Genomic DNA, 72,089 nt, shown 5'->3' with positions numbered 1-72,089 from the left:
AAATACTCTGAGTGTTACATAGCATTGCCTACTCTTAATGCTCAGGTGTCAAATCCAGTCAAAAAAAATAAACAACCCTGCCCCAATTTAAAGAACATAAAATTTTAGTACAGAAGCCAATACAAATGCTCTATTATTATGCTGATAAAGAACTATTTTCTTAGAGGAATGCTCCAAAGTGAATCCTGAGAAGTCAATAACAGGGCACAAGAGCCAATTTTCATTGCCATGTCAGGTATGCCAAATATTCATAAAGGTTCAGTCTGAGAGAGCACCTCCATCAATAATGTTAAAGATGACAGCTAAGTTATGAGAAAACTGCATAACATATGAAAAGAGCAAAGAGGAATAAGCCAGGAGGCAAACCTGAAAACTTATAGTAGTTGGAAGTACAAAGTGAGTCAACAGACATTTCTAACTCATTCTCTGCTGTTAGATCTTGCCCTTATGTTTCTGAAAACAAAGCTCAGATGTCATTATTCATGTACAGAACTAAGAGAATGAATATATCCTTAGAAATACAGACACCTAAATAGAGGTTAGATACATATATTCAAATATATTTTATTTTTTAATTTTGTATTGATATAGAATATTTTACAAATTTATGGGGTATGTGTGAGTACTTATTACATGCATAAAATGTGTAATGATCAGGTCAGAATATCTAAGGTATTCATCACCTTGAGTATGTATGATTTCTAAATGTTGATAACATTTCAAGGACTCTCTTGCAGCTACTTTAAAATATACCACGCAGTGTTGTGAACTATAGTCACCCTCCACTGCTATCAAGCATGAGAACTTACATCATCTTTTGGACTGTGTTTGTACTCACTACCCAAACTCCCCTTCTCATCCCTACCTGGCATCCACCCTTCCCAGCCTCTAGTATCTATTACTCCATTCTCTCTCTTCATGAGATCGAGTGTTTGGTTTCTACAGAGGAGTAAGAACATGTAGTATTTGTCTTTCTGTGTCTGGGTTATTTCATGTAATATAATGACCTCCATTCCATTCATATTCCTGCAAATGATGTAATTTTATTCCTTTTTACAGCTGAATAGTATTCCACTGGGTGTGTACCACATTTCCTTTATCTGTTTGTCTGCTAATAGACACTTCATTTGATTCCATATCTTTGATATTATGAATAGTGATAAAACTGGGAGTGCAAGTATTCCTTTGAATACAGAAAGAATAAATATTATACCGATTTATTTTCCTTTGGATGAATACCCAATAGTGACATTATTGGCTTATTACTGAGTCAGTAGTTTGTTGAGAAATCTCCATAGTCATTTCCATAGTGGTTATATTAATTTACGTTCCAACAATAGTATATAGGAGTTCCCTTTTCTCTACTAGGCATGATAGCTCAAATCTGTAATCCTAGCACTATGGGAGTTCAAGGCCAAAGGATTCTTTGAGCTAAGGAGTTCAAGACTAGCCTGAGAAAGAGTTAAAGCTTGTCTCTACTAGAAATAGAAAACAAGCCAACAAACAAATAAAAGCAATTAGCCAGCTGTTGTGGCTGTAGTCCCATCTATAGTCCCAGCTACTTGGCAGGGCTGAGGTGGGAAGATTTCTTGAATTCAGGAGTTTGAGGTTGCTGTGAACAAGGCTGATGCCATGGTTCTCTACTCTGGGCAACAGACTGAGACTCAGTCTCAAAAAAAAAAAATTTTTTTTTTCTCACCTTTTCTCCTTCACTGAGGGACCTTCTTCTAACTCTCTTTGGAAGTGCTTTAAATTTTCTCTCTGTTCTTCCTAAATAAAATCTTTTTGTTACCCTGAAAAAAAAGAAAAAAAAAAAAGGAAAAAAAAAGAATACCCTTTTCTCCCTAAAGAACAGATGTTCACCAGCATCTGTTAAGTTTTGCCTTTTTAGTAATAGCCATTCTAAGTGGGGGGTAAGATGATATCTCATTGTGGTTTTGATTTGAATTTTCCTGATACTGAGTGATGTTAAGCTTTTTTTATACATTTGTTGGCTGTTCATATGTCTTTTTTTGAGGAATGTTCATTCATGTCCTTACGCTACTTTTTAATGGGATTTTTTTTTTATTGTCGAGCTTTTTGAGTTCCTTGTATATTTTGAATATTAGTCCCTTGTTGGATGAATAATTGGCAGATATTTTCTCTTATTCACCATGCTGTCACTTCATTCTGTTGATTGTTTCCTTTGTTTTGCAGAATGTTTTTATTTTAATATAATCCCATTTGCCTATTTTTATTATATTTGTCTGGCTTTTGAAGATTTAGCCAAGAAATCTTTATCTAGACTTATGTCCTGAAGAGTTTTCTCTTTTTTTTTTTTAGTAATTTTATGCTTTGGGGTCTTACATTTAAGTCTTTAATCCATCTTGAGTTGATTTTTTGTGTTGGGTGAGAGATAAGGGTTCGGTGTCTTTCTTCAGCATATCGATGTTAAATTTTCCGCACAGTATTCATTAAAGAGAATATCCCTTCTCCAAATGTAGTTTCTTGGGGCCTTTACTGAATATCAGTGGGAATACATGGACTTATGTCTGGACTCTCCACTCTATTCCATTGGTTTGTGTGTCTGTTTTTATAGCAACGCCATGTTTGGGGGTTACTACAGCCTTGTTATGTATTTTGAAGTCAGGCAGTATGATGTTTCCAGCCTTGATAAAAGATATTTTCAAGCATAACAATTTCATTAAAAAAGGAATACAAATCTTGAAGGTCAGATAGTGGTGGAAGTTATTCTGCTGAGACCGTATATACCAGAAATTGCTGTCAGGTGTCGGAGTGGATTTCAATGTATATTATGAAGCCCCTCAATTCTGATCAGAGATGAGAATTAGGTAAGCATCCATATTAGAAGTGAGAAGGCAAACACAGGCCACATCTTAAAACAGAGAGATATCAATTAAAATGATGCTCATATCAAAACGGAGTGTAGACAGAAGTGTGAAATAAGATAAAAGAATCAAGTCACAAATAATGAACAAAAAAAATGTTCAGAATCTATGGAATGGAAACAAACAAAAAAAAAAACAAAAAGGAAAAGACAAATAGATACATTCTTTAGTTTCATTAAGATTAAATACTATCAAAATGTGAATTACATATAATTAACACATTTTTAATGAATTTCAATTAATAAGTGGGGACTTTCATTATATGACACTTTTAAATAGGGTGAAAGAATGATAATTCAATTATAATATAATGATAAATTATATTAATTGTTATGATGAGGATATGGAAATATAAAACTGAGCATATATTTTAGAACTCAGTTTGATGACTGGTATTAGTAGGCTTAAAATTATGCCTATTCTTTATCCCAGTAATTATATTTCTAAAAATTTATCCTAAGAAAATAATCATAGATGCTCATAAAGATTAAGTACAAGATTGATCTCCATCCCAATATTAAAAAAAAAAAAAAAATGGAAACCAAGTTTCCACAGGAAATTGGCTAATCTAATAAAAATTCATTAATATAATGAAATACTAGAAATTAAGAGTTGTATTTTAATAAGAATATAAGGAAAATATCAAAAGACAAAAACACAAGCTGTAAGATAATGCTTACTCTATGACTTATTATGATTTCCCTCTTTGTGTGTGAGTATATGTGGACACGGAAAGAGAATATGAGAGGGGAAGAGAGAGTCAAAATTTCAAGGATGTTATGAGTGGCAATTGCTGAGTTGCGGATTTTGATTTCCTCACATAGAAATGAGTACAGAGAACCATGCCTTGTAAAAAAACAGCATGTATCACCCAACAATGATGTCAGCTGCAGATAGCAATGGATTAACCTTGAAATAAATGTAGCTTAAAGAAACATTTGGTTTATGAAAAATCTGAATGTTGGCAGCTATTTCTGGCATTTATTCAGCTATTGAACAATACTGTTAGGATTCCTGATTATTTCTATTTCTCTGCTTTGCCATGCTTGGGTTGTTAGTTGTTATCATTGTCCTTGTCTGATCATAGCAGCAGGATGGCCTCAAGAGTTTCAGCCATTACACCTGCATTTAAGACAGCTGAAAAAGACTAAAAAGTAATGCCAACCATGTCTGATATTCTTAAGAAGGAAAGCAATATTTTTCCCTGAATTATTTTCTGAGAAGAATTGACTTTATATCTCATTGACCAGAACTGATCATGTATTCACTTTGTAGATTTGTTACTGAAAGTTTAGCACTTGTCATCAAGGCCACATTAGAAAAGTGAGAACAAGTGGTTTGAGGGGAAGGATAGAAGAGTTTATTAATTTGCTGGTAAATAAGGAGAATGGAGAGTCCTGTCTGAATGCCATCATCCTAAACATGAACAGAAATGCAGAGCATTTAAAAGATGGGTTTTCAGTTCTAAGCTACTGTCATTCAACTGCTGTTCATGATTCTGATTGTCTCATCTATGCCAAAGACAATCCCAAGACCTCTGTTCACCTGGGAGGCTCACTGAGCCTTCCACCAAGACCTCCACCCTGGCCTCCATTTGGACAGTTTAGCTGAGCCGTCTACTGTAGCACAAAGAACAAAGATACTCCTTTTGTCCTTCTTGAGTGCTGTCCTGAAGCAGAGATGTGGGTTATAATTTCCAAAAAGAATGGGGAATGTTTTAAAGAGAAACCAATGAGGGCTTGGCACCTGTAGCTCAGCATCTAGAGCACTAGCCACATACACTGGAGCTGGTGGGTTCAAATCCAGCCCAGGACTGCCAAACAACGACAACTACAACCAAAAAATGGCCAGGCTTTGTGGCAGGTGCCTATAGTCCCAGCTACTTGGGAGGCTGAGGCAAGAGAATTGCTTAAGTCCAAGAGTTTGAGGTTGCTGTGAGCTGTGATGTCACCACACTCTACCGAGGGTGACATAGTGAGACTCTGTCTCAAAAAAAAAAAAAAAAAGAGAAACCACTGAGGGATGTCAAATTATGCTACTGAAAGTTTGGCACTTGTCCAGAAAGCAACATCAGAAAAATTAGGACAAGTAGGTAAGGAAAAGGAAAGAAAAATTTATTAATTTTCCAGCAAAGGCAAACCTTTGAGTTTGCAGGCTAACTCTCATCTGAAAATACGAAATACTTGATAGCTTTATGATCCAGGACCTGGCTCCCCTCCCCAACTACAGGTGGAAGTTTGCTTTGTATCATTAACTTTGTCCCAGGCTTTTGGTTTTTTATTACATAGTTGTATGAAAGGCTGCACATATGAAACTTCATCTCATTTACCTAATCTTTGACAAAATAATTTCAGTTGTGAGCTAGGATAATGATTTAAGTTTCCATTCAATGGCCATTTCCCCTCATATTCCAACATGCAAACTGGCCAAGTAGTATTATAATAACATACCATTTGTTTGCGGATTATTCCTTCCAGCAAGCCCTACCTACTGACAGGGATGTTAATTTGTACACATTTCGGAGCATTTATTGACTCAACCATACAGGGTGTGGTTGAGTTTCACCCACCAGCACCACCCACTATCTCAGAGATTAAACTGGGCATGTCATTATCGAATCAAAAAGAAATCCAAAAATAAGAAGCAAAAGCAGCTTTAGATGAGAAGAAATCAGCAATGGACCTTCAGATACATGAAAAAGCAGAGGGAAAGTATATCCCCAAAGGAAAACATTAACTTTATACCTATGGAAACCACTCAAAATGAGAATATTGATAGGGGTAATAAAGAATTTTTAATAGGCCGAGTGTGGTGGCACTCTAGGATTAGAGTGCTAATCCTGGCACTCTAAGAGGCCAAGATGGGTGATTGTTTGAGCTCACAAATTTGAAACCAGCCTGAGCAAGAGAGAGGGAGACCTTGTCTCTAAAAATAACCCAGAGTTGAGCTACTGAGGAGGCTGAGGCAAGAGAATCTCTTGAGCCCAAGAGTATTAGGTCGCTGTGAGCTATGATGCCATAGCACTCTACCGAGGATGACAAAGTGAGACTCTGTCTAAAAAAAACAAACAAAAAAAAGAATTTTGCACATGGATTTAAGGCAGCTCCATAAAATACATGCACAGAATAGAAACCCATCACAAAGAAACCACAAAAGCAATGCAAAAAATGAATAAAGAAATTTAATTATTAAAAAAATCAAGCAGAACTTCTGGAAATAAAATATTAACTTAAAGAAAAATAAAAGACAGAGAAAACCTTTCAGAATAGGCTGGACCAAGTAGAAGAAAAAAATCTTAAAGCTAGATGACAGCACCTTTGAATTAATCAGTCTTAGCATACCTGGGTTTGCTGCTGGACTCAGAGAAGAAAAGCTTGAGTCTTATACTCTGTGTTGTGGCTCAATTGTCTCTCTTGACAATCACAGGTGAGAGACAAGAGAGGCAGAAAAGAGTCATATGGGAAAGTGTGAGCAAAAATAATCTTGTCAGGAGAGCATCTGCCCTGAATGTCCAAGTCCCAGCATTACGGAAATCACCCAGGACCCACTGGGCCCCTGTTGATCCTGCAGTCTGGGCTAGTGTTGGGAAATATGTGTGTGGAAAGGAGCAGGGTGAAGCCTAGGAGTAGAAGTCCCCTGGGGAGGACAAAGGTACACAGCAAATGAAGAAGCAATGTGGTACCTACTTTCCCAGCTTGGTGTTGCAGGGATGCCCTGTCCACATACTATTATCACCTCCCCGGTGGCAGCAGGCTCTGTGCCTGTATGGGCAGAAAGCTTCTCCAATGGCTTGGGAGCCCTCCTGCTGTCAGAGATTAGGGGAGAGAGAAGCAAACTGCTCCACCTAGCCATCGCAGTGGGCTATAATCTCTCTGCGGTCATCTTCAGGTATACTGCTCCTTCTTTTGTTTTGCATCTTCTTCCCATGGAATTTTGTATAGACTCTGGCAATTTTCCCTCAGAATTATATTCATTCTATGATTATTTGTTTGTTAGTTTTATCTTTTTCATCTAAAGCTTTACCTTCTTTATGCAGTGACCTGTCAGTTGGTGTCTCTGGTCAGCTATTTTGACTTCTCCCTCATAAGCCCAAGTTGCAGCTACCCCTTTGAGTTACTCATGTTTGAGTGCTCCCAAGTGTGTGAAACATGTGTTAATAAACATTTGCTTTATTTTCCCTTATTAATCTGTCTTTTGCAAAAACGGTCTTAAGAGGAAAATTCATAGCCTTAAATGCCTATGTCCAAAAGACAGAAAAATCACAAATCAACAATTTAATGAGTCATCTCAAGGAATTGAAAAAAGAACAAACCAATCCCAAACCCAGCAGTAGAAAAGAAACAACTAAGCATAGAGCAGAACCAAATGAAATGAATTGCAAAAGAATTATGTAGGAGATTAATAAAACAAAAAGTTGGTTCTTTGAAAAGAATAACAAGGGCGACGCCTATGGCTCAGTCGGTAGGGCACCGGCCCCATATACCGAGGGTGGCGGGTTCAAACCCGGCCCCGGCCAAACTGTAGCCAAAAAATAGCCGGGCGTTGTGGCAGGTGCCTGTAGTCCCAGCTACTCAGGAGGCTGAGGCAGGAGAATCGCTTGAGCCCAGGAGTTGGAGGTTGCTGTGAGCTGTGTGAGGCCACGGCACTCTACCGAGGGCCATAGGATGAGACTCTGTCTCTACAAAAAAAAAAAAAGAAAAGAATAACAAAATTGATGGGGCTGTTGCCAGATTAACCAGTAACAGAAAAGAAATGATTCTAATTAGCTTAACTGGAAATTAGAAAAGAGATATTATAATTGATATCATCAAAATGCAAAATCTTATTACTGAATACTATAAAAATCTCTATGCACAAAAATTTGAAAACATTGAGGAAATGGACAAATTCCTAGAAATATACAACCTCCCAAAACTCCTTTAGCAGGAAATCAAAGTCTGAACAGAACAATATCAAGTAACAAAATAAAAGCAGCAATAAAAAAAAAAATCTTCCAACAAATGAAGTCCTAGACCAGATGGTTCCATAGCCAAATTTTATCACACCTACAAAGAAGAACTAGTACTTATACTGAAAATTTATTTATAATATCAAGAAGAAAGAAAACCTTCCCAAATCATTCTAGAAGCCAGTAACCAAAGCCACAAAAAGATACAGCAAAAAGAGAAAACTACAGACCTATATCCCTTATGAATACAGATGTAAAAATTCTCAATACAATCCTAGCAAACTGTATATAGCTGCACATCAAAAAATTAATTTACCATGACCAGGTGGGTTTCATTCCATAGAAACAAGGATAGTTCAATATATGCAAATCTATAAATGTGATTCTCCCCACAAATAGAAGCAAAAAGACCACACGATTATCTTAAGAGATGCTGAAAAAGCATATGACAATATTCAGTACCCTTTTATGACAAGTACATTTAATAAAATAGGTGTAGATGGAACATACCTCAAAATTATAAAAGGCACACATGACAAATGGACAGCAAACGTCATACTATTCAGGGAAAAAAATGAGATCATTCCCACTGAGAACTGGAGCCAGACTAGGTTGCCCACTCTTGCCACTTCCATTCAATACAGTGTTAGAAGACGTAACTGGAGCAATCAGGGAAGAGAAGGAAATTGAGGGTACCCAAATGGGGAAAATAGTGTTAAATTATTGCTCTTTGCTGATGATATGATTTCATATCTAGAAAACCCGAAGGATTCTTCCAAGAGACTCCTAGAATTGATAAATAACTTCAGCAAAGTCTCAGATTACAAAATCAATGCACACAAATCAGTAGCATTCCTATACGCCAACAGTAGTCAAGCTGAGAATCAAATCAAAGACTTTTCACAATAGCAACAAAGCAAACAAAATACCTCAGTACATACTTAACCAACAAGGTGAAAGACCTCTGCAGGGAGAGCTACAAAACACTGAGGAAGGAAATTGCAGAGGGTGTAAACAAATGAAAAAATACATCATGCTCATCGATCAACAGAAGCAATATTGTTAAAATGTCTATACTACCCAAAGCAATTTACAGCGTCAAAGCAATCCCTATTAAAATACCAATGTGATTTTTTCAGAGAGCTAGAAAAAATAATTCTATGCCTCGTATGGAAGCAAAATAGTCCCTGTATACCCAAAACAATCTTAAGCAAAAAGAACAAATCTGGAGGTGTCAATTTACCAGACTTCAAGATATATTACAAAGCTCTAGTAACCAAAATAGCACAGTACTGGTGCAATAACAGAGTCATAGACCTGTGGATCAAAGCAGGGAACCCAGATACACAATCGACCTCATATTGCCATTTGGTCATTGACAAAGCAGACAAAAACATACAGTGGGAAAGGAATCCCTTTTCAATGAAGGTACTAGTAAAACAGGATCCGCACACTTCATCACTCACAAAAAATTAATTCACAATGGATAATATACTTAAACCTAAGTTATAAAACCATAAAAATTGTAGGAAAAATGTTGGAAAAACTCACAGACATCAGCTGAGGCAAAGAATTACTGAAGAATATCCCAAAAGTAGTCACAAAAACAACAAAAATAGATAAACGGGACCTTCACAAATTAAAAAGCGTCTACTCAGTCAAGGAAACAATAGAGTGAACAAACAACCTGTAGAATGGGAGAAAATATTCACATGCTATAAATCTAATAATGGACTGATAACCAGAATCCCTAAATAACTCAAGCAAATCATCAGGACAAAAAATTGAAAATCTCCATTAAAACATGGGTAAAAGACATGAATAGAAACTTTTCAAAAGATAGACTAATGGCCTACAAACATGAAAAAAACGCTCAGCGTCTCTAATCATTAGGGAAATGAAAATCAAAACCACAACGAGATATCACCTAAACCCTGTGAGAATGGCTTTTATCAAAATGTCCCAAAACGATAAATGCTGGTGTGGATGTGGAGGGAAAGGAACACTTAAACACTGTTGGTGGGACTGCAAACTAGTATAACCTCTATGGAAACTAGTATGGCAATACTTCAAAGAGCTAAAAGTAGACCTACCGTTTGATTCAGCAATCCCACCATTGGATTTGAAAATAAAAGATGTTTTATCAAAAAGACATCTGCACTTGAATGTTTATTTGCAGCACAATTCCAATTGCAAAGATGTGAAAACAACTCAGTGCCCATCAATACATAAATGGATTAATACAATGTGCTATATATATATATATATATATGTATTACTTAGGCCAAAAAAAAAAAATTGTGAAGTAAAATCTTTTGTATTAACCTTGATGGAACTGGAGACTATTTTTCTAAATGAAATACCACAAAATAGAAAAATAAGCACCACTGTATTCACTATTAAATTGAAACCACTGTATTCACTATTAAATTGGAACTAATGGACGAACACTTACTTATGGAAATAACACTCATTGGAAATAAAGCTGGTGGGAGAGGGAGTAGAGGATAAGTAAATTCACGCCTCACGTGTATAGTGCACACTCTCTAGGTGATGGACGCCCAGTTATAGCTTTGATTCACACTGAACAGATGCAATTTATGTAATCAAAATACTTTTACCCCATAATAATCTGATATAAAAATAAATAAAAAAATATAAAAGGGGTATGCCTAAAAAATGAAAATAGCAGAAACAAATGAAAACAATAATATAGCATTTTTATTCATAGGTTTATAGATATAAGTTGACCATTCAGCCAAAATTTTTCTCAAGGGGCATTTGGATGGAACATAAATGGAGCCTTCCATGTTGAAACAAAACTCACAATCAAACACAGACACTACAGAGAATTTGCAAAACAAAATTTCAGGACCTATCAAATAAATGGAAATCCAAAGGAAACAGACACTGCCCCCAAATGCCCTGCTATCAGGTTCCAAATGTAATTCTAGTTCCCCTGTTCCCTGGGAACCAGAAATGTTTTCAGTTTAAATCAGGTTCCCTACTTCCACTCAACCTCTTATCTTCCACCTCCAAATAGGTGCCCTCAAACAAATCCAAACAGAATGCTTTGCCATAGAGTAGAAAGGTCTGATAATCTCTCAGGGTGGGAGATCTTGGGTGGGATGAAGGTAGTCTGAGGAACTTACTTAAAACAAGTGGCCAACGCTGTCTAGATATTTGTAGATTTGTCTTATTCTCCTCAACAAAGTTAAAGCTAGTTGGAGTTGCATCAATTCAAGGAAGAAAGAGACAGGTGTTCCCCAGTGCTTCTGGAAGCTGATGAAATGTTCCCCCACTCTCTTATCCAAATAGGGAAGCCTCTTGACAACAGCTTGACCTGGGACTGTTCCCTGCCTCTTCCAGCAAAGTACTGTTCCACTGGGGAGCGGGTGGACCTATCCAGAGAAATGAAATTCTGTCACTGAAAGCTCAGCACTTTTCCTTGAGGGCACACCAGAAAAGTGAGGACAAGTGGTTTGAAAAGACAGGAGTCTCCATCAAATGAGGAGAACAGAGACTCCTGTCTTATACCATCATCTAAAAGCAGAAATACAGAGTTTTCAAAAGGAGGGTTTTCAGTTCTAGGTTATTGTTGTTCAACTATAGTTAATGATTCTGATCATTCATATCTGCCGAAGACAAGTGACCTTCACCCACCTGGGAGTCCACTGGGACCTTGGCTCAGACCTTCACTCACAGTAGACAGTTCAGCGAGCTAGTTCCTGTAGCACAATGAACTAAAGACTTTGTTTTAAAGAGACAAAACATTATTGATGTTTTGTTCAGGCCATTCTCTGTTACAGATTCAAAACTGTGTTCTAAAGGGAGAGCTTGTTTACCACAAATACTTTAGGCCTGTAGTTCTTAAACTTAACTGTTTACTGAGGACAACAGTTATCAGTCTCTCTCTTTTTTTTTTTTTTTGCAGTTTTTGGCCAGAGCCGCCACCTCCGGCATATGGGGCCAGTGCCCTACTCCTTTGAGCTACAGGCATCGCCCTATCAGTCTCATTTTGAAATATAAAAAGTGTTAGAAATGGGAAAGAGTTATTGACAAAATTATGTATACTTTCAGTATTTCCAGATGCAAATCATTTTTCACCTTCTTCAAACCCTTTTTAAAATATCAGTTGCCAGCAGAGCATTTGATTGCTTAACCCACTTTCATTAACAACATGATAAAGGAGAATATTTTTTCAATATTTACCTAGGTAGGAAAAAACAACTTTGTATATGAGGTTGGACAATTAAGTTTACAAACTCATCCTAGAAAAAGTAATAGATGCATGATTGCTGAATATCACTACAGTCACCAGATGGCCTAGTGGGGAGCACTTTGAAGGTGGCCTTAGTAATATTCAGCAATGAGGTATGTAGCACTTTTTCTAGGTAGAGTTTGCAAACTTAGTTGTCAGATGGCATATGATGGCAGCTCCATTGTAGAAAAATAATTTCAAAACTGCTTTCAAGTGTGGACTCGGTGCTGGTGTTGGTGCATGGTTTACCAAGGGGAGTACTTCAAAGGTGACCATGGTGATATTTAGCAATGAGGTATGTAGCACCTTTTCTTTCTTTTTTTTTTATTAAATCATAGCTGTGTACATTAATGCAATCATGGGGCACCATACACTGGTTTTATAGACCGTTTGACACATTTTCATCACACTGGTTAACATAGCCTTCCTGGCATTTTCTTACTTATTGTGCTGTGACATTTACATCTACATTTACTAAGTTTCACATGTACCCTTGTAAGATGCACCGCAGGTTTAATCCCAGCAATCACCCTCCCTCTGCCCACATCCTCTCTCCCTCCCCTCCCTTTCCCTCTTCCCCCTATTCTTAGGTTATAACTGGGTTATAGCTTTCATGTGAAAGCCATAAATTAGTTTCATAGTAGGGCTGAGTACATTGGATACTTTTTCTTCCATTCTTGAGATACTTTGCTAAGAAGTATATGTACACCATGGAATATTATGCAGCCTTAAAGAAAGATGGAGACTTTACCTCTTTCATGTTTACATGGATGGAGCTAGAAGATATTCTTCTGTAGCACCTTTTCTAGGGCTACAATTAAGTTGGCAAACTTAATTGTCAGACTTCAGAGGAAAAGATTGTAAAAGTATTTGATATGGACCAAAGAAATACTAACTTAAATAATAAGAGACAGAAAATGAGAGTAACATTCAAGTGAAATTTAGAAAGCCATACTCTTTTGTATTCTAAAAGTTTTTAGTGGTTTAGATGCAGGGAGGGTGACATAGGATTCCACCACTCAGGGCTGGACAGGGATTCATTCCCCCATTCTCTAGGCCCAGGTGAGTTCAGAAATCAGACCTCCATTTCCAGGCACAACAGGCTTTTTGTGGACTCTAGCAAGGTCCTGAACAAAGCAGCCTGAAATGTTCTGGGTAGTTCTACCTTATCCCTTCTCTGAGATAATTTTACCCCAGTGGAGAGGGACTGCATTTCATTCATTTGTTAAGGCACTCATTAACTTTGAAAAGATGTTTTTCCATCTACCAAGGCCTAGCAAAAAAAGGTAATATGTGGCCCTAGACAAAGGACCCTTGGGAGAGACTTCCAACTTAGGTGTTCCCCTTTGCCAGAAGCTCTGCTCCTTTTTACTCCTTCTGTATTCCTTTCTGTCTAGTAAAAATCCCTTCTTACCACTGATCTGTGTTCCATGGGTTCATGCTTCCAATCCCCAAGACCAAGAACCTGTTAAGGAAGAAACTCCGATAACAAGGGGACTAATTTAGTTTGATTAAGTATTGGGTTTCTTTTGTTGTTGTTGTTGTTCTTTAGCTTGTTTCTTAATTAGATTCCTGGCTTTAGGGTGGAGTCCCTTAAGGGAACTGGAAGAAGAAAGCTCATAAGTTAGCACCACGACAGCAGGGAGGCAGAATAATTAGATCCCAGTTATTATTTCAAGCTATTTTCTGTTAACCATTTTTACAGCCTGTGGATATTAGATGTACCACCAACATGATTAATTGTGCCACAGCGAAGTCATTGTCTACACAGATTCAAGTTTTTTAGGTCACAAGTTAGGACCTCTGGCTCTCCTGGGACACATGGGGTGGGGACCCAGACTTGGTGCTGCCCCACCTTAATCCTATCCCAAGCGATATATACACTTGGGAGGAGAAGGTATGGCCAGGCATCCCAGGCACAATAGGATTTGGAAAGTCACCTAGAGTAACCTAAGGCTAATTATCATGCCCTTACATGGTCATGTCTGAACCACAGGGAGGGCCCAATCCAGACAGCATGAAACAGGACCATACACCACAATCAAGGCCTTTTCGTCACAACAGGGCTCATACTTTGTCTAAGACAAAAGTATCTTGCTCTTTAAGCCTACACCTTGCTCTTGCTCTGTATACCTATCTTTTTCTTCCTCAATAACTTTGCTTCATGCTTGCCTTCCTTTTCCGGGTCTGGTCATTTTTAGCCAAGATCACACCAAGAACCAAGAATGCAAACAATTCCCCAAACCTGGTTAGATTCAATATCTAAACATCTTTTCTTAAACAAAATTGGGGGAAAGAAAAGGAAAAAGAGTTTTAAAACATAAACCAAGAAGTAGTATGTATTTTTAAAAACTACCAAGATAAAAAACATTAAGTATTCTACTAAGATTTATTATTCTGAACAATTTAACATTTTTACATGCTGTGCATATAGAAGTTTTAAAACACACCTTGATTAAAGAAGTTAGCTAATTACATCTTTTTTTAAATGGTAACATCCCCAAAATAAAATTCATTGATATGACAACACCTGACAGTAGATCAAATAAACCTCTAACATCAATCCTTAGCATCTCAATATTGATGCAGAATTATAACTTTTTTTAACATAAGGATCAAGATCAAGCTATTTTTAAAATAATCTAACTGGTCTCAATATACTTTTCTATTAAGGTGCAAATTCAATTTTATGTAATGTAGCCAAAAAATGAGATTGTTTTGAGATTCTCTTTGGATTCCAAGAATAACTATTTTGTTCATTTTGAAATAAATTACCATATAAAAATGAATGGGTCAATGATTCTTTTAAACAAAAAATTTAGGCAAAAGCCTTTGCTATGGCAACATGATGCATACATAACAGACCAGCTTGCAACCAGTACTCAGAAAGAGTGAATGAAACCAAAGTAACTTCATAAACATTTAACCTAATTTTCCATTTTTGTGCTATCATTTAAAGTTTTATTTACTTTGATTTACTGAAACTTATTTTTATTTACACATGTCTATATTTTTATCTGAGTAAGTAACTTAAAGTTGAACACATGGGTAGGGTATTTTTGCTGATAAGTCAAGAGATTTAGCTGTTTCTCTTAAACTAACAATATTAAATTAGTCTTATTAAAAATCAGATCATTTTGTTTTGCCTGGATTTTAGTTTTATATGCTTTGCATCAAACTGATACACTCAAATATAAAAATGACCAGTAAACTCAGGCAAAAGCATATACTGAAATTTTTGAAGACATTTTTATTGCTATTTTACCAATGAATTAAAAAAAAAACACATATACTGACCAAATATTACTAAATTCAACAAACTTGCAAAGCATTTGGACTTATTTGGTAAATTTATAAGAGCTCCTTTTATTGATAAACCAATTATGGTGCCATGGAGACATATAATACATGTATGTATATAAAACACATCTAAAACACATACCCACACACACAGAGAAAGTGTCAATAGCTTGTATCTCAAAAATGTAGCCAAGAAATCCTCTGAACTTCCATGGAAATCTGTATACATTTTGTTTCCTTTCCTTTTTCCCTGTTTAATAGCAAGTGTTTCTACAGCTCAGCTAGGTTGCCTCCATGGATGGGGATGTCTTTCAACCTCCTAGATTTTAGGAGAAAGAGATCTTCTAATCCTAGGGATGGAGGTATTTTTTAACCTTTCAGACCTTAGAAACTGCACAAGAGAAACCACCATCAGAGGTGTCTCTCACCCTGCCAGATCTTGGCCTGTGCCTGCAATACCATCAATAACAAATTTAAAGGAGATAAAAAGAAAATAGAGACAAGGAGCTTAACCAACTTCACATTTACACCCCACGTACTGATACAGGTACACACTCAACATAAAGAGAAATTCAAGAGGTTCCCAACAAATGAACTGCAGTTACCTCCAATAAGCCCAAGGAGGGCCAAATCTAAGCACTTGGGTTAGTCACCACCCTCACAAATGGCCAGGGGATTATTCAACCTAAAACAAATGAGAATTCCCTCAGAATTCTCAGATCGAGAGGGATGTTCTCTCCTGTGCATAACTTTCAAATACCACTCATCCATCCAGAAGCAAATGTTAAAATCCAGAGTTTCTTTTCAGAGGCAATCATAAATGCTTTGGAGGCCAGTACAGGAGTTCAAAGCCACCCGCTGGCGAATGTGGCTAGGCAGCTATGAAAACCACAAGAAGATTTCAGTCTAGGTCTAATTGTTCATTGAACAAAGAGCCGTTACTGAGACCGTGAGGATTGCCAAGGAGGTAAGGAACTTTTTAATATGACAGACATCCGGTCTGAGGGAATGAGGGGCTGTGTACCTCCTGCAGCTCATACTGTCACTAACAAGGGGCCACAGCGTTAGGGGCCATTTGTGGAGGATCGTGAATTTTGGCGTCTGGAAGTCTGCTCCAGAGGTTTCAGAATCTCTGCCCCTTTGACAGGTAGAAAATCCACCATTTCTGGGAAACAACTAAAAATGACAAGTACTATAAAAACCACATAGGAATCATTGAAATTTGTTCATGCGGCTGGTTACCTTCTTTATTTCTTTCACTATCTTTTTCTACTCAGTCTCTCTATTCTTAACAACAATAAAAACAACAACACTAATAGTATTATAAAAGCAAAAAAAAAAAACTCCTTCCACTCCTGAAAGTTTGCTGAAAAACCAACTCGCAAATGGCAAATTCATTGGACAAAAGGCATACAAAATGTATTACTGTGTACACTGAGACCATCATAGAGTGACTACCTAACCCCCAGTGGGGTGCAGAAGCTTATACACCCTCTTGAGGTTAAGGAAAGAACGGCTTAGATTATGGCAAAACAGGTCACAGGAGGGGGAGAACAGGAGGTCTAGCAAGCATAAGTGGTCTTATTTTGTAAATGAAACCTCATAGGTAGTGGCCCTAAGAGAGAATATGGTAAATTTTTCTTTTAGATCTTTAAAAGTCTCAGTTCTTGGTTAATTTTCTATAGATCTGCAGAAGTGAAGGCCTGGCTACATTAATGCAGACTCTCTATAGATGCAAATCTTTTCCCCCCAAAGACAGCTTTGCAGGGCGACTTCTGTTAACTGGCTTTCTGACAGCCCTCTCAAAACATGGCAAAGAAATATATTTGGGGGTAAAATATTTTCAACTCCTTCGGTATAATACATTCATTCACTCTGAATTATTAGTCTCAGAAATGACTCAAAGTTGGACGTTTGTTTTAAGAATTGGCATGTTTTATTAAAAAAATAAAAAATGTTTTATTAAAACAGGTGAAAGTCTTCCCTTTAATTTTTGATGAATTTAGAAGAAATGGTTCTGGTATTTTTGATTTTATACAAGTTAAGTGGTTTACACTTCTTTAGGAACTTAATAAATGTCCCTTTATTCCCCAAACAAATTCACAAGTTTTTAAAACTGTGTTGCATTCTATAAAGTATTTGATGAATGAAAAAAACAAGAAAAAAAAACTTAAGCATTTTGATTCATTTTGAATTATTAGTATTACCACTTACCAAAAAAAAAAGCTTTTAATGATTGCATATGCCCTAGAGTGTAAGTGCCAAATAGTTTGGGGATCAAGGTAGACATTTCATTATACAAAATTATCTCATATAGATTGCATTGTAGTCTTCACAGCACACCTGTTTCTCACAATATGCACTCTCTGTAAGAGACACTTGAAAACTCCATGTTTTTACTGCAGAAACATTCAGTATGGGATGAGTAAAGTGAATAAACTTTGGGCAAAATTACCAACTACCAAACACTACTGACCTTTCTGGCTTTCACCAGTCAGCATAACATTTAATGTATGCCAATATTCCTGAAGACTGATGAATGTAAAACATTTTCTTCATGGGAACTAACTAAAACTATGGATTTCCCCCTTGTAAAACAGGTAGTGACAGAATAATTGGAATAATTTTTTTAAAAAGCCTTTGTAGAACTGTAACCACAAAGAAAAGGTAAATTTCCATCTAGAATGTTTATAAGCTGCAAACTAAGTTTGGGATCAGCTGAGCAGAGGATCCATCTTGCCCTTAATGAAATCTAAGCCAGATCTGTTGCATGCTGGGAGTGTCACTGTTGGAGATAGCTCTGTGGCACATGAGTTGTTTGATTCACCCAAGTGAATATAACAGCCATTTTCTGGAACAGTTGGAATCCTTTGCCTGGCCCGAATAAGGTGAAAAAAAAAAAAAAATCCTGACAAGAACTCTGCTTATCTACCTTGCCAAAAGTACAACTGGCAAATCTATATTTAATCAGATGAAGAGTAGACAGAATGTATTGTAGAACCACGTCTGACAGCATCTCAAGAGAGGGGTATAAGTTCTATTTGAGCAACTATTTCTACCTAGTCATGTTTGAATTCTAGGGTTATATATAAATATCTCAGGAAGTGAGTGAGAGAAAGGGAGAACAAAATCAAGTGGGTGGAGCTCTATCTCCTAGGGCAACCCCCTTACTTCATTCACTTTTTTAAAATCTGTGTTCTATAGATTTTGTTGTTGTTGTTCAGATTTGGAGTTCTTCCGCTGAAAATACTATGTAAGAGTTTTCCTCTAAAATACTGGCTCTCAACAGGTCTTACTGCCCCTCGGGGATAGTGACAGTATCCAGTGACATTTTTTGGTTGCTACAACTTATGGGAAGGGTGCTGACATCTAGTTGGTAGAGGTTATGGAGTCTGTTAAACATTCCACCATACACAGGACAGAACAGCACCCCTACAACAAAAAATTATCTGACCCCAAATGTCAATAGTGCTATGGTTGAAAAATCCAGTTCTAAAAGAGAGCTAATCATTTCTATACCATCTTTAAATTATCTCTGGAAGAACTAGGAAACATTAATTTTTTTTATATCATAATTGTTATTTTTCTTTGACTTCCAGAAGAACAACAGATTTTTTTTTTTTCTTTGAGAAACAGCTTGGTGTAATAAAGAGCAAATGAATTATGTCTGGGCTAAAATTTTCCACTTGTTAGCTATATAGGAATCTTCCTGTATTCCTTATTTTTTCTCAGTTAGGGGTCAGCAAACCATTGTCTATAGGCCACCTATTTATGTAAGTTAAATTTTATTGGAACACAGTCACATCTGTTGGTTTAAGTATTGTCTGTGCTGCTTTTTCAAGGAAAAGACACATGGAAAATACCTTACAGCCCAAAGAGTCTAAAATGAGTACTCTTTGGCTCTTTATAGAAAAAGTTCACCAACCTTTGTATTAAGAGGCAGAAGCCTGGAGGGTTTTTGTGATTTAACTAGAGTTACAGAGCTAATTATAAAACTTGACTGTATTGACCAGTTTATAAGTTTCTGGTTACTTATAAACTTGTCCCTATCATAGACAGTAGATAAGATTTGGATTTCTTAGGGAGCCAATGAAATATACTGCTCCAGTATTCCTGGGCTCTGAACAAGTTGAGAAACAAAATTAAGAGCAGTAGCTCCAGTATCAATGTCAGTATTATGACCCAGTGGGAAGGTGTAGCTTAGTGTCAGAGTCTTTGGGGGCTGTGAAGGGAACCCCATGATCAAGCAGATTTACCCACTAAAACAGGGTGACAACTCCATCCATCCCCTAAGAAGAGCAACAGAACTTGGAGATGGGAGAATCTGAGCTGAACATGCCAACTTATCACTCTGCTCCCAGAGATGGAGTGAAGCAAGGCGGCAAGGCCTAGAGACAGGACGGAAGTCTATGGGGAGGGGGTGAAATACTCTTCAAAGACTCCAGTAGAGAGAGAATGGGCTCTCTTTAACTGAGAGTTCAAGCATATATCTTCATGAACAAAATGAGTCATCAAGATGATTTACAATTTATATATTGCTTATGTGTATTTTTAATTTTTTCAAAATGAACTATATTTACTTCAGTTAAAAACAGAAATAAAACTTAAAAAAATGTAAACCAATGACACATAAGATTTTCCCAGAAGCTTTGTAAAGAGGAAGGATTAAAAACAGAAATGCTTGCTAGTATTTGTAGTAGGAAAATTTTGTGTGAGGACAAAATTTAGGCAAGTTTTTGCATGTTTTTCTTGTTCTGATTTTGCCCAGATTTTTTTTTTTCTTTTTTGTCCTCCACATTCTGTAGACCTCACGATTCACTCACCCTGACAGCTTTAACAAGTGGCAGATAAAGAGGCTGTATACAACCCGTGGATGGTAATAGCACACATAAAATATTATAGTCTTCTGAACAACAATCTCTATAACTTTTTGTTCTAATTCTTGGGAAGAATGGTCCGACTCTTTGTTTAGTAACACTGCTAAAAATTTTTTGAAAATATGTAGTTACAGTCTAAGTATTACTATTTCCATTAGCTAACACCTTTGTATTACAACACACTGACATATGCTGATAAATTCCTCTGCAATAAAATGTGGTCCTTTCAACCAATCTCTGGCTAGACCTCCTTCAGCTGGAGGTCTAGCCTTTTCCCCATATCCTCATTTAGTTGGTAAGAACCTAAGTTAACATTTAGGGAAATTCTGAGTTCTCAGTACACAATGGGCCTAATATCTTACTAAAAATGTTTTTTTCTTTATAGTATTACTTACCAAAAAATGCACATTATAAAAGGTTTTCTTTTCCTTGTAGGGGAGAGTGATACTTGCTCTTACAGTAGATAAACGTATCATCCCAGACCATGCAAAATAAAATGCAAGCAAAAAAAGAAACCAAAACAAAACAGAAAATGAATAGTAATACTAATTCAAGTTGATATTGGGTTATATACATCTCTGTGGCAAATCAACTCAGAATCTACATAGAATTATAATCCAATAGTTTTGTACCAGTATTGTAGGAAATACATCAATGTAATGTGATTTCTTCCTACCTGAATATTTTACTTGGATTCATGGTGTAAATTGGATAAAAGACATTTCCGGAGAAAGTGTTTGTTTGTTTATTTATTTATTTATTTATTTATTATATTCACTGGCATGAGCAAAGGCTAAGCCTTTGCATGTTGACACACAACATTTAACAATATCAAAATTTCATCGTAATGTTGAATCCAGAAAACTTAAAATATATTATTCTCGGATAATCACGAGGGACGAATTCTTGTGTGGATGCGAATAATGTAAAGAACCAATTAAGCCATCCATCTTCATTTTAACATTAACTAATTGTCAAATTTTGAACTAATTACTATTCTTACATTAGATTAAAAGAGATCCCTGACTGAAGTCACAAAACATTTGAAATCTACAAGTCTTCAAGAAGTTAATTACAGCTCAGTTTCTGGCTCACTACCTTCACTAGAAAGAAAACAAATTATTCTGGAAGAAATCACTAATCCTCCTCAAGATATCTTGTTACTAAAAGAACTTCTTGACATTGTGTGTTCTTTTGTTGAACTTTGATTTTGAAAAGTTTCCTGGGCGGCGCCTGTGGCTCAGTGAGTAGGGCGCTGGCCTCATATACCGAGGGTGGCGGGTTCAGACCCGGCCCCGGCTGAACTGCAACCAAAAAATAGCCGGGCGTTGTGGCGGGCGCCTGTAGTCCCAGCTGCTCGGGAGGCTGAGGCTGGAGAATCGCTTAAGCCCAGGAGTTGGAGGTTGCTGTGAGCTGCGTGAGGCCATGGCACTCTACCAAGGGCCATAGAGTGAGACTCTGTCTCTACAAAAAAAAAGAAAAGAAAAGTTTCCTACACATATATTAAGAGACTTATTGTACTTGTATTGGATGCATTTCTTCTTCATATCCTGTCCTTCAATAGTGTGGCTGAAAGAATGTTTCCTTTTGGCAAACTGTCACCTCAGTTAGCCTGGAGAGGAGCCTTGTCTGGTAGCAGAGCTGACATTCTGATCTGATCCCAGTGGGCAAAGACAGGCAAGCTGTCATTCTGCCTGTAAAACGGCTGCTATGCAGAACAATCCTGTCTGGTGGGAAAATGCTAGATTTCCCTAGAGAGAGACTACTGCATATGGATTTATATTTATTGCAGATTCACTTGATTTGGTAGATGGATTTGGATGGAAATTGTTATTATTAGTCTGCCTGATGTTTCTTTAATGTGCCTCAGTGGTATTCCCCCGTAGCTATGTCTTGGCTCTGCAAACACGAAATCTCAGTTTAATGATTGGTATCCTCCCTAGAGATTTTGATTCTCCTCCCTATTCTACCGGAATTCTCCATAACCTTGTGGAGCAGACCAAGCCAGTGCTTAGTGTATGTTTGCTGTGAAGAACTGAGGGTTTTTATATTGATTTTGTCAATTGGAAACAGACGTATATTTAAATATTCAAAAGAATTTATTTCAGTGGTCTGATTTCACAGTCAAACTCACTATGCTAAACATACCAAAGTACGTATCATTTTGAGCAGGCATTTACATTTTCTCTGTGTCCTGCCGGTTGTCTGATTATCCTATCAGACTTCTGGCCCACAGCTTATACTGTCTGGATTAGAGAGAATGCATACTAAAAAGGGCTGTAGTGAAGAAACTTCAAACATCAATAGTTTAAAGAAAAAAAAATTCATTTCTCTCTTACACAGTGGCCTAGGTTGAGTGTCGCAGGTCAGCTTCACCCAGACCTTTAGACACATAGATTGATGAGCCAGCTATGCACAGCATAGCCACTGCCACCTTGCTACTGGGGAGGAGTGCAGAATCAAAGACTAGTCTCAGAAACTACCTCTTAAGCAAGTGAGGTAGAATCTGCGCACATCCCTTTGGCTTACACTTCCTTGACAAGATTCCAACAACCTTTGAGACTCAGCTCCATGCTATGGAATAAAGGGAGGCACACCTTGCTGGACATTCAATGGTGTCTTCCACATCATCTTTATTGTCCCAGCTCTGTGCTCCCTTATATGGAACTGTGCGAATCACTAAGCTCCTTTTCCACACCCTTTATTTCCTGGTCTATTCCTGAGACTATTTCCTGGTCTTATTATGCTATAATCTCTTAGTAGCCATAGGCAGAGGGGTTCTCTCTGAAACCTCTGATCTTTAGTAATCTCCAGGTGAGTAATAGACTCTGCATTCTATAATACCTTCATGTATGGCCCCAAATTTCTGGAAAGATCTGTCAAGTTCTTCTGACAACTCTATACACCTGTCTGCCCCAATGGCTGCACCATAAGCAACTGGAGGGTGGGCCTGCAAATCCCAGCTCATTGACCTGCCTGCCAAGTGTAGTGAGCCCTCATTTTTTAAGTACCTACAAGCTGTACAAATTTTTCTGTATGGTTGGCTTGGCTGTTGATGTGGTCAGAGTTGGGGGATTCTCTTAATAATGAAAATGACATTTCTTACAACTCAATAAATTCCTCTTATTCTGTTTTCCAGTAATTTAGAAGAGACTAGGAAAGGCTTGGCTAGGACAAGGACTGAAGTTACAGAACCAGTTGGTGAACTTAATAAACTCTGAGAGAAATTTTTGTGCCCTGTTTAGATTGGGGAGATTGTATCTCTTCTTACTCGTCAGCTTTGGGCACTAGTCACCACTATTGGGACAAAAGCTATCCTACTCAAAATACTTTGCTCTAGATCTTGTGTATATCCATATATTATTTTATAGAATTGGCATCACGGCACAGATCACACTCTCAGTCGGTAATTGGTAGTCATTCAATATTTCATGGTGTTCATCCTCAGTGAATTCGTAAAATCTGAGTACTAATGTCATACTCTTTGGAGGAAGTTTCAGAATTACAAAGACAGAAAGGAATATGTTGCTATTACTCTTTATAAAAATTGATGCTTTTTAAATTTTTAAATTATCTGAACAATGAAAACATTTTCCAAACAAAATAGAACCCATGTGTAATGGCTGTTAAAAAATAGTCCCGTTTTGAAACAATCTCTATTGGTGACACATTAAAATTTTTAATTAAATGGAAAATGTTAAGTATATAACAAATATTATTTTAAAGAAATTAATATTCAGTTGGTAAAGAAGAAAAGCAAATAAGACTGGCTTATCTAAATCCTTGTCTCTAAAGAAGACAAATTATATCTCAAAATATTGAAATCCCTCACGGTGGTGGTAAATTTTATAAAGCATGGAAAAGAGAATAGCATAAATATTGTGATAACCAAAATTCAGTGGAAAGGTGAGTTCTTAAAATATTTAAAAAATAAGCCTATATTGAATCAAAACTTTTAATTTTATTGAGCCAAAACTCTAAAATACATGTTTTTGGAATGTCCACATTATACATTATTTTTACACTTTTAACTTAAAAAAATTTTACATATAACAAAAAATACATTAAAAGTATATAGATAAATAAATTGAAATATGGCTAACATACCAGGGAAAAAATCATATATCCAAGACAATTTTTAGCAATAAAAACAAATCTGGAGGCATCACTTTATTAGACTTCAGGTTATACTACAAGTCCACAGTGATCCAAACAGCATGGTATTGGCATAAAAATACAGACATAGATCTATTAAGCAAAATAGAAAACCTATAAATGAAACCAGCCTCAGCCTCATATCACCATCTGATCTTTCATAAACCAAACAAAAGCATGCAGTGGGGAAAAGAATCCCTATTCAACAAAGGTGCTGGGAAAACAGAGTAATCAAGTGTGGAAGACTGCAACTGGACCCACATCTCTCATCACTCACAAAAATTGCTCACGATGTATAAAAGATTTAAGACCCAAAGTGATACAAATTCTAGAAGAGTGTGTGGAGAAAACTCTTGATGATATTGGCCTGGGGAAAGATTTTATGAAGATAAGTCTATTGGCAATTCCAACAACAACAGATATAAATAAATGGGACTTAATTTAGCTGTAAAGAACACAACACAGCTAAGGACACAATAATCAAAGGGAACAGACAAACTTCAGAATGGGAAAAGATAGTTGCATGTTATGAATCTGACAAAGGGTTGATAACCAGAATCTATAGAGAACTCAAATCAATCAGCAAAAAAAGAGCAAGATTTAATACTGGGCAAGAACTTTCTCTGAAGAGGACTGTCAAATGGCCAATAAGCATATGAAAATGCTCATCATTCCTAATCATCAGAGAAATGCAAATCAAAACCAGAGGGAAAGAGGGGAGTGGGGAGGTGGAGTTCTGTGTCCTGGCTCCTAATAGGTCATGGATTTCATGCCTGTGGGTTGGGGACCACAGGAATACATAAGGAAACAGATGTTTAATGTTGCTGGCAATCAAAAATATAAATATTTCACATTTTGCATTGGAAAAAATTAAAAACATTGACAGTGCCCAGTATAATAATGGGCATCATCTTCAACTAGCTATTATATATTTAGAATTTTATCTAAAGTAACTAATTGTACAGGAATGTAAGAGTATGCATGCAAAGATACTTGAGTTGCATATGTTTGAACTAAACACAACTTAAATGGTATTAAAGAATTATGCTATTATAATTAATTATATGTATATCATATTCATTAATATGTGAAGAAGTAAACAACAAAGAATTGAAGAAATAAAATAGGAAACAAAAAATGTAATCTCATTTAAGCAAAATATGGTGGGTGTGGTTGTGAAAAATCTGTTTAGGACAGCATTTTTTAAAGGATGTTTATTAAAATATTAAGAATAGCTATGTTTGATTTTACATTTTTCATTTTACTTTCGTCTAGTAATTTAAATGTCAGAATATACACATTGTTTTATTAATTAGAAAAACAATTTTAGGGCGGCGCCTGTGGCTCAGTCGGTAAGGCGCCGGCCCCATATACCGAGGGTGGCGGGTTCAAACCCGGCCCCGGCTGAACTGCAAACCAAAAAATAGCTGGGCGTTGTGGCGGGTGCCTGTAGTCCCAGCTACTCGGGAGGCTGAGGCAAGAGAATCGCTTAAGCCCAGGAGTTGGAGGTTGCTGTGAGCTGTGTGATGCCACGGCACTCTACCGAGGGCCATAGAGTGAAACTCTGTCTCTACAAAAAAAAAAAAAAAAAAAAAAAAAAAAGAAAAACAATTTTATTTTCAAAACTCTCAATGGGACTCCTCTACCCTCCTCTTCTCTCTTTTTCTTTCTCTGCTCTGCATTGCCCCTCATATGTTACTTCCCATTTTTATTTCTCCCGAATCTTTTACTTTTCTATCCTTTCCTCCAATAGAATTATAGCAACCACATTAGCAAAGCCAATATTTAAGAAATGAATGTTGCTCAACCATAGAATGTTAGAAGTGCTGATTAATAAACCTTTAAAATCATAGTCATGCATTTAAGAATATTTAGTGACACGGCTTACTGGTCATTGATGAAGCATTTTGATAACTGCTATAAAAACTCTCTGGATCTCAATATAATATGATGTTACATAAATTTGGACATTTTGTTTATCTTATTGCTTGCTAACCAGGGTGTATTAACCTGATAATTGCTCCCAGAGATTTAGGTCCTTGTCTCTGGAACCTGTAAATGTTAACTTCATTGAAAAAGAGTTTTTGCAAATGTGATTAAGACAAGAATTTTGAAATGAAGAGATTATCCTGTAATATTTTGGTGGGCTTTATATAAATCACGTGTATCCTATCCACATGGGAAGAAAACTCATTTCAATTCAAGTTGGCGGGGAGGGTGAACAAAGAGGGGAGAGGCAGGAGGTGGGGGGTTCTCACTGAATGGTGGGACATAACTGCAAAAGAGACTGTACCTAACAAAATCAAATATTTTGACGTGCTTATTTTACCTTCACATTAACCTGAAATAACTTTACTCTTCAAAAAAAAAACAAAAAACTCCCTTTTACTCTCAAAAAATAAAATATTCATTTATTTATTTAATGTATAAAATAAACCATATGAGGGATACAAAGGGAGATTGGAGAAACACCAAAGAATAACAAGAGGAAAAGACAGTGTGATCCCTGGAAAGACATTGGAGTGATGTGGCCACAAGCCAAGGAATGGTGATAGCACCAGGCAAGGAATGGATTGTCCTTTGGTACAGTATGTCCCAGACCACACCATACTTCAGTCCAGTAGTACTGATTTTGAATATCTAGCCCTTAATATAGGAGAATAAATTTTTTTATTTTTAGCCACTAATTTTGTGATAATTTATTACAGCAAACAAGAAACTAATGCACATGGCATATAGTTTCAAGATTCATGGATTTTTCTCATGAAATCCTCTCTTCCTGAAAATACTTCAATATATTGCATTATTTATGAAACTTATGTTCATCTCAAAACCTAGTTGACATGTTTGCACTTTGTATAGTCCTAGAATCTGACTTAATTTCATTTAATAGCAACCACATAGATAAATTCTATATCTATAGCCCTATGTACATTTTACACTCTAAAAAGTACTAATAAATAGAGCAAATTGGCTTGTAAGATGTCAGGTCATCCAGGCTAGGCTGAGGAAGGATTGTTTTCCTGTGTTGTACTGAATTTCCTTTAAGTAGTCACAGAACAGACATTGCTGGGAAATGTTTCAAAGAGCAAGTCACAGACATACCTTTAGATCTAAGTATTGTGAATTGTGTCATTGATTCACTATCAACAACCTGAGTTAATTTTGATTTTTTTAGGAAGTCACGTATTACTCTCGTTCAGAGTAGTGTGTATGATTTCTAAAACTCTAATTGATTACTTATATGTATATGTCACTGCTTCTTATAGATTTTTCATATAAATACAATTTAAGGTATATGTATAAAGTCATTGTTCCCATGGCTTTCATATGTTTTACACAAATCCTGTGTTTTTTCCATGTTATTTTGTGATGATTCATTTATCATATGTCCCCCTATATTTTATCTATATATAGCTTTCTATTATGATTTTTCTTCCAACGATCCACACCATCATACTATCTATTAAAATTTTATTTTGTAATAGGTTTTAATATCTTCAATATTTTTAAATTTATACATACTGCAATAAATAAGAAACATTACCTTTTAAGAGATGAATACAGCAATGTTCCTTTACACCATTACTATTTTTACTGCATACATATTTTACCTTATAAATCTTATTGCAGCCTTATATTTTTAAATGAAGAAAGCAAACTAATTCCCTTACCCTCTACACTTTATGATTCTTTCCAGTCTATTTTTCCTGTGAAATTGTTTTTGTTTTCATAATCAATGAATAGTTTTAAATCCTTCCTTTTAAAAAACATTAAACATATATCTATTTTTTATGGAGTTTCTTAGGATTAGCATCATAATTTAAAATTGTTATCTAATCTTCTTTTGAATGGATGTGTTTTCATTGATACTTGGCTATTTCTAATATTTTACTCCTGAAATAACATTATCAAAATCTGGATTCACATATTTTTTAGTGAAATGTTCTCATTACCTCTGTCAACCTTGTGAATTTCTACTTGTTTTTTAATACTTAATCTAAAATAATTTCTTTCATACAAAATTCATTTTGAATACAAATCTCCAGGTTATTCTTCCAACAGAGTTTGGCATACCTTTTCTGCACTTCTGTCACCCTGTGTATACCTGCCTTTAGTTCCTCAAGCATAATACTGAACTATAATGGCTTCATGTAACCTCTTTCTGATTGTAAACTCCTAGGCAGTAGAGTATGTGTTTAATCATATTTTTGCATTACCCATTTTGGCAAAGTGCCTATTGGCACAAATATTTTATACAAGAAAAATAGTTATAGTTGTAAATGCCATAGCTACATTATCTGTGTTGAAATCCTGGCTTTGTTATTTCTTACTTGTGTGACCTTGGACAAATTGCATAATTTCTTTGAGCCTCAGTTTTCTCTTCCTTAAAAAGTAGAGGATGATAGTGACTACTTCATAGGTTGTACTGAAGATTAAATGAATTAATTATAGCAAAATTCTAGAAATAGTATCTAGAGTATAGTATTTACTCATGTCAGCTACTATTATTATCATCATTTTTCAATCATATGTTGAAAAACATGTTTCTCTGAGACTAAGATAAAAAATATACAATTACCATTTCCTAATAGAATTATAATTGAAGTTTTGGAAGAAATATTACAAAGGGCCTCATTCAATCACTAGCTCTAAACTTTTTTCTTTTAAACAAGTGAAGGATAATTTAATTTAAAGAAAATTACTTAAATTGCATGTTCAGTTTGTAGATAAGGAAGAACTTTACTTGACATCCTTTTATCTAAAAAGTGGGCATTTACATTAACTACATATCCATTTTTGTTCCCATATAAACTCATGATAACAAATTAGTAATTACTTTACTTTTCTATTCTCTATGCATAGGGAAATATTACACACTGAAGGAAAAACATTCCAAGTAGTTATGTGGAGGTTAAAAAAATGTACATAATCAACTTCAGATCCCTAGATTTGGAAACAGAATCTTAAAATCTCAACTAGATTCTTTTAGATGCCTATGACGAGCACAGGAGAGAATTATATAATTTTCAGACAGACTATAAAGGAACTATAGAAGGTCCAGGACAGTATCTCCAGCCACCATGTTTCTCAAAGTAAAAAATGCCTCATGACAAAGGACCAGTTCTTTGACCAGGAAAGTGCAAGTAAAATGTGCCCACAGGATCAAGAACGAGTCCATGGTGAGTCTATAGGGCTACAGGCCTACTCAGCTTAACAGAAAGGCTTCCAAGACTCACCCCAAATAGGCGTCTTATTCAAAGAACATTCTTACAGGTGTGGCTCTGCATAATGGAGTAGATCATAAGTTTATGCCTAGAACCCCACTGAGTTTTTAAAGGATTTGTATTGGCTTGGACTAAATGTGACAAGGAAAACTCAACATAGAACAAGGCAGGAAAACTTACCTAGTTGCTCAGATGTTAGAGCATGGAGAAACACTCTCAATGAAAAAAATAGCCCAAATCTAGGAACATTTCCTTCCCCTAGAAGGTATTGATGACCAGTTGGATATTACAATTGATGTGAAGCAATGACTATTCTGTATTTCCCATTCCCACTTAACAGAAGTTTCCATTGTGGTAATCCCAACCCCATCTTTTCACTGTATGCTGTATCTATTGAGGGGTGAAGGGTGTGAAGCAAGTTTACTATGTGCTTTTTACCAACTTTTCTGAGTCCAATGAGACAGAGTGCACTCATTTACAAGAAGTTACACAAAATGAATTTGTTACTTACACATAGGCAGCAAGGGACAACAGAAGCCTAGGATTCACTGTGAGCTACTCCCCTGAGGCTTAGAACACTGCCCAGAGTGGATGAAGTCTTGACTGCATATGCCCACTTGCATCACAGATGAGGAACCCAGAAGACAAGCCTGACTTGGGTTATATATCTCTGGGTCACATGAGTCACTGAGCTATAAAGCTTAGTTTAGAGGACATCCTGTTGGGAGAGCTGCAAGAGAATCTTGGATGTTCCTGCCAGTTCTCTCCTTATTTCAGGATGTTGAAGTCTCAATGTATTCTAAAGTTATTCTTGAGAACTATAAGCAAGAAAGCAGAAGAACTGGGTCAGCCTAAGACCACTTGGAGACCTGTGCTGGAGGTGGAATAACTTTTTCATTTAGTTTCTAGGTCTTCAGAATGAAAATAGCCATAGTCATAGATTGACACTTAAAAACATAAACCAAATAAATCTGGAGCTGATATATGCATATGATCCTTGATGCTGAGCCTGAGTCTGGTGGTGTTGCAATGAAATCAGACTTTTTAGGGAATTAGGAGGGGTGTGCTTTAATTAAATTGCATCTCCCAATGAATGATAGAAAGGTAAGTCTTGGGAACTAGCAGGTCTTTGGTGTGAGAAAGGGTCTGGATTCATGCTACCTGCAATAGGAAAGCACTGGGCAGGTGTAGTCATTTTTAACGGATCTGTTCATCTGAAATATGAGAATTAGTACAGGGAGTTAGAATGAAAGCGCAATAGATCAATTAGGAGTTTGCGGTGGTGAGATTAAGTTGATTTTCTGTTAGAGAAATATCTGAATTGACGGTTACACACATGAAATATTTTGCCAGATATTGCCAAATTGCCTTACCACCCCCCCCCCAAAAAAATTGCATCTCCTAAAAGACATGTTGACTTTCTAACCAGTAATACCTCAAAATGTCATCTTCCTGGGAAATAGGATCATTACATATGTAATTAGTTAAGATCAGTCATACTGGATTAGGGTTGGTACACCTTTAAGCCATTGTGGTTGGTATGCTTTTAAGAGAATAAGAGATAAGCAGGGGGAAGATAGCCAAGTGATGATGGAGGCAGAGACCAGATTTTACCAGAGCCAAGAGATACCAAGGATTTGTAGAAAACTTGAGAAGTTAGAAAAGGCAACGTGCTCCAGGTTTCAGAAGGAGCCCAGCCATGCTTCTCCCTTGGCTTCTCCCTTCTAGCTTTTGGAACTATGAGAGAGGAAATCTCTGTTTTAAGTCACACATTCTGAGGCAATCTGTTATACCAGTTCTAGGGAAGTGATACAGGAGGTGTGTGTATTTGCCCATGGGAAGTATGTACATATGTACTTTATGGCCAGAAGGAAGACTATCGTAGATTAAAAGTAGTACTAATTCTTTGCCACACCTTTCAGTGAGAGGTATAGCTTATTCCTTCTCTACTCAGATACAGGCTGATTCCATCGCTTTATTTGATCAAGGGAATGAGAAGGAAATGATTCTATACAACTTCGAGGACAGAGGCCTAAGAGATATTCAGGTTCTGGTTTTCGTGAACTGGGCATAGTCTCTCTTTGAAAATTTTGAGAGAAGCCCAAGTTGCATAGAGAGACACAAGGACAGAGGACCAAGGTGATCTGGTTGACAGCCCTGGCTGAGCTCCACGCTATTACCCCAGCCTTGACTGCCAGTGTGGACAAGTCATCTCAGATGTTCCAACCAGCCAAAGTTCAACAGAAGCACCCAGAACAACATGGTCACACTACAAACTCTTCAGTAATAGTAAGTGATTTTTATTGTGGTAAACTACTTACTTTGAGGCGTTTTATTTTAAAGCAATAGCAAACCAAAATATCTCCATTTATTGAGTACTCATCACATGCCAGATACTGTGCTAGAAACTCTACATTTATTATTGCATTTATTCTTCATCAAAATGCATATGTTAGACATAATTATTTTCTACATTAGATATGTAGAAATTAAAACTCAAGAAGTTGAAATGAGAATATTTCCCATCTAGAAAGGGACTGAGAAAAGAATCCTACCAAAATCTGTCAGAACCAAAAGCCTGTGCTTATACACTTCACAATTTTATTAACTGTGTGACCTTGATGAGTCATTAATTTTCTTTGTGGAAATTTTTTTCATTCATAAAACAAACTGATGAAACCTTCACTGTATAATCCACATGTTTATTTTGATGACCTTAGTAACTTGTATAGCATAAAATCAGATGCACATACAACATGACACTATTTTTAAGTTATAGTTTAGCTACAATTGTAAAGTATAGGAGCTTTTGTTTTGAATTAGAAACATGATGTTTCTTTTTAATATTTTTATTAATTCATTTGCCATTATTTTAATTTTATGTATCTCTTTTGCCATCAGTACTAGTGAGAGGAGTCCTATGTAAGAATGAAATAATGCTCCTCAATTTTTTTTTTTCTTTTTTAAATGTCAGCCTGATATGACGGTACACACAATTAGGTTACGTTGTTTGCATTTGTATGGTAAAGTCCAAATTGTAGTTTCCTTCACCTGGGAAGTATGCCAAAGGCCTGTGCATTGTTCCTTTTGGATGGGAACTTGCAGAACCCTCTGCCCCCTGCTTCTTTTTCTCTCACATGATGCTCTTCAAATGTAAAGGTCCAGAAAAACCTAGAGACATCGGTGATTTTTTTTTTTAATTGCCTGCTTATTCACAGAATCCATTAACTTTCAGGTTGTGTTTTTAACCACTATTGAGTAACAGCTTGATTCTTATTGAGCTCATTTCTTTGAGCCACATCTCTGTTTTTCTAGTGCTAAATCATGAGAGCTGAGGGCATTTTTGAGACACTAAAATCCACACTCACATGCCCACACAATTGCACCAAAATTAGAAAGGTGGCAAAGAGTATGATTCAAGGAATGGAGTGTGTGAGGTAACCACTTGAAACTTGGTAAAAGAATATGGTTTTTCTGTTTGTTCCCATAGTATTTGCTTATTTAAGAAAGGCAGTCAGCTTAAAAAGACATTGTTTTGCAGTATTTAGCTACAGCAATATTAGACAATATACTCACATCTTAAAAGGCTAGTGTTTTTTCTTAGCACCTCTTTTGTGCCATGATTTTGTTTCACAAAAATAGGGCAGCATTGCCCTTTGGACCAAAGGACTTATTATTTCACAAAGGGACTAGGTCAAATTGGGTATATCTTTATCTATCTATCTATCCATGTTGTAGATTAATCTAAAGTCACACATTACCTAACAACAGGGGTGTATTTTGAGAAATGCATCATTAGGCAATTTTTTTGTTGTGTGAACATCATGGAGTGTAACATAAATCCAGGTGGTTTATGTAACTATTCCACACCCAAGCAATATGGCGTAGCCTATTGCTACTACCCTGTTTCCCCCAAAATAAGACATCCTCCGAAAATAAGACCTACTTACAGGAAAGATAAGTCGTCCCCTGAAAATAAGACCTAGCGCATCTTTGGGAGCACACCTTAAAATAAGACAGTGTCTTATTTTCGGGGAAACAGGGTAGGCTATAAACCTATGCCTATACAAATAGCATGTTATGGTCCTGAATGCTATAGGCAATTGCAACACAACAGTAAGTGTTTATGCATCTAAGAAAAAACATATAAGTGGTACAGTAAAAATACAGCATGAAAGGGAAAAAATGGTACATCTGTACAGAGCATGTACAATGAATGGAACACACAGGACTGCAGGTTGCTTTGGGAGAGTCAGGGAGTGAGTGGCGAGTGAATGTGAAGGCCTAGGACATTACTGTGCACTAGTATAGGCTTTATAAACACTGAACATTAAATTAATAATTTTTCTTCAATAATACGTTAGTTTACTATAACATTTTTACTTTATAAATTTTTTATTTTTTAGTTTTTTGACTCTCTTGTAATGACACAGCTTAAAACCAGGCACATTTGTACAAATCTATTCTCTTTATATCCATATTCTACAAGCTTTTTCTCTTCTTAAATTTTAAATTTTCTTTTTTATTTTTGCCCTTTCAACATTTTTATTAGAAACTAAGACAGAACACATACATTAGCCTAGGCCTACACAGGGTCAGGAACATCAAGAGCTGTGTCTTCCGTCTCTACATCCTGTCTCATTGGAAGGTCTTTAGGGTTAATAACGTGCATGGAGTTGTCACTTCCTACAATAACAATGCCTTCTGGAATGTTTCCTGAAGGACCTGCCAGAGGATGTTTTACAGTTAAAGCTTTTTTTTTTTAATCCATAGAAGGGATATGCTCTGTAATAATGATAAAATGTATGGCGTAGTAAATACATAAACTAGGCACATCATTATTTATTATCATTTTCAAATATTAAGTATGGTACGTAATTGTATATGCTATACTTTTATAGGGCTGGCAGTACAGTAGATTTGGTTACACCAGCATCACCAGAAACGTGTGAGAAATGCAATGCGCTGTCATGATGGCCATGGCATCATGAGGCCATAGGAATTTCTTAGCTCCATCACTGTGGTACATTCAGTCTCTTCTCATGAAGAAAAGTCATTCTGCAGTGAATACCTGTACAGGTATAGAGACAGAAATATGAATGAAAATGATAACATAGATAACGATATGATCAGAGGTATATCAGTAAAATAATACCCTCTCACTAATGCATTCTGTTAGGTTTTCTTTCCGAATTGGATTTTCACACTGGTATCCCCTTGCTCAATGCTCTTTTCTCTTGTCTAAGTTAATTAAGGATCAACCTGATCACCTTAATGCAGTCTTGCACTCAAACTTTGAGTTGACCTTCTATTCTCCACACATATCACTAGTGCTAATCAAAATAAATTCCTTGTTGTCCCTCGAAATACTGTGTGTGATTTTACCTATGTGCTTTGTGCCATCACGGCATCTCTGTCTGTGTTTTCCTTGCCCAAACGACCTATTCGCTCCTCTCTACTTGTGCGAGACAAACTGAACTCCAGCTCTATAAAGCCCGAAACAAATGTTCTCCTTCTCCGAAATTCCGTAGCGCTCATTGCCTCAGCCACTTTGGCATTTTGCCTTGCATTTATGCTTATCATTGTATGTATGGATCCTGTCACCCAGAAGAGCTTGTCAGGGCTTTAAGAGCAGAAACCGTATCTCATAACTATTTATCTTTATTGCCTAATATAGAAAGCCTGTGGGTAGTGTGCTCGTGATTAATATTTGATGCCGATGATATTAATACATTTTAGTTATGCACAGCTTATACGTTAGGTTTATGTTCCTGACCTGTCACAGTCTTAGCATGAGGGAGGGTTTTTATTTGTTTTTATTTTATACATTAGCACAGATAAAGCAACAGTAGACATTTTGGTCCAAAATATATTTTTTTTAATGATGAACCAACTATTAAATTAAAAGTTAGCAGAAAGAATTCTTGATTAAACAAGAAGATACTTGCAAAAACAACAGAGCTGGCCTGGGTTCAGGCTATAGGGCACTGAAGCTGGGGCTAGAAGTGCTATAAAAACATCTTGGCTGGGGGAATTCCATGTGTCTTTTTTTTTTTTTTTTGTATCCCTTCATGTTTCTTTTCTCAGGAGGGTCTGAATACTGGACAGTTCTTGCTATTCTTGATATAGATTGAGTGAGAACCGATGGAGAGCCAGCTGCTTACTTTTCCACTTGAGATAGTGTGTGTCTCTCTGTGTGTCCATCTTACATGGCCCCTTCTCTCCCTCCAAGCATCAAAACCCCAGTTGCAATCTATTCACGCTCTGAAACCCTCACTGTGTTAGCTATGACCACCTGCATAAGAGTTCCTTAACAAACCACTCTAGTGTGACTGGATATGTCAAATACTAACTCCTAAAAATGTTTCTATTCTAATCTCTAGGACCTGCGAAGACATTAGATTACATGGCCAGGGGAAAATAATACTGGAGCTAGAATAAAGATTGCTAATTAATCTATTAGCCAGGTGGGAAGTTGATCCTGGATTATCCGGGTGGACCCAGCGTAATCACAAGAATATTTGTAAGTGGAAGAGGGAAGCAGAAAAGAGAGAACCAGAGAGCTGGTAGAAGGGAAAGACTCAGCCCGGTGTTGCTGGTTTTTAGGGGGGAGATGTCCCAGAATCAAGGTATGTAGGCAACCATTAAAAGAAGGAAGAAGCGGGTGGTGCCTGTGGCTCAAAGGAATAGGGCACCGGCCCCATATACTGGAGGTGGCAGGTTCAAACCTGGCCCTGGACAAAAATTAAAAAATAGTGCTTCTAGAAAAAAATGCAGCCCTGCCAACCCCTTGATTTCGGCTTAACAGACTCATTTCTGACTTCTGATCTCCAGAATAGTTACATTATAAATTTTTATTGCTTTAAGCCATTAAATTTGTGGCAATCTGCTATAGTAACAATAGGAAACTAATAATGGTGGTGATGTCATCGATAGTGTGAACAGTCTCCTAACAGTGAGAAGAGAAAAAAATATATATCTTTTATGGGTTAGCATCTTCCACTTAAAAACAGTTTCCTCTTCTCAATTTAGTGCATCCAGCTCTTTAAAGTCCTTTCACATCCATTATCTCGTTAAAATCTCATATCAAGTCTGGCCAGTTCCTACGACAGGGATTATTACCTGCATTTAACTGATGAGAAAATTATTGTTATAGAGGTTCAGTAACTCATGTTCATGAGTGAGTAGGAGAGACACAGTCGATCTAAAACTGGGCACAGGGAGAAATAAACAAACATTTGGAATCTCAAATACCATTTGGTCTTTATTTCTAAGTTACCTCAGAGTAAATATAGCTGTCTGTCATCTTTTTGTACTATTATTTTTTTCTTGAGGACAGTAGATTTACTTTTAACATAAAATCAAAAGATATACATATAAAAATTTCAAATACTTCAGAAGGGCATAATATGAAACACAGACATATTCTTTCCTCCAGGGCTGGGAGCAGATTTCCTTTAAGTCATTGCACAAACCTCTCTCTCTCACGAATTTCTCTTTAGTCCCATTTAAATACTTGTCTTTTGACATGGGAATCAATCATTGTTCCAAATGTCCCATTTTTTCCCAGCCTCACTCTGTCTACATCAAAGGGGGTTTTTTTGAGACAGAGTCCAGCCCTTTTGCCCAGGCCAGAGTGCCATGGCCTCAGCCTCGCTCACAGCAACCTCAAACACCTGGGCTTAAGAGAGTCTCCTGCCTCAGCTTCCCAAGTAACTCGGACTACAGATGTGTGCCACCACAGCTGGCTAATCACCTAAGTTTTGTATCAGGCAAATCTTGGTAGGGTAGAAAGATGGCAGATGAATGCTAATGAAGCATTTTATCCATATCAAGATTTTACTTTTGAGTGAGTAATATCAGAATTGTTATCAGGTGGTACATCATTTTTTAAGCTGTTAAGAAATTTAGTTATGTGGCGTAAGGATTTGCATGTTAGTTTCAGCCATTGGGCACCTCAGCTAAACTTGTTAGACTTGGAAGATTTAAGATTGCAGATATAGGTGTCAACATGGCTGGATAAAATTAAATAAAAATAAAAAAGATTGTAGACATAAAATCAGGACTAAGTTAACTAAGTTAACTCAGCTGCTATTATATTCAAAGAATAACAGCAACGGTTGTTGCCCATTGCTCAGTGGTTAGGGCGCTGGCCACATACCAGGGCAGGCGGGTTTCAGCCCGACCCTGGCCTGCTAAACAACATTGACAACAACAACAACAACAACAAATAGTTGGGTGTTGTGCAGGCGCCTGTAGTCCCAGCTACTTGAGAGGCTGAGGCAAGAGAATCGCTTAAGCCCAACAGTTTGAGGTCGCTGCCAGCTGTAACACCACAGCACTCTACTGAGGGTGATATAGCAAGTCTCTGTCTAAATAAATAAATAGAATATATCAGAGCCCAGTCTCATATGGAAGTGAAGAATTTCCTCTTTTGACAGTCATAATCAAGAGGGCTTGCACTGTTAAAAACATATACATATATATATTTATTATTATTATTTTTTTTTTTTGAGACAGATTCTCAAGCTGTTGCCCTGGATGGAATGCCATTGCATCACAGCTCACGGCAGCCTCCAGCTCTTGGGCTTAAGCGAGTCTCTTGCCTCAGCCTCCCAAGTAGCTGGGACTACAGGCGCTGGCCACAACGGCAGGCTATTTTTTTTTTTTGGTTGCAGTTGTCATTGTTGCTAGCAGACCTGGACTGGGTTTGCACCTGCTGCCCTAGGTGTATGCGGCTGGCGCCCTTGCTACGGACACCACCAAAAACATATGTTCAATGTAGCCTTCACCCATTCTAAGATGCACCGTAGGTGTGGCCCCACCCATTACCCTCACTCCACCCTAACCTCCCCCCTCCCTTCCCCTTCCTTGGCCCTTTCTTCATAGTCTTGTACTATAGTTGGGTTATAGCCTTCATGTGAAAGCTATAATTTAGCTTCATAGTAGGGCTGAGTACATTAGATACTTTTTCTGCCATTCCTGAGATACTTTGCTAAGAAGAATATGTTCCAGCTCCATCCATGTAAGCATGAAAGAGGTAAAGTCTCCATCTTTCTTTAAGGCTGCATAATATTCCATGGTATACATGTACCACAATTTGCTAGTCCATTCGTGGGTCGATGGGCACTTGGGCTTCTTCCATGACTTAGCAATTATGAATTGGGCTGCAATAAACTTTGTGGTGCAGATGTCTTTGTTATATTGTGATTTTTGGTCTTCTGGGTATAAACCTAGTAAAGGAATTATAGGATGGAATGGCAGGTCTATTTTTAGGTCTCTAAGTATTCTCCAAACATCCTTCTAGGAGGAACATATTGAACAGTTTGAGGAGAATATTTCAGATTGTATATGAAACCAGCACATTGTACCCCTTGACTGCACTAATGTACACAGCTATGATTTAACAATAAAAAAGGAAAAAAAAATGTTATCTGTATTTCCAGACTATTGCCACCCTATAAATTAATTTAAGCAAAGTGCTTTATACATCCAGTTGACAGTGTCGTAACAGTCTTTTGGAATAAAATAATAGGGCAGCAGGGGAAGGGAGGGATAAGTCACGGCCATTGCCACATCTAACTGCTCGAAGTTACTAACCCCTGCTCTAAGTGGTGTCATTGGGAAGCAAAGTGGAAGACAAATCTCAGGTTCTCTGGCCACTAACCTAAGAACCACTGGCAACATCCAAGATTGTGGATCTTAGAATCAGACTTATAGCTGTCAGGCCTGATAGACAAGTGACCATTTACCTTTCTGTGCTGCCTAAGGTTCTCGCAGGCTCCAGAGCCAGGGATCATTTCTCAATGCCAATTTCTATCCCAACTAGTCAAGAGTTTCCTATAACACTGGAACATATGCTTATGTCTATACCCCAGTTTCATGATATGGTTACTTAAGCAGTATCTGTCCTTTAAATTTTGGAATGAAAGGTTATTTAAAGTAGCTTTAAAACCATAAGCTTTCTGAATGAAATGGAAACTGTTTGCAAACAAGTATGTGTCTGAGAACAGTAACCCCTTTTAGGCACTGTTGATAAACTAGAATTCATCTTACTACTCTTCCTGTCAGCCATTCATCTAACTCTATCCCCTTATTAAAGATTCTATCAAACAAGGTCTAGTACAAGACTTACTCCACATAAGAGGACCCAAGATACTGTCTAACTTGCCAATACCATCAGATCAGCTTTAACTCCAAATTTCCAACTCCCATTGAAGCAACCTCTTATCTATTTTATGCTTCTTTTTTTTAGAGACAGAGTCTCAGTCTGTTGCCCAAGCTGGAATGCAATGGTGCAGTCAGCTCACCGCAGCCTCAAATTCCTGGGCTCAAGCAATCCTCCTTGCCTTAACCTCTCAAGTAACTGTACCGGTACAGGTGCACACCACCATGCCCACATAATTTTCATTCTTTGTAGAAAGGGTATCTTGCTGTGTTTTCCAGGCTAGTCTTAAACTCCTGGCCTCAAGTGATCTTCTCACCTTGATATCCCAAAGTGCTGGGATTACAGGCATGAGCCACTGCCCTGCCGACCTTTTTGTACTATTAGATGATTATTCCCACCATTAGTGTTATGAATTACATTTAGAAAGTATGAGAGACATTGTTTCTGTAAAGAAATTTAAATTAAATTTTAATTTAAAATTTGAAAGAAATTTTAGAAAGAAATAGAAAGAAAATAAGTAATTTTCCACGATCTTGGTAATTTTGGAAATCATGCAGGGTTCAGCCTTGTCTGCCTAGCAAACTGCACTTCCTCGACTCTTCCTTGTCTGTTCTGTTTGGTTCCACTGCCTTCCTTCTGTGTCCTGACATGCTCTTTCCCACCGTGGTGCTTATGTACTTAGATTCCTTTCTCCCAGAATGGTCTCAAGGTGTTTTTCCATGCCTGACATTTTTTGTCATTTAGCTTAAATGTCACCACTCAGGGCTTTCCTGACCACTCCTTCTAGAGTACTTCAGTACTTTGGGGGTACATTTTTTCTTTGTAACACTTATAATGAATTGCAATTTATTCCTTTATTTTCTATCTTCTCCTTGTCACTAGAATGAAAACTCCACAAGTGAGTCTTGTCTATGTTGTTCACCAGTATATTCTCAATACTTAGAACATTGCCAGGAAAACATAGGAATGAAGGAATGAATGGCTGCCACACATTCTCAATCCCTCCAATACTATCATTAGCTTCTGTGACTAAGCTGATGAGTAGGGCTCTAAGGAATAGAGACGATCAGTTTAGAAAAATCAAGCACTAACAATCTGAGAAGAAGCTTCCAAGTGGCTGACCAGAGGCATTTTGTAATTGCCTCCTCCACTAAGAAGATCCAAAATAGTGAGTAGATAATCACACTTTGAATAGATCATCCAAGAGGGAAGAATGGGATTCAACCCAAAAGTGACAGGGAATATTTAGAGCAAGGAGGGAGAAGAAAGTGAGGCAGTCTACTCAGCCGAGATCAGATGCGAGCTGAAAGAGACTCCTCCTCAGGGAAAAGATAAGTGAGATATCCTTACTACTCCATATTTCAACTGTGGACTCCTGCAATCCTAGCCATGGAGAAGCCCCCAAACTCTGTGGGCCCTGAAACTAATATAGAGAACTGCTGGGAGATTGTGCAGTGGCACTTTTTCATGAAGGGATATCACACTGGATATCACACATTCCCTGAGACTTAAGCAGCCAGAGCAAGGTGGCAATCTTAGAACCTTAATCTTTACAGAGTGCACACTGTTCTGGGGCCCAGTAGTGCCAGATATGTAAGAGAGGTGTGGACTGCTTCCCCTGGGGCTGAAGCCCAACCAACCACAGCCTACAGCTGAGGTGTAGGCTAACATAGCAGGGGCTAAGGCACAAGCACTGATGGAGCTGAGTCAGTAGTGGCACACGTTTTCCTCATGTGTCACTAACTCCACCCTTCAATGGCCCCACCCTCACTAGTGGCAGGGCAGAGGCATGGCTGGTATTGTTTCCCTCAAGCATTTCACTTGTGGCCTGGGGATCAGCTCCACCCCACCTACCATGGCTGACACCTATACACATCAACAGGGGGCCTCAGCAAAAGCCTGCCTGGCCTAGCTTTCCTTTCCCCCTCCCCAACCAGAGCATACAGTTTGGGGGTCAGGAGATTACTTAGCCTAGTCTATGACCATTGACATATAAACACTCTTTCCTGGGAGCCTGAGTTGGGCTTATGCAGCAGGCTGCTCCTAGCTCAGCTGACACCTACCTGTGCATATCACTGATAGGCATGAAATACCAGCCGGCCTAGTTCATAGAAGCTACTGCCAACACCAACACACATTGCTCAGGACCCAGAGAGTTGTCCTGTTATTGCAATGGCCATTGCCTACACCAGAAAAGCTGCCCAGGGATACTAGGACCTGCCCATTTGCTGGTCCATTACTGTCACTACCAGCATCAAGGTATAATGACAGAGGCCCAAGAATCAACCAATGCCAATGTAAGCTGCTCTGGGGTACAAGGACAGACACATTCAGGCCACTGCCACCACTGCTGGGATGTAAAGACTGGCTTACCTGGGAGTTCAGTCAACAGCAAAATTTCACCACTGTCTCCATTAATAAATATATCTAGCCACTAGGGTAATTAAAAATTCCATTAAGATTATTTACAGCCCAATAATTTATACAGAAACAGAAACAACAGTAATGTATATACCCAGGATCAAAGCCAAAGTGCCCAATCCAGCCAATACCATAGACACATCTTCAGAAAAAGTCTTCCTCTAAACAAAGCAAATTAAAAACATTGGGAGATGTGACTATTATACCAGATACACAGGTATCAGTGTTCATACACAGAAAATATGAAAAAGCAAGGATAAATGAAACCTCCAAAAGAAGATAATAATTTTCCAACAAAGTAGAACTCAAACAAAAATAAATTCACAAATCTTGAAAAAAAATTTAAATTGTTGATTCGAAGAAGGTCCATGAGATACAAGAGAAATCTGGAAAAGAAAGAAACCAGAAATAACAATTCAGAATAAGAAGCAGAAATTTACCAAAGAAGTAAATTCTCCACACTCCTGCCCAAACTCTCCCCAAGGCAGTTCAACTGAGTGCCAAGTCCAAGAACACTGAAACAGTTCACAGGTAAGGCCTTTCTGGTTTGCAGTCTCACTGCTGCTTGTACTTATGGTTGCCGGCGTGATTAGGTCGATGGAACACCATAACCACTTGCCAGTTTTCCACTGTTTTTGTCCTCCTCTTGGGGTCCAGAAGTTCCTTGCTGGTTCCCTGTATCCTCAAAGGGATGATTATAGGCAGATCCCACCGGCCAAAGATGCCTGGAGTCTTGTCTCCCCAGACTCGCTCTTCCCAGTTGCAGGGAAGCTGTTACTCGGCCGCCATCTTTAATCTCTCTAATTGCTTGAGTTCAGAAGTTTGAGACCAGCATGAGCAAGAGCAAGACCCCATTTCTAAAAATAGCCAAGTGTTGTGGCAGGCACCTATATTCCCAGCTACTTGGGAGGCTGAGGTCCGAGAATCACTTGAGCCCAAGAGTTTGAGGTTGCAGTGAGTTGTGATGCCAAGGTACTCTACTGAGGGTGAGAAAATGAAACTCTATCTCAAAAACAAACAAAAAAAAAAGTGCTGGAAAAAAATGCTATGCAAGGAAACTATATATCCAACAAAATTACCCTTAGCAAATGAAGGAGAAATAAAGTCTTTCCCAAATTAATAAAAGTTGAAGGAAGTCTCTACCACTAGATCAGTCCTATAAGAAATGCTCAAAAGAGTCCTAAATCTGGAAATGAAAGGACACCAGTTGCCATCATGAAAACACATGAAATTATAAGAATCACTGGTAATGGAAACATACAAATGAAGAAGAGAAAGGAGTCAAATGGTATATTACAGAAAACCACCAAACCAGAATGACACATAGTAAGTCAAAGAAAGAAATAAAGAATATATAAAATAACCATAAAAGAATTAATAAAGCAGAAAATGCCTCACACATTAGTGAAACCTTTAAATTTAAATGAATTAAAGTTTTTACTTAAAAGATATTAAGTAGGTGAATGGCAAAGAAAAGGAATCATGATCCAATTAAATGCTGCCTACACAAAACACACTATCGGTGAAGACACAGACTCAAATTAGAGGAATGGAAAAATATATGTTAGATGCAGACAGAAAACAGAAGTGAGAAGGAATTGCTATAGTTACAATATGTTTTATCTGTTATAAGTCAAAAACAGTAATAAAATGGCAATGAAAGTCATTATATAATAATAAATAGATCAGTCCATGAATGGGATATAACAAGTCTAAACATACATGCACTGGAACACCAAGATTCATAAAACAAATATTACTGGATCTAAAAAGAGAAAAAGCCTCTAGTATAATAATAAGGAGGGACTTCAACAGCCTACTCAGCATTAGACAGATCATCTAGACCAGTGGTTCTCAACCTGTAGGTTGCAACCCACAGGAACTGTATTAAAGGGCTGTGGCATTAGGAAGATTGAGAACCACTGATACAGACAAAATATCCACAAAAATGCATTGGATTTAAACTGGACATTAGATCAAATGGTCCTAAAAGGCATATATAGAACATTTTATCTAACAAATGCAGAATGCACATCTTTCTCATCAGCACATGAAACATTCTTCAGAATAAACTATATACCACATATTAGGCCATAAAATAGGTCTTAATACTTTTTACAAAGCCAAAATTATATCCAGCATCTTCTCAGACCACAATGGAATAAAAGTAGAAATCAATACTAACAGGAACATTGGCAACTATACAAATATATGGAAGTTATGCAGCATGCTTATGAATAACTCCTGGGATAACAAAGAAATTAGGGTGAAAGTCAAAAAATTTTGTGAAACAAATGAAAATGGGAGCACAACAAATTAAAACCTCAGGTAAACAGCAAAAGCAGTTCCAATAGGGAAGTTTATAACAATAAATGACTGCAACAACGAAGTAGAAACCTTTCAAGTAAACAAGGTCTTGATGCACCTCAAGGAAGTATAAAAGCAAGAACAAACAAAATATAAGTCAGAATAGAAATAAATGCTATGAAAACTAAAACATTTATATAAAGGGTCAACAAAATGAAGAGTTGATTCTTTGAAAAGATAAGCAAAATTGATAAATCACTAGTTAGACTAACTATAAAAAGAAAGGAAATTCAAATGAAAAAAATCAGAAATGAGAATGAAGACATTATAACTGATGCCCTGGAAGTTTAAAATACAATCAGAATAACTGTACACTAATAAACTTGAAAACTTAAAGAAACAGATACATTCCTAGAAACATACAACCTATCAAGATAGAACCAGGAAGAAATAGAAAACCTAAACAGATCAATAATGAGTAGTGAGATTGAATCAGTACTAAAATGTCTTCCAAAAAATAAAAGCTCAGGACTGAATGGACTCACTGCTGAATTCTAACAAATATATACAGAATAAGTAATACAAATTCTTCTCAAAATATTCCCAAACACTGAAGTGGAGAGAATTCTCTCTCATTTTACAAGGCCAGCATTATCTGATGCCAATGTCAGACAAGAACTCACAAAAAAAGAAAACTAGAGGTCAATATTCCTGATGAACAAAAAAATCCTCAAAATAGTAGCAAACTGAATCCAACAGCACATCAAAAAGATAATGCACCATATCTAATGGGTTTCATATCAGGGATGCAAGGCTAATTTAATATATACAAATCAATAGATAGAATGCATTACATCAAGAAAATGAAAGACATCAACTCAACAGATGCAAAAAACCAAGTGATAAATTACCACATTTTTATGAGAAAAATCCTCAACAAATTCACTGTAGAAGGAACATACCTCAAAATAATAAAGACCACATATGACAAAGGCACAGCTAACATTATATTGAATGGGGGAATGTAGGAAGAATTCCCTTTAAGAACTGGACAAGGATGCCTACTTTAACCACTCCTATTCAACATACTGCTAAAAGTCCTGGCCAGATCAATAAGGCAAGAGACAGAAATAAAAGAAAGCCAAATTGGAAAGGAGGAAATCAAATTTCTCTCTCTGCGGACGATCTATATTAAGAAAACAAACAAAAAAAAGACTCCAAGAAAATCTCTTAGAGTTGACAAGAAAATTATATGAAATAATATGAAGTTTCAGGATACAAAATCAATATCAGAATCAGTAGTGTTTCTATGCACTAATAATTAAATACAAAAAAAAAAAAAAACTCAATAAGGTGATCCCAATTATAATAGCTACCAAGCAACACAAATTTAGGGATAAATTAACTCAGGAGAGTGAAAGATGTGCGTAAGGAAAACTACAAAACACTGATGAATAAAAATAAAGAGGACAAAAACAAATGGAAAGACACCCTGGGCTCATGGATTGGAAGAATTAACACTATTAAAATAACCATACTGCCCCCCAAATTATACAGATTCAATGCAATCCATTTCAAAATACTAATGTCATTTTTATCAGGGAGAGGGAAAAAATGAAAAAGTAAATATGGAGTTTTAAAAAATCCAAAATAGCTAAAGCAATACTGAGGAAAAATAAAAAGTTGAAGGCATCATAGTGACTGACTTCAAGGCTATATTAACCAAAACAACATGATATTGGTATATAAACACATGGACCAATGTAACAATAGAGAACCCCAAAATAAATTCACACATTTACATCCAACTGATTTTGAAAAGGGTGCTAAGAATATACATTGGGAAAAGGAGATTCTCTTCAGTTAATGGTACTGGGGGAATTGGATGTCTAAATTAAAAAAAAAAAAAAGTGAAATTGGACCCATATCTCTCACTCTGCTCAAGATGGATTAGTGCCTAACTGTAAAACACAAAACTAAAAAAATACTAGAGGAAAACACCTCAGGACATTGACCTAGGTAAACATTTAATGGCTAAGACCCCCAAAGCACAAACAACTTAAAGAAAAATAGATAACTGGGACTACATTATACTCGAAAGTTCTGCACATCAAGAGAAACAATCAAGAGAATGGACAGAAAACTTGTTGAATGGGAGAAGAAAATATATGCAAACTATTCATCCAATGAGGGACTCATATCTAGAATATACAAGTAACTCAAACAACTCAACAAGAAAACACAAATAATCTCATTGTCAAATGGGCAAAGTATATGAATAGACAATTCTCCAAAAGAAGACATAGACATAAAAAAGTGTTCAACATTACTCCTTATCAGGGAACTGCAAATCAAAACCACAACAAGATATAATCTTAACCTCAGTTAGAATGGCAATTATTAAAAAGACAAAAAATAACAGATGCTGGCAAGGATGCGGGGAAATGGAAACCCTTATACACTGTTAGGGGAAATGTAAATTAATGCAATCACTATGGAAAACAGTATGAAAATTTCTCAAAAAACTAAAAATAGATCTACCATACAATCCAGCAATCCTATTACTGGATATTTACCCAAAGCAAAAGAAATCAGTACATAAAAGGGATACTCAGATTTGAGTATTTATCCCAGTTTTATACGAAAATAGCTAAGACATGGGATCAGCCTAAATGTCCTTCAATGGGTGAATGGATCAAGAAAATGTGTTATATATCTACAATGGAATAAAATTCATCCATTCAAAAAAGTGAAATCCTGTTACTTGCAGCAACATAGATGGACCTGTAGGTCATTATGTAAAGCAAAATAAGCCAAGCACAGAAAACAAATATTGCAAATTTTTACTCTAATGTGTGAGCTCAAAAACCTAGATTTCGGCACAGCACCCATAGCACAATGGTTGTGGCACCAGCCACATACACCAAAGCTGGTGGGTTTGAACCCAGCCTGGGCCTGCTAAACAACAATGACAACTGCAACAGCAACAACAAAATAGCCAGGACTAGTGGCGGGTGCCTGTTGTCCAAGCTACTTGGGAGGCTGAGGCAAGAGAATGGTTTAAGCCCAAGAGTTTGAGGTTGTTGTGAGCTGTGACATCACAGCACTCTACCGAGGGTGACATAGTGACACAGTGTCTCAAACAAAACAAAACAAAACAAAAGAACCTAGATTTCATGGGAAGAGAGAGTAAAATGACAGATATCAGAGGCTGGGAAGAGTGTGAGGGTAGGAGAAGGAAATGTACATAGTTAGTGAATGAGTACAAACTTACAGAAGAAATAAGTTCTAATGTTCAATAGCAGAGTCTGTTGACTATAAAAGGATCAGTCAGTATATTATAAATGTCAAGTATTCAGAAGTAAGGACTTTAAATATCGCTAACACATGTAAATGATAAATACTCAAGGTGATGGATAAATGCACCCAAATCCCTAACTTGATCCTTACACATTCTAGCTTGTAAAAATACTCCCAATTGAATATGTAAAATATTGCCTATCAGTAAAAGAAAATAACAGGTAAATCTAAATAAAAAAGAAAAAAAATTAAAAAGAAAAAATCATACAGTAGTAAACAGACATTGTGATTTTCCCTACTGAAAGTCTGTTTGGCTTAGGAGTATATAAAATCGGATGCATTTAAGGATAAGTATGTAGTAAAATTGAGCTTGGGCCTTAGAAATAGATTCTCTTCATTCTATTTTTGTGATATGCTGAACATTTAATTTATGACTAGGTATGATAGTATAGAAGAGAAAAAAACCTGTTTTGTGATGTCTAACATAAACAAGATGGATGTTGCTCTAAATGACATTAAACTAGGGACTGCAGAGACTGTATCTGCACATGGTAATTTGCCAATCTATGCCCATATGAACTCGCATCTCAGGTAAGTGCTGATATGATGCAGAAGTTATACTGTCTGCATCTCAGGTGATTCAAAAATAATAACTGTCCTTGAGTTATAAAAATAAAACATCCTTTTGAAGAAAATTCATTAAATATAGTTATTTAGAGAAGAAAATGTACCATGCCCAGTCATACTATCTAGTAATAACTGCAGTTATCATTTTGATTTGATGCACATTCTGACTATCTTTTCTCTACAAGCATGAATATATACATTTATTTATTCCTATAATGTAATAAGTCTTTGGTACAGTTTTCTTGAATAAATGGATAAAGAAATGAATGACTAATTGAACTTAGTGACTCCACTCTGAAATTGACAATATAGCAATATAGGTTGTAGAAAACATTTGTCATTTGTTCAATTAAACTGTTGTTAATATTATTTCATTTTATTCTCTTTATTCTAATTTTGTTTGGCTACTCTACCAAGTCTGATGCTTTTAATTTATCAGTCCACTTCCATTTAAATACAAGAGATTTCAAAACTAAATTTGGAAAATAATAAAACCTACTGAAAGATGGCAAACAAATAATAAAGCTAAATTTCCATTCCTCACATCTGTTCTAAGAGATGTATTTATTTAACATTCTAAAAAAAAGTCAAATAAACTCTAAAGTATCAACATGCATGATGCACAATTTTAGTGAAAATAAATTGGAGTAAATTTCTACAAAATTAAATAGAACATGCACGGGAAACTTAGAGCTAACACTAAAATTAATGATAAAAAAATTAAGCCTTTTCTTTAAAACTGGAAAATTTGGAAATATGCAAGAGTGGCCACTCTCATCAATTTTATTCAACATTTTACTAGAAGTACAATTCAAGTGGAATAAATAGAAGATATTGAGATTAAGAAGGGAAAATTGAAACCAATTCTATATGCAGATAGAATGATATAGAAAGTCTTAATTAATCTACCAAAAAGTATTAGAATTAATAAATTTAACAATTTTATGGAAGAAATGCTAATGTATGACGATCAATTGGGCTTTTATATATTAGTAGCAAATAATTAAAATGGTAAAATAGATAATGATTTATACTAGCATGGAAAAATCATAAAACATAGAGATAAATTTAGTGTAAATTTTACAAAATTCTGTGCTGAAAGCTACAAAACATCACTCCCAAGGCATATTAAACAGGACCCAAATAAATGGAGAGACATACCACATTTATGGTTTGTAATGCTCAAAACTGTGTGACCCAAATGAATAAAAGTATTAAGCTTCTAGAACAGTGGTTCTCAACTTGTGGGTCATGATATTTACATGAGAATTTATAACAGTAGCAAAATTACAGTTATGAAGTAGCAAAGAAAATAATTTTATGGTTGGGGGTCACCACAACATGAGAAACTATATTAAAGGGTCATGGCATTAGGGGGCATTAGGAAGGTTGAGAACCACTGTTCTAGAAGAATACATAAAAATATATTTTTTCCATGTAAGATCATTAAGAAAGGTTTTTTAAATAGAATAAAGCAGAGTAATAGCTATAAGAAAAAAAAAACGGATAAAATGACACCTTGATCAAACTTTAAAAGTTTTGCTCATCAGAAAAAAAAAAATAAATAACATTAAGAAAGGAACAGCTCAGCCACAGACGAGGAGAAAACATTCACAAAACATATAACTGATAAAGAACTCATCTGTAGTAGATATAAATAACTGCTACCAAGCAACAATAAGAAGGCAAATAATCCAATTACAGTGAGCAAAGGACTTGAATAGACCCTTCACATGGCAAGATTTACAAATGGCTGATAATCACTGAAAAAATTCTCAACACAATTTATTATCTGAGAAAATATATTACAATAAAATTAAATGTTACTGCATATGCTCCAGTATGGATAATATTCCATTGATATAATACAAAATGTTGGTAAAAATACAGAATAACTACAACTCTTATGCAGTGCAAAAGGAAGAGTAAAATGATACAATCGTGTTGGAAAACATTTTGGAAACGTTTATAAGATGGAAAATACCTTACAAAATTAAACATTTACCAATGTTGCCCAACATTTTTACTAACCCTGTTCTCAACAATATTATGCTACTTGAAGGAATCCAGAACAAAAGAACAGATACTGTATTATTCAGGGTAAAGAGGACTCCCTGCACACACACACAAAATAAAAGTTCTCTTACTTCTCATTGGCTAGAAGAGCTTTGCCTGTCTATGGGCCAATTTCAAACTAAGTCAATAATACTGTAACTGGGACTATAGGACAAGATGGCGGACTGAAGCCAGCTTTCAACAAAGGCTCCCGTCCAGAAGGAGAGTTAAGGGACAGGAATTTAGTAAGTATCCTGGTGGACTTGAGCCTCACCAAGAGAGAAGGCTGAAGAACGCACATCAACACCGCTGAGGCAAGTTGTGATCACAAGGACGCAAACAAAAGGTACAAAATCCACCACCAAGCGGACGGGAGTCCCCCTCCCCCATTTGACCGGCTCTAGAGCCACACAATTGAACAAGCGGGCAGAAATTAAAGGCCCTCCCACTACACTCCACGGGAGAGACCTTCTAAAAACTGGACCTACCTCCCCACCCTCCCCAGGCATACGGGGCCCAAGACTGAATCAGACTCTGACCTCCCCGCTGAGAGCTGAGAACCCCTACTCTCACTCGGGGTCTGAGGGCCTATCCCCCAGGAGTTCGGCTCCTTGGGTGATTTCTCGAGGGGAGTGCACAGTGCCTGAGCTGCGTCAGGTCAGCGCTGACTCTGGGACACGTGAGCGAGGAGAGGGCACTCTGCTGAGGGGAAATCAAGCCTTGGCGGCACTTCCCTGCGGTGCAGTGCAGGAGCCGTCCCGGACCGTAGTATTGCGTGAAACTGAATGAAACTCTAGCTTCCCCCCCGCCCCACTCCCAATCGGGGTCTGGGGGCCCATCCCCCAAGAGTTCTGATTCTTGGGGGATCTCTTAAGGGGTGTGGACCCAGCACAAACTGCGGCCGCTCAGTGCTGACTCTGGGGCGCGGGACAGAGGAGAAAAGGGTCGCCTGAGTGCCCACACCAGAGCAGCAGTTCCCTGGAGATAGATCAACAGCCGTTTTTTCTTTAACGGCAGAACGCTCACTTCTGGATATTCTGAGGCCACACCCCCTGTCTCCCTGGGCAACCAGAGGAGGCCACCGGTGACACGGCTCACAAACCCGGAAGCCTCCAGGGCAGGGCCGACCCAGAGAGGTGTTCAGACGCAATTCTCCAGCAGCAAAGACGTTTGAACTCAAAACAGCCCGTCTCCTGTAGGCGACGACAGGAACAGAGACAGAACCTCACAAAGTTGTCTGTTCTGTTCTGTTCTGTTCTGTTCTGTTAGCAGCATGCATCAGGGACGGGGCTAAGCCTGAGTGAACACCTCCTTCCCATCACCTGCATCAAACACTCAAAGATGTCAGGCCCCATCTCCTCCTGCTAGATAGCGGCAGTCTGCGGGGGCCTGGCAGACTTCCTTGCGATTCAGGCAGGTGCAAACCCCTGGAGTGTCTGTTCACTGCAGGCAACCGGGTTAGCCATCTGCAAAGATACCAGTGACTGGGTCCGACGGAGGGGCAAAGTGGGGAAGGAGACGTCAACCTTCCCAGACTGCTCTGTTTGCTGGGTGGCTCCTCCTGACTCCACGCTGCACTGGGGTGAGCTGTGTCAGAGGAGTCACCAGGCCCCTGTGATCCAGTTCCCAGAGACCTCTTGAACCCTTCCACCCGAGACAAGTGCCGATTGAGACAGTTGATTCAGACCTTTTGAACTGGGCTAATAGACTGAGGACTCTTCAGGCGGTGCCCTGGGTGTGCGATTGTAGGAAGGTTTGATTCTCCTTTTCCAACTGGGGCCAGAGGTGGGCAGGCGGGGTGACTTAATTGCTGATTTTTCCACAGAGCTGAGACTTCAAGCCAGAGTAGAAGTTGCAATAGGATCGAACAGAAACCAGCTGAAAACAAGACAGAACCACTTTGCTCCACCACACCAGACAGGGCCCCAGTTTCTCAGGCCACAACACTGTATGGGCCCTCGATAAAACCCCAGGGGAAAAACCAAAGGGAGTAAACCATGGGGCGGAATCAGCGGAAAAACTCTGGTAACATGAATAACCAGAATAGATCAACCCCCCCAAGAAAAGATACGGCAGATGTGATTGAAGATCCCATTCATAAACAACTGGCTGAGATGTCAGAAGTTGAATTCAGAATTTGGTTTGCAGACAAGATTAATAAAATGGAATTAGGAATTCGAGGAGAAATTCAAAAATTGTCTCAAGAATTTAACGAATTTAAAGACAAAACCACCAAAGACTTAGACACACTGAAACAAGAACTTACAGCCCTCAAAGATATGAAAAATACAGTAGAATCCCTCAGTAACAGAATGGAGCAAGCAGAAGAAAGGATTTCTGACATTGAAGATAAAGTCTTCGAACGCTCCCAATCTCTCAAAGAGGAAGAGAAATGGAGAGCAAAAATGGATCACTCACTCAGAGAGCTCTCAGATAATTCGAAAAAAAACAACATAAGGGTTATAGGAATTTGGAGAATGATGAAGTGGCTGCCAAGGACACAGAGGCCCTTCTACATGAAATTATGAAAGAAAATTTTCCAGACATGCCTAGAGAATCTGAAATTCAGATAGCAGACAGCTTCAGAACCCCAGCACGATTCAACCCCAATAAGCCATCTCCCAGACATATCATAATTAGCTTCACTAAAGTTAACATGAAAGAGAAGATTCTCAAAGCAGCCCGGCGAAAGAAAACTATAACGTACAAAGGTAAGAATATTAGAATAACTGCAGATCTCTCTGCTGAAACTTTTCAAGCAAGGAGAGGCTGGTCATCAACTTTTAATCTCCTAAAGCAAAAAAACTTTCAACCCAGGATCTTGTATCCAGCTAAACTGAGTTTCATCTATGATGGAGAAATTAAATACTTCAATGACATTCATATGTTGAAAAAATTTGCCATAAGTAAACCAGCTCTTCAGGATGTTCTCAGACCTATCCTCCACAATGACCAACCCAATCCTATACCACAAAAGTAAACTCACTCAGAAACTTCGGATCAAACTCCAACTTCCACACTGGCGAAAGGATTAAAAATGTCCACTGGACCTTTGAAAAACTCGATACCCAAAATTCCACCAGACTTATCAATACTCTCCATCAATGTGAATGGCTTAAACTGTCCTCTAAAGAGGCATAGGTTAGCTGACTGGATACAAAAACTCAAGCCAGATATTTGTTGCATACAAGAGTCACATCTCAACTTAAAAGACAAATACAGACTCAGGGTGAAAGGATGGTCATCCATATTTCAGGCAAATGGTAATCAGAAAAAAGCAGGTGTTGCAATTTTATTTGCAGGTACAGTAGGCTTTAAACCATCAAAAGTAAGGAAGGACAAGAATGGTCACTTCATATTTGTTAAGGGTAATACTCAATATGACGAGATCTCAATTATTAATATCTATGCACCCAACCAGAATGCACCTCAATTTATAAGAGAAACTCTAACAGACATGAGTAACTTGATTTCCTCCAGCTCCATAATCGTTGGAGATTTCAACACTCCCTTGGCAGTGTTGGATCGATCCTCCAGAAAGAAGCTGAGCAAAGAAATCTTAGATTTAAACCTAACCATCCAATATTTAGATTTAGCAGACATCTACAGAACATTTCATCCCAACAAAACTGAATACACATACTTCTCATCAGCTCACGGAACTTACTCCAAAATTGACCACATTTTAGGTCACAAGTCTAACCTCAGTAAATTTAAAGGAATAGAAATTATTCCATGCATCTTCTCGGACCATCATGGAATAAAACTTGAATTGAGTAACAACAGGAATCTGCATACCCATACAAAAACATGGAAGTTAAATAACCTTATGCTGAATGATAGCTGGGTCAGAGATGAGATTAAGAAAGAAATCACCAATTTTTTGGAACAAAATGACAATGAAGACACAAGCTATCAGAACCTCTGGGACACTGCAAAGGCAGTTCTAAGAGGGAAATTTATAGCACTGCAAGCCTTCCTCAAGAGAACGGAAAGAGAGGAAGTTAACAACTTAATGGGACATCTCACGCAGCTGGAAAAGGAAGAACATTCCAACCCCAAACCCAGTAGAAGAAAAGAAATAACCAAAATTAGAGCAGAATTAAATGAAATTGAAAACAAAAGAATAATACAACAGATCAATAAATCAAAAAGCTGTTTTTTTGAAAAGGTCAATAAAATAGATAAACCTCTGGCCAACCTAATCAGGAAAAAAAGAGTAAAATCTCTAATATCATCAATCAGAAACAACAAAGACAAAATAACCACAGACTCATCAGAAATCCAAAAAATCCTTAATGAATATTACAAGAAACTTTATTCTCAGAAATATGAAAATCTGAAGGAAATAGACCGATACTTGGAAGCACGCCACCTTCCAAGACTTAACCAGAATCAAGTGGAAATGTTGAACAGACCCATATCAAGTTCAGAAATAGCATCAACTATACAAAACCTCCCTAAAAAGAAAAGCCCGGGACCAGATGGTTTCACGTCAGAATTCTACCAAACCTTTAAAGAGGAATTAGTACCTATATTACTCAACCTGTTCCAAAATGTAGAAAAAGAAGGAAGACTACCCAACACGTTCTATGAAGCAAATATCACCCTGATCCCCAAACCAGGAAAAGACCCAACAAGAAAAGAAAATTATAGACCCATATCACTAATGAATATAGATGCAAAAATATTCAACAAGATCCTAACAAACAGAATCCAACAACACATCAAACAAATTATACATCATGACCAAGTTGGTTTTATCCCAGGGTCTCAAGGCTGGTTCAATATACGTAAATCTATAAATGTAATTCAGCACATAAACAAATTAAAAAACAAAGACCATGTGATTCTCTCAATTGATGCAGAAAAAGCTTTTGATAATATCCAGCATCCCTTCATGATCAGAACACTCAAAAAAATTGGTCTAGAAGGGACTTTTCTTAAACTGATAGAGGCTATCTACAGCAAACCCACAGCCAATATCATATTGAATGGAGTTAAATTGGAATCATTTCCACTCAGATCAGGAACCAGACAAGGCTGCCCATTGTCTCCATTGCTTTTCAACATTGTAATGGAAGTTTTAGCCACCGCAATTAGGGAAGAAAAGGCGATCAAGGGTATCCATATAGGGTCAGAAGAGATCAAACTCTCGCTCTTCGCAGATGATATGATTGTGTATCTGGAAAACACTAGGGACTCTACTACAAAACTCCTAGAAGTGATCAAGGAATACAGCAGCGTCTCAGGTTACAAAATCAACATTCATAAATCGGTAGCCTTTATATACACCAACAACAGTCAAATTGAAAAAGCAGTTAAGGACTCTATCCCATTCACAGTTGTGCCGAAGAAGATGAAATATTTGGGAATTTACCTAACAAAAGACATGAAAGATCTCTATAAAGAGAACTATGAAACTCTAAGAAAAGAAATAGCTGAAAATGTTAACAAATGGAAAAACATACCATGCTCATGGCTAGGAAGAATCAACATTATCAAAATGTCCATACTACCCAAAGCAATATATACTTTCAACGCACTCCCTATTAAAGCTCCACTGTCATATTTTAAAGATCTTGAAAAAACATTACTTCGTTTTATATGGAATCAGAAAAAACCTCGAATAGCCAAGACATTACTCAGAAATAAAAACAAAACAGGAGGAATCACACTACCAGACCTCAGACTTTACTACAAATCGATAGTGATCAAAACAGCATGGTATTGGCACAAAAACAGAGAAGTAGATATCTGGAATAGAATAGAGAACCAAGAGATGAATCCAGCTACTTACCGCTATTTGATTTTTGACAAGCCAATTAAAAACATTCAGTGGGGAAAAGATTCCCTATTTAACAAATGGTGCTGGGTGAACTGGCTGGCAACCTGCAGAAGACTGAAATTGGACCCACACCTTTCACCATTAACTAAGATAGACTCTCATTGGATTAAAGATTTAAACTTAAGACATGAAACTATAAAAATACTAGAGGAGAATGCAGGGAAAACCCTTGAAGAAATTGGTCTGGGTGAGTATTTCATGAGGAGAACCCCCCGGGCAATTGAAGCAGCTTCAAAAATACACTACTGGGACTTGATCAAACTGAAAAGCTTCTGCACAGCTAAGAACACAGTAAGCAGAGCAAGCAGACAGCCCTCAGAATGGGAGAAGATATTTGTAGGGTATAACTCTGACAAAGGTTTAATAACCAGAATCCACAGAGAACTCAAACGCATCAGCAAGAAAAAAACAAGGGATCCCATCGCAGGCTGGGCAAGGGATTTGAAGAGAAACTTCTCTGAAGAAGACAGGCGCACGGCCTTCAGACATATGAAAAAATGCTCATCATCTTTAATCATCAGAGAAATGCAAATCAAAACTACTTTGAGATATCATCTAACTCCAATGAGACTAGCCTATATCACAAAATCTCAAGACCAGAGATGTTGGCGTGGATGCGGAGAAAAGGGAACACTTCTGCACTGCTGGTGGGAATGCAAATTAGTACATTCCTTTTGGAAAGATATATGGAGAACACTCAGAGATCTAAACATAGATCTGCCATTCAATCCTGTAATTCCTCTGCTGGGCATATACCCAGAAGACCAAAAATCACAACATAACAAAGATATTTGTACCAGAATGTTTATTGCAGCCCAATTCATAATAGCTAAGTCATGGAAAAAGCCCAAGTGCCCATCGATCCATGAATGGATTAATAAATTGTGGTATATGTATACCATGGAATACTATGCAGCCTTAAAGAAAGATGGAGACTTTACCTCTTTCATGTTTACATGGATGGAGCTGGAACATATTCTTCTTAGTAAAGTATCCCAAGAATGGAAGAAAAAATACCCAATGTACACAGCCCTACTATGAAACTAATTTGGGACTCTCACATGAAAGCTATAACCCAGCTACAACTTAACAATAGGGGGAAGTGGGAAAGGGGGGGGGTGGGTAGAGGGAGGGGAATCGGTGGGATCACACCTGTGGTGCATATTACAGGGGTATTTGCGAAACTTGGTAAATGTAGAATATAAATGTTTTGGCACAGTAACTGAGATAACGCCGGAAAGGCTATGTTAACCACTGTGATAAAAATGTGTCAAATGGTTTATGAAGTGAGTGTATGATGCCCCATGATCATATTATTGTATACAGTTATGATTTAATAAAAAAATTAAAAAAAATAAAATAAAATAATACTGTAACTGGTTTGAACATCTTTTTTTTTTTTTTGGCCTGTGTTAGGGCTTCCATTCCTGAGATTAAGACATCTTCTCATAATCCCTACAAAATCAGGATTCACTTCATAGGAAAGAATTTGAAGGTGGGAATAGATGTTGACATTAATTGGTGTCTGACACACAATTTCTGCTGTTACATTGGATAATTACATCCTACTTCAGATATGTATTTTTTACTAGTTTAAGAAGTAGAATTGACATAGTCCCTTTGTACTCTCCAGCCCTTTACTCACTCTGTCCCAAGGGCAGGAAGTGATTTAGCTGTTGGATAAATTTGTGAAGAATAAGCAGGCTATACTCAGCAGTGACCTTTTTAGAAGAGCTTTCTTTTTTTTTTTTTTTTTTTTTTGGTGGGTTTTTTGGCCGGGGCTGGGTATGAACCTGCCACCTTCGGCATATGGGACCGGCGCCCTACCACTTTGAGCCACAGGTGCCGCCTAGAAGAGCTTTCTTAAGGGATCACATACCTTGCTGCTTCTTCTGCTCTTCCAGGGGAGGCTCTGTTTCTGTGGTGAACTAGGGTGAGGATGAGAATGCCTGTCCCAATATTTAGGTATCAAGACTATAATTCCACCCCGTTCTGGAGTTTAGTGTTAGAAGGTCCATTAGCCCAATACACAAGCTTTTTTTTCTAACACAGAATTTATAAGCAATACATTTGAGAGTTACCTGGTATATTAATTTTCAAAACTTTAAGAAATTGGGTATGGAAGAAGGAAGCTATTTATTAAATCTCCTAAGAGGCTTCAATATTTGGTACATTGGTTAGAGGCATTGAGCATTAAAAATGGAGTAGAATTTTAGAACAGATAAAAACATTAGGAAGACTTGATGGGATCATAATTGCCCCTTTGGACTTTGGGCTTTCATGTGTCACCATGCTGTTCTGATCTTAATATTTTTAGTCTTTTAGTTAACTATTTTAGCTGCTACAGCTTGGCCTCACACTTTAGGCTAGAATAAGGCTGGCTCAGTTTTATATAGACCTTAGACAAGGATTGCAAATGGTCTGGCTAAAGTAAGATGGCTCCAGCACAGGGGTACATGGCTCACATGGGTGGGCTCAGCAAAAGTACACAGGAATCACAAAACTTCTTATTTGTAGTACAGAATATCAGATGAGTTTCTAACAGGTGTGTGGCCACATCTTAATTCATAAACTTGGCTTTCCTAACAGATAGCTCTCTGGCAAAGATTATACTATTAAAACCAAGAGAATCTTGATGTGCTTCATTTGTATTGAGCATAAAATATTTGCTGTATTTAAATATTAAAGAAGCCAAGATTATACAATTCTATGATTTATAGTTCACAGAATATAGCTTCAATCACAGATTGGCATTGCCAGATGACTGATCCAAATTCTATCATATATTCAGAGCCACAGAGAAACTGTTGAAAAAATTAATCTTATCTTTAATGCAGCTTTGTCTTACATAAGAAAGAGTAATTCTCGAAGAATTACTGGGCATACTTCAAGATGATTGAGTTATTATGCATGGTATGCCCATGACCTAATAGAACATGTTTCACATTTATATGAAATTGAAAAGTGGAAAAAATGTCTTGAGGGACATAGGAAGACATATTATTCTGTTCTAATTCCCTTGGGTAGGGGTCAGTAAACCACAGCTAATAGCACAAAATCCTGCTGCCAGCTAATTTTTCAAATAAATTCTGTTGCAACACAGTCACGTTTTCTCCACAGTGCCAGAGTTAAGTAGTTGTGACAAAGACCATACCGGCCCACCGGTTTATTATGGGAAAAGTTTGTTAAGCTCTCTTACAGAAGGGCAATGATTCTCAAACTTGAGCCTGCATCTGAAGTATCTGGCAGGCTTATTAAGCCTTATTCTAGCCTAAAGTGTGAGGCCAATATTAATAATATTAAGATTATTAGACTGTATCTCCAAAATTTCTAATTCAGATATCATGGAAGGGCCCAGTAATTTGTACTTCTAACAAATTCCCAGTGATGCTGGGGAACCACATTTTGAGAACCATTTCTACAGCCACAAGCATCAGAAGCAACAACAGAAATTCCTATAATTTGCTCAGGGTGATTTGCAGTTAAATCAAATGTGGAGATGAGGCAAAAGCCTCAGGCCTAAGTACCTCTCCCAGGAAGTAGTGACAAAGGCTGACAAGGAAAGAACAGAAGAAAACAAAAACAAAACAAAAGGAGGCGGAGCATGATGGCAGATGGGAAGGACGTGTAGTCCACCTCTCCCAAGTCATCAGGTGAGAGGAAGCGGGGGTCTGGACCTTTTCCCCACGTGGATTATTGCTGTAGACAGACAGCTGGAGATGTACAGCAAATTGGTGGATTGCTGTATTTGAGGTATAATTTAAAAGCACAGACTCTGTTATAGATTCTCCCTGCTTGGCCATGCTGGCCACCAGGCCCCTCCCTCACAGAGGACAGCAGCATGCAATTCCTGGCAAAACCCATTTGACGAAAATTTATTCCTGAGCCAAGTTTAGTGACCCAAAAGGGGCCCCGCTCAGAGCCACAAGGGACTAAGCAACCAGATGGAAAATTGAAGGGAAGGGATTCTGCCTGGGAAACAGACATTTTGAATTGTCTGAAACGGCGGGCACCTTCCCCAAGAACAACAGGAGTGATTAAATAGACTGGACCATTCCGGGTAGGGAATACTTGTGTGGGCTGGCAGTTCAGGCTGTGCTGTGAACTGGCAGGTGGCTGAACTCATATTTCCAGACTCAAAAGTGAGACCCTGAGCCACATAAACTGAGCAGAAGGTTTCTGTGTGCTTGCAGCCACACCACCGGCAGCAGCCAGCCCCTCCTCCACAGCCGATTGCAGTTACCAGTTTGCAGGAGAATGCGGGAGCAGAGCGGAAAGATTGTGAAGGGTGGACTCCTGCACCGAGTTGTGAGGTCACATAGGAGTGCTGTCTAAAACATAGAAGCCGAGGTTGCACAACAATTAGGTAAAAACTTTTACAGAAACTCCAAAATGGTAATCAGCCAGGTAGGGTGGTTACCGTGGTAACAGTATAAACTGTGCATCAGGTATAAGCCTGGGAACCACTCACAGCACCACCTGGTGTCCAGAAAGTATATTGCATTATAAATATATTCCTACAAAAGTTGATCCCTACGTCACACATATAGATGTATATTTCTACATATATACAAGAATAATATTTTTGTGGTTGGTGCCCTTTTTTTTTCTTTTCTCTCATCATTTTCTTGGAGGAACTATTGTTAATTTTTATTATTTTTATATATACTTTTTTATTTTTATTTTTTCTATTTTTAATTTTTTCTTTCTTCTTTATTAACGTTTTTATGAACGACACTTTTTTTTTCTCTCTTTCCCTTCTCTCTTCCTCTTCTTCCCTTCTTATGGTTTCTGAGAGTGCTAACATCAGATTTCTAAAGTTTTTTGTTTGTTCATTGTATGTTTTTTACCTTTTTTCTTTTTTTCTTTTTCTCAATTATTCTATGATTATCGTAATTTTTATCGTAGTTGGGTTTTTTTGTTCTTGTTGTCTGTATGTCTATGTGTTTCTGACTGATTGTGCATCTGTGGGCTTGTGTGTCTGGTAGCCTTTTTATCTGTTTATTTGCTCATTTGGTCTCAACAAGTTTGGTGTTTCGAACTACAATTCTGAGCTCCCAGCATTCCCCTCCACTCTCACTCTGAGGTCTGGAGACCTGTCCCCCCAGAGTCCAGATTCTTGGGTGATTTCTTGAGGGGCGTGGACAGGGCCTAGACTGCAACTGGTCAGTGCGGATTATGTGGCATGGGAGTGAGGAGATGACAGTTGTGTAAGAGGGAACCACATCGGAGAGGCAGTGCCCTGAGGCACAGAGCAGCAGCCGTTCTTGGCAACTATAAGGCCCACCCCCAGATATTCCAAAGCCACAACCCCTGTCTTCCTGGGCAAGCAGAGGAGGCTGGGCATCTTCTCAGATGGCAACCACTGCGGAACAGATCTCATACTGAAACACAGGCCCCACAGTAAAGGGTTTGCCTGTGGCGGTACCGGCCTGGGTGGAGTGCAGGGACTAGAAAACGCATGTGCAGACCTGGGAAATTCCCAGGGTGGGGCTGACCCAGAGGACCGCTTTACTGAGCCTAAGATGCACCTGGCCCTCAGGGGATCATCAGCCCATAGACAAAGGAAGGCAGGAGGCTAAAGCTGACCGTGCTACGAATACAAACCTGCAGGAGTAAAGACAGGACCTGAGGTACAGGTTCTGGGAACTCAAAACAGTTTCTCTTCTGCAGAGGAATTTAGCAGGGACAGAAACAAACTCCCACAAAGTTGTTTTGTTCTGTCAGTAACATCAGTCAAGGGTGGGGCTGGAACTGAGTGAAAACCCCCCAGCCTCCTTCAAGCACCTGAGGTTGTCAGGCCTCACACCCCCTGCTAGATAAAGGCAAAGAGTAGTGGCCTGGCTGAGCAGATACAGATTTCCTTGTGATGCAGGCAGGTACAAACCCCTGGAGTATCTGCTCACTAGAGGCAACTGAGTCACAGCCCTTCAGGGGCTATCAGTGACTGGATGTGACAGAGGTGCCAGGTGGGGAAGGAAGCATCAACCTTCCAAGACTACTCTATTTGCTGGGCAGGTCCTCCTAACTTCATGGAGCACCAGAGCAAGTCATATTTGAGTTGTCACCAGACCCCTGAGATCCAGTTCCCAGAGACTTTTGAAACTCTCACACCTGAGATAGGTGCTGACTGAGACAATTGATTTGGACCTTTTGAACTGACCCAATCACCTAAGGACTATTAAAGTGGTGCCCTGAGTGTGTGGTTGTAGGAAGGTTTGATTTTCCTTTTCCAATTGTTGCCTGTTGGGGGGCAGGGTGACTTAATTGCTAGTATTTATCCACAGCTGAGACTTCAACCCAGAGTAATTGTTTCACTAGGGTCGAACAGAGACTAGCTGAAAATAAGAAAGAACCACTTACCCCACCACACCAAATAGATCCCCAGTCTCTCAGGCTGTAGCATTGTACAGGTCCTCAACAAAGCTCCAAGGGAAAAGTCAAATGGTGTAAAATAATCATGGGGTGGAATCAACAGAAAAACTCTGGCAGAACAAATAACCAGAATAGATCGACCCTCCCAAGGAAAGATATGGCAGATGTAACTGAAGATCCCATTAATAAACAATTGGCCGAGATGTCAGAAATCGAATTCAGAATTTGGATTGCAAACAAGATTAATAGAATGGATGAAAATTTGGAATTAGAAATTCGAAGAGCAATTCCAAAGTCAGAATTAGAAATTCGAGGAGAAATTCAAAAGTTGTCTCAAGAATTTAATGAATTTAAAGACAAAACCACCAAAGATTTTGATGCACTGAAGCAAGAATTTGCAGCCCTCAAAGATCTGAAAAATACAGTAGAATCCTTCAGTAACAGAGTGGAGTAAACATAAGAAAGGATTTCTGACATTGAAGACAAAGCTTTTGAACACTCCCAAACTCTTAAAGAGGAAGAGAAATAAAGAGCAAAAACAGATCATTCCCTCAGAGAGCTTTGGGGTAATTTGAAGAAGGATAATATCCACCTCATTGGAATCCCTGAAAGTGATGAAGTGGACTCACAAGGCACAGAGACCCTTCTCCATGAAATTATGAAAGAGAATTTTCCAGACACGCCAAGAGATTCTGAAATTTGGATAGCAGACAGTTTCAGAACCCCAGCATGACTCAATCTGAATAAGACATCCCCCAGGCATATTATAATTAACTTCACTAGTGTAAATATGAAAGAGAAAATTCTGAAACTAGCCAGACATAAGAAATCCATTACCTACAAAGGGAACAATATTAGAATGACTACAGATCTCTCTGCTGAAACTTTTCAAGCCAGAAAAGGATGGTCATTGACTTTTAATGTCCTAAAACAAAATAACTTTCAACCCAGGATCCCGTATCTAGCTAAAATGAGTTTCATTTATGATGGAGAAATTAAATACTTTAATGAAATTCGTATGTTGAAGAAATTTGCCATAACCAAACCAGCTCTTCAGGATATTCTCAGACCTATCCTCCATAATGACCAGCCAAATCCTCTTCCACTAAAATAAACTCACTCAGAAACTTTTGATCAAACTCCAACTTCCACAGTGGAGAAAGGATTAAAAATGTCCATTGGACTATTGAAAAACTCGATACCCAAAATTTCACCAGACTTATCAATATTCTCCATTAATGTGAATGGCTTAAACTGTCCTCTAAAGAGGCACAAGTTAGCTGACTGGATACAAAATCTTAGGCCAGATATTTGCTGCATACAAGAGTCAAGTCTCACCTTAAAAGATAAATATAGACTCAGGGTGAAAGGATGGTCGTCCATATTTCAGGCAAATGGTAGCCGGAAAAAAGCAGGCGTTGCAATTCTATTGCAGACACAATAGACTTTAAACCAACAAAAGTAAGGAAAGACAAAAATGGTCACGTCATATTTGTTAAGGGTAATACTCAATATGATGTGATTTCAATTATGAATATTTATGCACCCAATCAGAATGCGCCTCAATTCATAAGAGAAAATCTAAAAGACATGAGCAACTTGATTTTCTCCAGCTCCATAAAATTTGGAGATTTCAGCACTCTTTTGGCAGTGTTGGATAGATCCTCCAATAAGAAGCTGAGCAAAGAAATTTTAGATTTAAACCTAACCATCCAACATTTGGATTTAGCAGACATCTACAGAACATTTCATCCAACAAAACTGAATACACATACTTCTCATCAGCCCACAGAACATACTCCAAAATCAATCACATCTTAGGTCACAAGTCTAACCTCAGTAAATTTAAAGGAATAGAAATTATTCAATGCATGCTCTTAGACCACCATGGAATGAAAGTTGAACTCAGTAACAACAGGAACCTGCATACTCATACAAAAACATGGAAGTTAAATACCCTTATGCTGAATGATAGCTGGGTCAGAGATGAGATCAAGAAGGAAATTGCCAAATATTTGGAACAAAACGACAATGAAGACATGAATTATCAGAACCTCTGGGATACCGCAAAGGCAGTCCTAAGTGGGAAATTTATAGCACTGCAAGCCTTCCTCAAAAGACCAGAAAGAAAAGAAATTAACAACTTAATGGGACATCTCAAGCAACTGGAAAACGAAGAACATTCCAACCCCAAACCCAATAGAAGAAAAGAAATAACCAAAATTAGAGCAGAATTAAATTAAATTGAAAACAAAAGAATTATACAACAGATCAATAAAGCAAAAAGTTGGTTTTTTGAAAGGTCAATAAAATAGATAAACCTTTGGCTAACCTAACCAGGAAAAAAAGAGTAAAATCTCTAATATCGTCAATCAGAAATGACAAAGATGAAATAATAACAGACTCCTCAGAAATTCAAAAAATCCTTAATGAATATTACAAGAAACTTTATTCTCAGAAATATGAAAATCTGAAGGAAGTTGACCAATACTTGGAAGCACGTCACCTTCCAAGACTTAGCCAGAATCAAGTGGAAATGTTGAATAGGCCAATATCAAGTTCTGAAATAACATCAACCATACGAGATCTCCCTAAAAAGAAAAGCCCGGAACCAGATGGCTTCATGTCAGAATTCTACCAAATCTTTAAAGAGGAACGAGTACCTATATTACTCAACCTGTTCCAAAATGTAGAAAAAGAAGGAAGACTACCCAACACATTCCATGAAGCAAACATCACCCTGATTCCCAATCCAGGAAAAGACCCGACAAGGAAAGAAAATTATAGACCAATATCACTAATGCATATAGATGCAAAAATATTCAACAAGATCCTAACAAACAGAATCCAGCAACACATCAAACAAATTATACATCACGACCAAGTTGGTTTTATGCCAGGGTCTCAAGGTGGTTCAATATACATAAATCTATAAGTATAATTCAGCACATAAATAAATTAAAAACCAAAGACCATATGATTCTCTCAGTTGATGCAGAAAAAGCTTTTGATAATATCCAGCATCCCTTCATGATAAGAACACTTAAGAAAATGGGTATAGAAGGGACATTTCTTAAACTAATAGAGGCCATCTACAGCAAACCCACAGCCAATATCATATTGAATGGAGTTCAATTGAAATGATTTCCACTCAGATCAGGAACCAACAAGGCTGCCCATTGTCTCCACTGCTCTTTAACATTGTAATAGAAGTTTTAGCCATCACAATTAAGGAAGTAAGGCGATCAAGGGTATCCATATAGGGTCAGAAGAGATCAAACTTTCGCTCTTCGTGGATGATATGATTGTGTATCTGGAAAACACCAGGGATTCTACTACAAAACTCTTAGAAGTGATCAAGAAATATAGCAGTGTCTCAGGTTACAAAATCAACACTCATAAATTGGTACCCTTTATATATACCAACAATAGTCAAGCTGAAAAAACAGTTAAGGACTCTATTCCATTCACAGTAGTGCCAAAGAAGGTGAAATATTTGGGAGTTTATCTAACAAAGAACGTGAAAGATCTCTATAAAGAGAACTATGAAACTCTAAGAAAAGAAATAGCTGAAAATGTTAACAAATGGAAAAACATACCATGCTCATAGCTGGGAAGAATCAACGTTGTTAAAATGTCTATACTACCCAAAGCAATATACAATTTTAATGCAATCCCTGTTAAACCTCCACTGTCATATTTTAAAGATCTTGAAAAAATAATACTTCATTTTATATGGAATCAGAAAAAACCTTGAGTAGCCAAGACATTACTCAGAAATAAGAAAAAAGCAGGAGGAATCAAGCTACCAGACTTCAGACTATACTATAAATCGATAGTGATCAATACAGCATGATACTGGCACAAAAATAGAGAAGTAGATGTCTGGAACAGAATAGAGAACCAAGAGATGAACCCAGCTACTTACCATTATTTGATCTTTGACAAGCCAATTAAAAAACATTCAGTGGAGAAAAGATTCCCTATTTAACAAATGGTGCTGGGTGAACTGTCTGGCAACCTGTAGAAGACCGAAACTGGACCCACATCTTTCACCATTAACTAAGATAGACTCTCACTGGATTAAAGATTTAAATTTAAGACATGAAACTATAAAAATACTAGAAGAGGGTGCAAGGAAAACTCTTGAAGAAATCGGTCTGGGTGAGTATTTTATGAAGAGGACCCCCTGGGGAATTGAAGCAGCTTCAAACATACACTACTGGGATCTGATCAAACTAAAAACTTCTGCACAGCCAAGAACACAGTAAAGCAAGCAAAAAGTCTTCAGGATGGGAGAAGATATTTGCAGGTTATGTTTCCGACAAAGATTTAATAACCAGAATCCACAGAGAACTCAAATGTATAAGCAAGAAAAGAACAAGTGATCCCATCTCAGGCTCAGCAAGGGACTTGAAGAGAAACTTCTCTGAAGAAGACAGGTGCACGGCCTACAGACATATGAAAATATGCTCATCATCTTTAATCATCAGAGAAATTCAAATCAAAACTACCTTGGGATACCATGTAACTCCAGTAAGATTAGCGCATATCACAAAATCCCAAGACCAGAGATGTTGGCGTGGATGTGGAGAAAAGGGAACACTTCTACACTGCTGGTGGGAATGAAAATTAAAACATTCCTTTTGGAAAGATGTTTGGAGAACACTTAGAGATCTAAAAATGGATCTGCCATTCAATCTTATAATTCCTCTACTAGATATATACCCAGAAGACCAAAAATCACATTATAACAAAGATATTTGTAGCAGAATGTTTATTGCAGCCCAATTCATAATTGCTAAGTCATGGAAAAAGCCCAAGTGCCCATTGATCCACGAATGGATCAATAAATTGTGGTTTATGTACACCATGGAATATTACACAGCTTTAAAAAAAGATGGAGACTTTACCTCTTTCATGTTTACATGGATGGAGCTGGAACATATTTTTCTTAGTAAATTATTTCAAGAATGGAAGAAAAGGTATCCAATGTACTCAGCCCTACTATGAAACTAATTTATGGCTTTCACATGAAAGCTATAACCCAGTTATAACCTAAGAATATGGGGAAGGGAGAGAGGGAGGGGAGGGAGGAGGGAGGTTGGGCAGAGGGAGGGTAATTGGTGGGATTACACCTGCCCTGCATCTTACAAGGGTACATGTGAAACTTAGTGAATGCAGAATATGATTATCTTAACACAATAACTAAGAAAATTCCAGAAATGCTATGTTAACCAGTGTGATGAAAATGTGTCCAACTGTTTATAAAACCAGTGTATGGTGCCCCATGATCACATTAATGTACACAGCTATGATCTAATACTAATAAAAAATAAATAAATAAATAAATAAATAAATAAATAAAAAACACCTCAGCATGTCATTAGAGTTCGTACCAAGGTTCAAAATTCATGTAACTCCAAGAGGAAATGGACATAAGGAAATTTAAAAGGCACATACTACATAGGAACAAAGGCTCCTCTATTCTTATTTCCCTAAATATGGTGTATTCATAGGGGCAAAATTAACACCATTCTGGAAGATTTTCCTCAGTTCATTTTTTTAAAGGGAGGGATACCAAATTATTCATTTAAAGGAACGGTACAAATAACAGGAGTTGGGTGATGATGTGAATTTCTAGAAAGGGTAAATTTAAGCTCCATATGGGTGAGCTACCTAAGTGATGGAGGGAGTCACCCCGGCTCTGGGGCTATGGGGAAGCCAATTCAGGCTCAGCTGGAGTCACAGTCTCCAGAGTTTCCGCACCCACACTAGGCCCGGGCAGGCTGCGTGGGGCAGGCGCGGGATGGGGACGAGGGTGGGGTCACCAAGGTAACGGCTGGCGGATGGAGGGGCACTTCCGTCTCATGCAGGTTGGTTTCAGGGTCACCCAGTTTTTGGATGGCTTTCACCTGCCTGCTCCTTTAGGTCATGAATCTCAGAGTCACACGTCTGAGTGTCCTTCTTGGCAGGGGTCAGTTCGTGCAGTTCCAGTAGTGACTAATTTACACCCTCTTCCAAGTGCGAAGCGGCTCTCTTGCCTTCCGCCGCAATCTCGAGCCCAGCGTTGGACATCGGTTGGTTTTCTCCATATTCTGGTTCCTTTCGTACTTTTTCCCCAAATCCCTCTCCTCATGAGACTGGTGAAGAATTGGCAAGGTTCTTCAAAGTCACAACATCGCGGTCAAAGCAGTAGGACACGGACAGGAGGACGGTGGGCGTGGCGGCCAGCGGCCAGTGCGCCTCTGTGGTTGTGGCAACCCAACCCAGACCCGGCCCAGACCCTGCAGGGTGCAGCCACACCCGGCGGTGGCCGTTGAGTAGGAGCGGGGCTGGCTCTGGGCGTCCATTCCCCCAAGCCCGAGGAGGAAGCCGGACCTGGGCCTCTCCCTCCCAGCACCATCTGACCTCCCCGCATGTTTGCACGTCCAGATGGAGATTTTAGACATTTGGACTCCAGCACCCTCCCCAACCCCCCACTCCCTGCATCTTGGTAAAGCTGATGCTGTCAAAAGCTGGGTCAACCTCTGCTGTGGCCTGTTCAAGTACTGGGAACCAGACGCTGCCTGGCATGATGGCTCGATGGCCTGCGTTTTGGTTTCCTTTTCCATTTTGGAGACTTAATAGTCACGGATGCCCTATCCTTGGGACGTTTAAAATTGAAATACATTGGAGATCTGGCGTTGCGATCCCAAAGAAACTATTCTCTCTTTTGAGACTGCTCAAAGAACTCCAATTCCACGCCAAGAAGATTTTGCTGCAAAGTGGAGGGTTTGGACTGTAACTTAAAAATTGGGGAATTTGTATTTTTAACTGAAAAGGGCAGAGTGATTTGAGTCCAGCTCTTGAGGTGTTTGAATTTTAATATTTGGAGGTGGTGGTGGGGGCTTTAATTTGCAAGGAGATTTAACTAGCCTCTCTCGTAATATAATGGGAGAATGTTTTTTCCCTTGAATTGAGATATCTTTATATTGTAGCTAACTTTTACTATTAGGATGTGTCATCGTAGAATTTCTGGAATTCTCTGTGTATAGTATAATTTGGTTACAATTTGGGATGGCCAATTGAATAAGAAATAGATTTTTACTCTTGGGCGCAGAATGCCCTTGGAGCTGATTGAGATAATACATTTTACCCATCCATTTAGGAAAATCTAAAGTGACTACCAGGATGACTTCCAAGGAGCAGTGTTTGTTAATGGAGGTAGGGGCTAGGAAGATTGATTGGGCCGGATTTTCCTCACAAACCACTAGGTCCGTCTTCCACAGAGCATGGCCTCCTCCCACTTGGGTGAAAAAGCTTAATGAGCTCTGAAGAAAAGGGAGAGTGAGTTTTATGGGAAAATATTATTCCTCAAACTGTTTCCTGCTTGTAAAAAAAAAAAAAAAAAAAAAAAATCCGTTCCTCCCTTTACTGTCTTCAATTCAGGGCAATGGAGTGACTAGGTGATTGACAAAAATGGAGAGGAAAAAAATCAGCTTGTTCAGCTGATTTTTCTAAGATCCCCCTCTTAGAATTGAACCCACAAGTTGTTTGGTTCTTCTAGAGGTCTTTTCTGTTACCTCCCACTCGGAGAGAAGCTGGGTGCTTGGGGTTTCCTGATGCTTGGGTTTGGTGTGAGAAGTTTAGTCTTCACAGTTAAGTTGTGACCTTTAGCTTAGCATTTAAAGTAAAAGGTGTATTTCGGTTTCCATGTGCCATTTTATTTCTCGATATGTTCAGAAACGAAGTGGTAAAAAAGAATATAAATTTATTTTTTAAGGATGGAAGGAGTTCTCTCTCAAAAACTCCATTTTATCCCTTACTCTATTACATTTAAAAAAAATTACATACAATGAACAATTTGTCTTTAGTGAGCTGATGGATGAAGAGGGTTCATCAGTTAAAAAAAAAAAACACAATAAAATGTTCATGAGCTAGAGATACCTGTGGAGATTTATAAGTCCTTTTTCACAATAAGTGAAAGTGTCAGCATCATTCTGAGAACAAGTATGTACATTTACACTAAATAAATTATTCATTTGCTAATATCATGGAATTGTTTTGTAGCCCATGAGAATAAAACAAAGTCAAATTAATCTCCATCCTTTGCATTATGCATTGTGGCATTAGGCAAGAGGAATTTCCAGGAAATAACAAACAGGCTTTTTTTTGGTCCCTGCAATCGCATGTAACAGAATAAAATCCAATAAAAAATCTTTTAATTCAATATCTACCCTTTTAGTTAATGATACATAAGCTCCTAAGTTTCTAAGCACATGGAATATAGTTCATCTGGATTGAATATGATTTTGATTTCTTTTGCTAAGCTGAAAGGATGTTTTTTCTGTCATTCTGGAAAACTGTGTACACTTGCTCTTAGTCACAGTTATTTTCCCCAGGATTTGAGAACACTCCTGTATAATTGGCACTTGGCCCTATATACATACTTCCATGGACCCTCTCCTGTAACACCTTTGAAACTCACTGATTTTTCTGTTTTAATCAGCACCATTGTATACTTGCTGCCCATACTACTAACTTTACTTATTTACTATTTTAATTGTTATTTTATGTGTAATATGCATAAATCACGAGTCTGAGATTGATTACATGCTACTTAAAGTTAAGATCAATTTTAATACTTTTTGTATCACCCAAAGCATTGTGTTATACAATTGGTAGATACTCAAAACACTTTTGAGTATACCCAGCTTTCCTAACTGGAAGAAATCATATTGAAAGAAATAGAGTTTTGGAGCTCCTACTAAGGTTATAAAACAATGTAATATACATATTTATATCTAAAATTATGCCTAAAATTTGAACTGGTAATTCAGAAATAAGAATCATTTTAGATGTTAACTTTTTATGTATCTGAAACTAACAAACTCATATTTAAAGCCATAACTACATTTCCTATAGTACACACTGGATTTATCTGTAAAATCAACTTTATTTGAGGTATAATCAGCATATAATAGGATATATCCATTTAAGAGGATACTTTGATGAATTTTGAATCATAACCAGTACAGTAGCCACCACATTCAATATATGGAATCTTTTCCTCAGCCTAAAATTTCCTTAGAGCACAAAAGGTCTGTGTGTGTATGTGCACACATGCATTTATTCACTGTGATATTATGCTAACATGTCATAGAAATAATTCAGTGTATGCGTATTGTTTATTGATTAGGTTTCTTACCTATAACTTGGTGTAATTTTATTTTTGATAGGATTCTTCAAGGGATTATAATTCTTAAAATTTTCAGAATCGACTTAGAATTAATACTTTCTCAATTCAAGTAGAATATAGATATATTAAAATCGTATCTCTTTACCTCCA

The sequence above is a fragment of the Nycticebus coucang genome, chromosome 4 (assembly GCF_027406575.1).
Source record: "Nycticebus coucang isolate mNycCou1 chromosome 4, mNycCou1.pri, whole genome shotgun sequence".
NCBI lineage: Eukaryota > Metazoa > Chordata > Mammalia > Primates > Lorisidae > Nycticebus > Nycticebus coucang.
This window is presented reverse-complemented; position numbering follows the sequence as displayed.